This window comes from Natator depressus, chromosome 3, assembly GCF_965152275.1.
Source record: "Natator depressus isolate rNatDep1 chromosome 3, rNatDep2.hap1, whole genome shotgun sequence".
NCBI classification, from domain to species: Eukaryota; Metazoa; Chordata; order Testudines; family Cheloniidae; genus Natator; species Natator depressus.
Window position 1 is genome coordinate 168,406,287 of NC_134236.1, and position 60,948 is coordinate 168,467,234.

A 60,948-nucleotide genomic window follows, 5' to 3' on the forward strand; every position below is an offset into this window, starting at 1 on the left:
TATGAGTCAGTGCTCATTGAACTCCATGGAGAGCCTTCCACTGACTTCAATGGGCCTCACATCCAGACCTTAAATAGAAAAGTCTATACTTTATTCCTGCTGTTCTCAGCCCTGGTACTTCAGCTGCCAAAAAGGCACCATAGATTTTAAGGAGCGTTGCATGTGATCACATATTTAGTGCATTTCTAAAAAGGGTGCTTCTAGTTGCTCTTTGTCTATTTTACACATGTGGGCAGCGGCCAGTTCTCTCCCTGAGGGATACAAGTAACTCCCATTTGACTCCAAGAATTGATCCCCATGATTCAGTGTGACATTCAGTGTGCCTCTTCCAAATCCACAACAAAGCATTTCAGTAGAGTTAATGAAATGTTGTTCTGCAAAGCATTGTGCAGTTTCTGGAACACTGGACTCAGACATTACAGAGCTAATCCTCCTATAGCTCTCTACTCTATCACTAAGAATACATGAGCAGTTTGTCTCTGTCAGCGTCTTAGTATCTGATCTACTGTGCGGGACTCTTTCATTCGCTGACTCGTGTTTCATGACTCATGAGAAACCCCTCCGTAGAGATGATCATTCTAATCTTCTATTATTGTCTCCTGAAGCATTAGGTTTGCACTGGATAAATGTTTACAACAGAGAATGGGCCGACCTCCAGATCCCAATCTCCCCAAAGTTCAAAGGAGTTAAATCTTGGTGTTCCAGTTTGGGCTCATCTCTAGTCTACAGTTTACCTGGGATTATGACAGACACAAATGACTAGGTGAGGGGGTGGGCAGGGGTGAAATGGAGGCAAGGAAGAGAAGGCATAGAGCAAAGATAACCCTGAAGTATGCACTGTGACCCAGATTCTTAGGTGATGTGAATCCGCTTAAGTCAATGGAGCTACACTGATTTATACCAACTGAGGATTTGGCCCATGGCATAGAAAGTTATCAGATAAAATCCACACCAATCAGAAATGTACTGCATCAAAAGAACTAGATAATTCAGTTATATATACCAAAGTCACCCCGTTTAGAACTGCCTTGACTTCCAGGGATGAATCTCACACACACACACGCTTGGTCTCATACCAAATCACTAACTACAGATGACTCCTGCCTTGTGTATTCTGGAGTGTCAGCTCATATTTAATTACTAGCTTGCCAGAAAATATTAACAAGGACTCACAGCTTGTCCTTGTGTATATTTGAGGGCACTCCCCAGATTTCACTTTTGTTTTGAAGTTCATTTTATTCTCATTAGGATTTTGGACCAAAACAAGAAAAGGAACAGAAACCTCCATATCCAAGCACAGTGCCAATTATTTACACAGAGCCAGAAGAGCCTCAACTTCCAGACAGCCAAGCAGAAAGACCACAGAGTGTTTGAAGAGCAATATTGCTTAGGCAGAGTGTAAGCCTGGAAACTGGTATTTATAAGAAAAAGTGGCCAAATTGTGACTGCCTTTTGTACATAAGCACCTGGCAGAAAAACATGCCAAGAGGGCAGTGAAGGAGCTAATTTTTGGCCTCCCCTCCCCCCAGTTCTGGCTCTCCCCAGTACATACAGAGAAGCCACTGGAAGGCTCTCTGTCAAAGGAATCACATAAGGACATTATGGGGCAGAGCTCAGTACTAGGAGCCAGGTGGTACAGTCTGTTTGTTACTGCTAGAAGTGTAGTAAGCCTGGCACTAGCACCTGCTGCAGTTTTGACCAAGAGGGGCAGTATTAGGGCCCGCTGCTGCATCGCAGCTAGGAAAGGAATCTGACGCCATGTTGGCAGCACATTGTACTGGAAGCACTGCACTAACGGACTCTTGAGACAGCTCACAAACTGTAGGACATGGACAACGTGATAACGTGCACATCTGCTCTTTGGTGACAGGTCATTTTGCCCGTATCTGTCGGCAGCTGTAAGGGGAACAGGCCATTTTTTTGCCTCTGTTATTTCCATGGGGCACTCTCTCTGTTCTAGGTCCGGTGTTATTGGTGCTGGTAAAAGCTGTGCCCGCAGAGAGCTAGAGCCTGAGCTCAGCAACACCTAAATACCTTTCAAGATTTGGACCATTATGCTTATTATTTTCAAAAGGCTTGGTCATTCATGCTTTTGTCACATCACTATTAATGGGTTGTCTACAAGGGGAAATTGACCAGAATAGCTATTGCACTCAGGGAGCTCTCTTGGAATTCCACAATAGCTGTTCTGGTCATTTTTCCCATGTAGACAAGCCCTAAGGTGCTTTGCAAGCAGAGAGTTGCTGTTTTTTAAGAGCGCTTGTATTCGGGAGAGATGAAGGCGGGTTATTTTTTATAATCAGTCCCCCACCTCATGTATTTACTCAGAGAAATCCTGCTCAGTGACAGTGAGCTCCTGACGGTCTCTGTTCAATTCAGCTGTGATTTTAAAAAAATGGTGTGAATTTAGTGCTTGCACATGGTGCCAGACTGTCCGCCCTGGGAAGCCTCTCTCTATCTTCTGAGCAGACACCGCACAGGCAGTGGGCGGTATAAGCTTCTCTGTACGCTACTCCCTCATAGTGTCTCAAGCCTGACTTGGAGGAGCCACCTTAAAACTCTCCCCTTGGGTATTTTCAAAGCAGCACCAGCTGACACTGGTGAGGCAAGGGGTGAGCTGATTATACTCACTCACTTTACTGTTGCCTCGACCCCTGTTATGTCTCATCCATCTGTTATGTTCTAAGAGATTGTGAACTTTTTGGGGCAGGGACTGTCTTTTTACAGTAAATTGTCCTCCAGGCAGCAGCAAACGTGCACTCAGTATTTTTTGCTAACCCCCACAGCGTAATTATTGGTTTGTTTTTTCTCTACGGGTATGGGAACCTGAAACAAAGGTCTTATGCAAGAAGGATGACAGCTTTTTACCTCTGAAAAGAACCTCTCTTACTAGACATTTGCTATCCAGACAGAATCTGCTTCAGCTCTCAGTACTATCTGATCATCCAACTCTTCCGGGTTTGAGCAATCCAAGTACCTTCACTTGAATAGGAACATTTGATCTGATCTACTGGGTTAATGTGATCCACAATGCGGCTGATGCTATGCAGTGCTCCTCAGATCTGTGATCTCTTGACAGGAAAGGTACACGTGAAACTCAGTAGTAGTACCTTGCAGAATCAGGTCCTAAAAGCTCTGGGCTTTCTCCCTGAGATAATACCAGATAAAGGAAACAAAAGCCTCTTGTCTGGCCCAGCTGGCACCAACATATTTATAAAGTCAGTATTCTCTCAAGTTTTTTCTCTCTAAGCTGGTACAGATAAGCCTGAAACAAATCTTTCTTGTCATGAAGAATTTTCAAACGCATCATATCTGCATCTGGGCAAGATTCCTGTCATGTAAGCTACCAGTGCAGACTCAGTGTATAGAGATCTGACTGGCTGGCCTTGCAGTGACTATGGACTCTGACTGACAGCACCTGGCAAAAATGCTCCTCACCATACTGTTGATATATGCAGTTCCTACAAAGTAGGTGACCTAGAATGGATTTCCTCCAGCTTGACTGCTGTGGATATGTCTATTGAGATAATGTGGCTTGGGGACAGCAAATCTTAATCACATGGAAGCCAAATTCTGCTCTCAGTTAAGCGCAGGCACCCCATTAAACTCAGTGGTGTTCCATGGGTGTAACTGAGGGCAGAATTTGGCCTACACAGAGCTAAGTTTTACCACGGCTAATTAACAGACAAAGAGAGGTAATGTTGTTGTCTAGTGATTAGGACAGCGACTGGGTAGTCAGGCTATGTTACCTTGGACAGGTCATTTACGGTAGCCTCTCGGTGCCTCATATGAGCTACTTCTAAAATGGGGATGATAATAATAATGATGCTAATACCACCTTTGGTGGGGAATGGGAATTCATTTTGTTTGAAAAAGTCTTTTAAATCTTGAGTGAAAGGTGCTATATAAATACCAGTTAGAGAGAAGGTGGTCTTGTGGTTAAGACACAGACACAGGCCTCAGAAAATCTGGGGTCAATTTCCATTTCTGTACAAACTTCCTGTGTTACCCTGGGCAAGTCACTTAATCTCTCTGTGCCTCAATTTTCCATCTGTAAAATGAGGATAACAATAGTTCCTTTATATTTAGATTGTACGTTCTTTTCAACAGGGACTGTTTTTTACTATGCGTCTGTCCAGTGCCCCCCTAGATATGACTGTCAGACAAATAACATTTTTATTATTATTATTTTTCCAATTTTGCCATGTGGCACAGTATCCGATCCATAGGGGAGTGTGTAAGGCCCAAGTGAGTTGTGCCATCATTTCAAATATAGCTTACATTAAAACTCCCATAGAGCGGTTGGCAAAATGCACATAGATTTTTTTCTGGCTATGCTTTCTTCATGCCTTAGTAGCAGCTAGGCCAGGGGTGGGCAAACTTTTTGGCCCGAGGGCCACATCTGGGTATGGAAATTGTATGGCAGGCCATGAATGCGCATGAAATTGGGGGTTGGGATGTGGGGGGGGTGCAGGCTCTGTGGGGGGTCCACAAATGAGGAATTCAGTGTACGGGAGGGGACTCCAGGCTGGGGTAGGGGGTTGGGGTGCGGGGGGGGGGTGAGAGCTCCTACTGGGGGTGCAGGCTCTGTGGTGGGGCTGGGGATGAAGGTTTGCGGTGCAGGAGGGTGTTCCGGGCTGGGACCAAGGGGTTAGGAGGGCAGGAGGGGGATCAGGGCTGGGGCACAGGGTTGGGGCATGGGAGGGGGTCAGGGGTGCAGGCTTACCTCAAGCAGTTCCCAGAAACAGCTGCATGTCCTCTCTCCAGCTCCTACACAGAGGCGCAGCCAGGAAGCTCTGCACACTGCTCCGTCCGCAGACGCCACCTCTGCAGCTCCCGTTGGCCGTGGTTCCTGGCCCATGGGAGCCGTGGGGGCGGTGCTTGGGGCGGGGGCAGCGTGCCAAGCCCCTAGGCTGCCCCTACATGTAGGAGCCAGAGGGGGGACGTGCCGCTGCTTCTGGGAGCCACGCAGAGCCATGGTTCACGCTGAGCGGGGCAAGCCCCTCACCCCGCTCCCCAACTGGAGTGCCGAAGCGGGGCAAGCCCTGGACCCTGCTCCCCGGCGGGAGCTCAAGGGCTGGATTAAAATGTCTGAAGGCCTGGATGCAGCCCCTAGGCCGTAGTTTGCCCACCCCTGAGCTAGGCTATGGTGACCTTCTGAAGACTTATCACAATAGCTACTAACACATGTTTAAAAGGGTTACACGACAGCCCGTTTTCTACATTGACTCAAGTCCATAATGGGAGCACAATGACTCTCTGTTCTTGACCTTTTCTCTCTCTCTTTTAATAACTGGAAAATAACATCAAAAGAACTACCTGGTTTGTTGAGAGGGGAAATGAAAAACTGCACTCCATATTCTATATCTTACCAAGAGAGCTGACAACCCCCCATAGCAGTTTCAGCAGGGTTAGAGGGAAAGCTCTGCAAGCTGGCTTCTGATATGTGCCATTCAATGTTCTCTACTCATTTACATCACCTTTATATCTGTGTGACTCCACTGACTCCCAAAAACTGGTGTAAAGGTGGGGGGGAATCAGTACCTTTGGTATAATTTTTATGATGAAAGCAGGATTCTCATTCAGTGACAAAAAGAGACCTTCCAGTTTATTGCTTTAAACTCCGTTTCAGGAAAGATCACTACATACTTAAGTGCCCAAGTAGGAGTAAGGGTGCAGGGTTTGGTCCTTTATTCAGCACAGCTTGTTTCACAATTATATAAACTTGCTGAATCTTTCCCAAGGAAAGAGAGGTCTAAAAAGGCATTTCACCTACAATGGACTCTGCAGAGTAAAGTGGGGACGTGCCTTTCTTTTTGACATATATCAATAAGAGACACCAGAGCACTGAACAGAATAGAAGAAAATAATTTAAGAGAATTGTATTTGGAAGCACTAATGTACATTTTGAACAGTTACATCTCTGCTCAAAACAAGAGCGTTTCAGAAAGTTGCCAAGCAACACAAAAGCCATATATTGTAAGCACTATATAACCCAGACACTTGTGTCTAAAAAAAAAAATAAAACTCTGAAGGCCAAACTGGAAAAAATATCTCCTTTGTGAGCCTTTGTTGTAGTTTCCTCTCTCACACACTTCCCCCACCCCCAGGTTCATTTCCTGAGCTATGTACAAAGAAAAGCATTATCCAAGGAACAGCAGCAAAAAGAATGGTACGGACAATGTACACTCAATACTATAATACTGCAGCTCGCTAATAAGGAAATTCCAACTACGTTAGGCACTAGTAATCCAGTATGGACCAAACAGTGTTGCCAAATAAGTCTTGATATATACACAATGGGTGAAATTCTCCCCTTCGCAGAGGGACAGCACAGGCCCTTCGAGCCATTTATGTCCCTCTGAGCCCAGGAGGCGCAAAGGTAGGAGCTACGCTCCTCAGGAGAATTGTAGCTAGCAGAGCGGGGGCATTACTGGATTTGGTGAGGGGACCAGTGTATGTATGGGAGCATGGACAGAAGGATATCGTGGGAGGGGGAAGGGAGTATACTGTAGTCTCAGCTAGCATTTTACAACTGGATTGCCCACTGAATAAATACAGATCAGGAGCATTTCCCAGGGGGAATATGTGAACATGGTTGGAGGGGAATTTCTGGGCAGGGAGGAATCTAAGGGGGACATTGCTGAAAGTAGGAGTTTAATGCTACCTTTGCACCTCCTGCTGCTTCTGGTCCTACTTTGCTGGCTGATTGGGAGCGCTATCAAAGATGACAGCTGCCAGAGTTGACTGCACTGTGTTGCATACCCATTCCCACACAATCAATTGAGGCTTTACTCCTACAACTTCAGGGTAACTTCAATCAATTGTGTGGCCTGCCTATCAATCAACTGGGGTACATTTACCTGTGGACACAAGGTGAATTTCAATCTATCGAAGGCCATTACAATTGATTGATCTCTCTAAGGTGAACAAGGCCTAGTTCAGCTGAAGAAAAGCAGCATAAGTAGAGCCTTACGGCAGGGGGGATTCAGATGCATCCAACTGAAATAGAGGGTTAGTTACCAGCTCCCCTCTGTAGTATAACCTGTCCAGTCGAGTTTGTAAAGGGCAGTGGTGTACAAAAATACGAGTCAGTTCATTACTGCACATGTGAGTGTGAGGAAAAGTGGCAGGTGGTTCCTTGAAATCCTTCCACTTTTCCACCATGTTCCCACAGCAGCACACACACCGAGTAATTACCTGGCTCGTATGTCTGTGTCACCTCTGCCCTACAGTGGATGCAAATGGAACTGCTCAACTGTGTGTCATAGTCCCTGTATGCCTAATAGAATCATGTATGCAGTGTTGTAGCTGTGTTGGTCCCAGGATATTAGAAAGACAAGGTTGGTGAGGTCATCTCTTTTATTACAAGGGTTCTCAACCTTTTTCTTAACCCCCTCAGCATGCTATAAGAATGCCAGGCCTCTGGGCTGGGGCGGGGAGACATAGGTGTAGTTTTGGGTATAGGTGTAGTTTTACTTCTATTTGGGGGGGCCCAAGGGCTGGTGGGGCTCTAGCCAGTTCAGCACAGCAGGGTCCAAGGACAGCACGCCACCTCCACCCCCGACTCAGTCAAGAGGCCACCCAGCCTGTCTGGGCTGTGGGGGGATGCAACCAAAAAATATAACTCACAGGGGGCACTCAATTCAAAAAGTTTGAAAACTGCTCAGGGTGCAGGGAGGGGGTAGCTAGGGGTTGTGTGCAGGCAGGGGAGTAGCTCTGGGTGCAAGCAGGGGAGTAGCTAGGGGCTGTATACGGGCAGGGGGGGCTCCCAGTGCAGAGGGGAGCACTGGGGCTCCCAGCTTCAGCCCTGCGCTGCTCCTGGCTTGTGGGGAGAGGTTTGCCGGCTTCGGCCCCATGCTGCTCCCAGTTGGGGCGGGGGGGGGGGCTGCCGGCTTCATCTCCTGGCTGGGGGGAGGGGGGCACCCGCTTCAGTCCTGCGCAGCTCCTGGCTTCAGCACTGGGGCTCGGGACACCAGGTTTCAGTCGCGGGGCCCCGCGCACCCCCTGAAAGGGCTCATGGACCCCCGGGGGGCCATGGACCCCTGGTTGAGAACTGCTGTTTTATTAGACCAACTTCTGTTGGTGAGAGAGACAAGCTTTCAAGCTACACGGAGCTCGAAAGCTCTGTGACCTGAAAAAGAGCCCTGTGTAGCTTGAAAGCTTGTCTCTCCCATGAACAGAAGCTGGGCCAGTAAAAGATATTCCCTTACCCCTGGGTTTGTCTAATAGGCTAGTGAACAGCCATTCTCCTCTAGCTCAAGCAGCAGGGAGCCTTTGCTTCAGGAGCAGGAGGGTCAGTTCAATCCCTGCTGCTCCTGTGGGGTTCTGAGCAGTCATGATGAGTAGCATGGCTAATGACAGCCAAAGAGTTCCTGTATGCCTGTGGATTTGTTACAGTATCAAGACTGACCCACCTGGAGAGCACACTGTCTTATGGATTGAAATGGCAGCTTCAGGCATTATCTATCCCTCTTCCTGACCCAAAGGCAATAGTCTTCTCAATAAACAAAAAATTCCAGGAACCTGGGTATTACACTGCCCCTCTAAAAACAGAGTGCAAGAGAAGAGCAGTTTCTCCTCACCCCAGGAGCTCCCTTTCTCAAGGAATCCCTTCTGCTCTCACCTCCTCGCCTAACAGGCTTTTTTGAAAGTAAAGTTCCCTCCATTAAGGTGAACTGACAGCGAGGCACCTATGTCTCTCCAACCCCATGTTCCCTTTTGCCAGGCCTCAGTAGAGTTGCTACCATCTCTCTCTCTCCTCTTTTTAGCTTTCTTTTTCTCTGGTTGCCCTTTCTCTGGATGGCTGCCCCCTCTATCTCGCCTTCGCATGCCCTGGTGGCTCCATCCCGCTCTCTCACATCATCAGTTGACAACATGTTGCTCAGGGGTGTGGCGGTCCCATGGCCAAGGACAAGAGAAGAGAAGTTTGAGCCGCCAGACTGCTGCCTAAGCCTGTAGTCCTGTAGATGTGAAATGCTCATGTGGCCAACTGCATTAAGGGGTTGCTGTGCAAATGAAGGAAAGGCTTTAAAGGAGACACCTGGCACTTTTATATATAGCCTTGGGAGTACATGTGTTGTGTGTGTGTGTGTAGGGAGGAGAGAGGGGTTGATCTAGGGTCATATAGCTTGCACCTTCCCCACTACTCCTCCCTAGACTGATCTCCAAGTGGAGAAACACCATCTGAAGTTCTCTTACATCACAACTGCTAGTAACTGTTAACTGAGACCTCTCCATTCTTCTGCTGGCAGTTACAAGTGGTCACATATCCTATATTTTTGAAACTTTACTTGCTGTATATCAACTGAAGTGCCAGAAGAAGAAAGTTGAAAAATCATTAAGCTGCTAAATGTTGTTAATCTTCAGACAAATACACTCTGAACAGCTCACAAGTTGTCTTGTGATTGATTATACTGTAAACAGTCTGTCAGTTGGCTTCTGTGGGTAATCACTGATTTTTCTGAGATTAGAGCTTAAGCAACACTCTAATTTAACTGCATACCTTAGTCCTAACCATATTACAGAACAGCAGATTACTGTTACTGGTATATAGCTTGTTTAACCATTTAGAATGGCAACAGATTTCAGAAAGCTGCTACGATACAGTGACAATAGCAAATGGGCAGTTACCTCGCAAATAGTTTTTCTTGAGTTAGAATGTAAACATTTCCTCGTCAGATTGAAGGGTTACATCATATAGAATAGAGGGTAATATGGCAGATGAACTGCAAAATATTTAATGCAGAAGAGGATCTCTACTAGGCAGAGCCTGAATTATCCCAAATATAGCTTTGACAGTTGCCGATCAACAGCTGTTGTATATTCTGCTTCCATTTTCAGCCTTCACACTGCATGTGTGTAACTTTACATTCCAATGGTGCAGCAAGTAATGACACAATGTGATGCCACCCATACCTGCATGTAAAGCTTCAGAACAAATGAATGAGTTCACCCTGCCATAGGGAATACAGTTTGCCACAGGCATCTGCTTCCATAAATCATTGTCTGCTCATGAAACTGGGAGGGGATGTCATTGCTGAATAATTGTATTTAACTTCACCAGTGCAGCCTTTTTGGGGCATCCAATGACGTTTCACTGGACTGTTGGGTAATGGGTACATGGGACAGCACAGCAGATGTGACTTGGCCTAGAGAAAGAAGAAATTGTTTAACTCAATTTAGAACCCAGCCAAAAATCACAGGTTCTAACTTTAGAATAAAGCTCAGAATTTTGGGAACCAGAGTTTTAAATATGACTTCCCTTTCTGCGGTTGCATAAATTGGTCCATGAGTAACTGATTTATGCCTGCAAACCAAGTAGAAATTCCACTACACTCCATCAGCATGTGTTTCAATTGGAGGAAATGCTGCTCTGGAAACTAGTAGATCCATAGCTGTTGCTATGTTACCAAAACCTAGCTGAACAATTAGAATCAGTCACAAATCCTCACCTGGAATTTCCACTAGGATAGACATCTAAATGGAAAGAAGAGAAGCCAAGTTGAGGTCTAAACATAAGTTTTCAGGCCCAGATCCTCAAAGGTATTAAAGTGCCAAACTCCCATGGATTTTAATAGAAGTTTGACACCTAAATACTTTTAAGTATGTGGGCCTCAGTTCCTGCTGACTCTGGCAAGAGACAAAGTCAGGGCCACTCCTGCAGATTTTTAGGTTTATTCCCCTGGTGGTGCAGAAAGCAGGGTGAAAATGCCTTTCAGACAAGGCTCTTTCATGTTTGCCAAGTACAGGCTTCTTTATAGGTAGAAATACCAGAATATGGGGTTCTAGCATTACATTCCCTTTGAAAAATAATGGTTTTAACAGCAGGGAAATTTGTTCCTTGAAATTCAAAGTGCAACCAAGGCCACACTTTTAAAAAGCAAGTTTGAGCGGGCTTGAAAAACCCAAAGCACCCTCATCCCTAGCTTTGCCTCAGGATGCTGACTCATTAGGGCTAGATTGTGACTTCACACAGCCGACCCTCTGCCGGCTACCCAGACCTTGGGTGCACAGTAAGAAGGTGCTGCACGATCAGTTCATGCCTCATACAGCAGGTGAGCAGGGAATGGACAGAGCCTTGGCTGTTGGCTCCATCCCCTACTTTTGCCCACACAGCTAAGCCATTGTTCTAATTTGTTTCTGGTAGAGGCCAGCTGAAAACGTCTACCCCCATACCCACAGCAGGAGCAAGGGTGAAGCAGCAAGGGAGTGGTTCTGAGGCACAATGCCTTCCACAGCTGGTCCACGGGTGGCACAGTTTACGTTCACCCTTTCTTCAGGGCTGTGCCTGAAGGTGCAATCTAGGCCTTAGGCAACATTCAGAGGCCTGGGAATGTGGGGGGGGGGGACGCAATGCAGGATTGTACCTCAAGTGATTATGTTAAACTCAGTTTACAGTCCATTGCTTTCCAAGTGCTGACTCAGAGAATGTGTGCCATGGGAATAACACTGGTGGCATAAACAGTATCCCAAAGGTCTTGATCTGAAGGGCTGCTGAGCACCACTCAGGATCAGGCCCAAAGTAGGCTCCCTCTGTGCATCTGAACATTGGACTTTCAGGACCTTTTATTCTTCTGCAGTTATTGTCAATGGGAAAGTGTGACACTTCCTGGGGGTACCCAGGGTTTTGAGGCACCTTCCTACACTTGCCCTTAGCATCAGAAGCCTCGTCTGTGCCTGCTAGGGAATAGGGTTGCCAATTTTCTAATCCTACAAAACCAAACACCATAGCCCTGCCCCTTCCCCGAGGCCCTGCCCCGCCGCTTCCCCGAGGTCCTGCTCACTACATTCCCCCTCCTGCGGTGGCTCGCTGTCCCCCACCCTCACTCACTTTCACTGGGCTGGGGCAGGCGGTGGGTGAGGGCTCTAACTGGGGGTGTGGGCTCCAGGGTGGGGCCAGAAATGAGGGGTTCAGGGTGTTGGAGGAGGCTCTGGTTTGGGGTGTGGGAGGGGGTGAGGGCTCGTCTGGGGGTGTGAGCTCTGGAGTGGAGCCGGTGATAAGGGGTTTGGCATGCAGGAGGGAGCTCCAGGCTGGGGAGCGGGGCAGAGGGGTTCAGGGTGTGGGAGGGGGCTCTGGGCTGGGGCAGGGGGTTGGGGTGCAGGGGGATGAGGGCTCCATCTGGGGTTGCAGGCTCTGGGGTGGGGCCAGGGATGAGGGGTTTGGAGTGCAGGAGGGAGCTCCGGGTTTGGGGGGGCTCAGGGCTGGGGCACAGGCTTACCTCCAGTGGCTCCCGATCAGTGGCACAGCGGGTGGGCTAAGGCAGGCTTCCTGTCCTGGCACCCTAACCCTAACCCAGCAGGTCCGCCTCCTAGATGGAGGTGCATCAGGTGGCTCTGCATGCTGTTCTTGCATGCAGGCACCGCCCCCGCAGCTCCCATTGGCCGTGGTTCCCAGCTAATGGGAGTGCGGAGCTGGTGTTTGGGGTGGGGGCAGCACACAGAGCCCTGTGGCCCCCTCGCCTAGGAGCCAGACTTGCTGGTAGGTCTAGCCTGCCTTAGCTCCACAGCACCACCAACCAGACTTTTAATGGCCCGGTCAGCAGTACTGACCGGAGCTGCCAGGGTCCCTTTTTGACCAGGTGTTTCAGTCAAAAACCGGACACCTGGTCACCTTACTGGGGAGTCAGCTCCCCAAATCCACCAGCTGCAGGCAACACAAGCACTGCCCCCCTAGACCTATATAGGCTCTGCTGTCTCTCTACAGGTTAGTGATGGGCACACTCCAACCCTCAAACCCTTGGAGCGTCTCCCTGGACTGTCCACTGGACACTCATGGTATTTTCAGATTCGCTGCTTACCATTTCCACCTCAGATCATTGCTCCACTGAACGCACAGCACTTAGATATGTTTATAGTGGAAACAAGTAAAATTTGATTTACTGTACCATAGAGATTCTATTGATAGCAAATAGAAGTATTGGAAACAAATGGTTACATATAAAATAAAATCATAACACTCAGTCTAGAACCTAGACTTACTTACCTAAATAATCTCCTGTCTTACAGAGCAAGGCTCACCCAAAGTCCTTCCAGCATTTTATGGCCAGGCTTGGCTGTGATCTTCCATTCATGAGACATGTCACGTTGTCAGCTTGCCTCCTTGGTGAAAGATTCAGGATGTCTCTTGGTACCCTTAGATATATCAGGAGAGTCCTTTGTTCATTTCCATAAGCAGCACACTTCCTGCTGATTGTTCTTTCCTGCAGCTTCCCTCACTTGTTGATTTTGAAAACTTTTGATTAGCATCAGGCTCAGTATGCAAATAGACCACCACTGTGAATTGGACAATACACAATAACCAGAAAGGGAGATAAGCATCTGTTTGTACCCTCTATCTGAAAGGATCCTGTTTGAGACATTTCACTCTCCTGGTTACCTGTTTTAAAACCATAATTTTCAGTTTAGACATATAACTCCTTAAATATTATCTGTACACACATTTTGCAATGATTGTGTTGACCAGTGGGCTACTGGCTCTCGGTAGAGACCTCGCCTATCACTCTCTGGTGCATTATGCTTATATCTGACTATGGGGATTCCTATAAAACTCTATGCACCCCCTGTGCCCTCTGCCAATTGGCACCAAGAGGTTCCTGGGGTACAGAAAGTCATGCGTCTACCCATTTGACTTCAGCCTCACTCCCTATCATTTTGCCACTAGACTTGAAAATCCTACATTTACTTACAGTACATCCTCTAAAAAAGACCCCCTATAACCTTTTGGAAATACAGGGCGTATTTGGGTTTGCAGTGGGAGAGGAGAACTTCAGTTATCCTGACATGTGCTATTTCTTAACTGCGATCCTCATGGGGACTCTTGAACGCTATGAAGGAGAACTTTATGACCCAGAAGCAAAAGCCACCAACTGGGAGAAGAGAAGCTATCCAGAGGGAAGCAATGCTGAGAATGTGAGAGTACGAGGGAAACCTGGCACCAAGAATTACGAACTAAATTAATTTTGAAGGAGGCTGTGTTCATGTACACAGTACTATGGTGGCAACCAGTTAAAGGAACAAGTTTTGGGGAGTTTGGAAAACTAATAGCCAGGGTCCAATGGGTAGAAGTATTAAAATCTTATGCCCCTGAATTGGATCTCTGAGTCTTGTCCAGATACATTCCATCCTCACTTTTCCCTGGTCTAATGGTCAGTAGTACATGACCAGCATTGTTAGTTTTTCCTTTGTTTTGCTTTGTTCTTGATTCCTGAATCAGAGGATTTCTCCACTGCTGCCTCCTCCAGTCTCATATCCCATGTTACTGCTTTCATAAATACCTTTGCTTCTTTTCCCATCAGTCTTTCTTATAAGGACCATATCTGTTAATGTTGTTATTCCTGATGTAGTACATCCTATAAAGTTTCAGTGATATGATTAGCTTGCACTCTCCATGTGCAGCAGCAATTATATTCCCCATATGCCTTGCATTTGTATAAACAGAAACTACAGCATTATCACATTCTTTTCCTTGTAAAGTTCCTTTTCCTTTTGTTTTGTGGCCCATCCCCAACTTCATTAAGTACCGGATCCAAAGTCGACTGAAGTCAATAGGAGTCTTTCTGTTTGACTTCAGCAGGTTATGGATCAAGATCTAACAGGGCAAAATCCTGGTTCTATGGAAATCAATGGCAACACTCATGCTGAATTTCATTGAGACAGAATTTGGCCCTATAGGAATGATCCAAAGCCCACTGAAGCCAATGGGAGTGTGTCCATTGATGTCATTAGCGTTTGGATCATGGTCTATAAGTGCAGACTCAAATATGTAGACAAATGCATATCTGGGCAAGAGGTAGAAAAAAGCTTGCAAGTTTTATGCTGAAGGAAAGAACGTGAGTGCCTCATATTCAAGGAATATTCTCATTATCCAAAGAGACGTCATACTAGTGAAATTATGACCCCCCCATAAGGCCGACATTATGGGTTGTGATGTAGGTTCATTTTCAAAGTCAACAACCTTGAGGGTCCTTTTGAGATTTTTTTTTAAATAGCTTATATTAGAAAATCTGGAATCATGCAATCATAAAGAGTGCAATTAAGCACATAATCTTGGTTATTTTTGACATCTGTGTACAGTTAGAGTCCATGGCAATTTTTTGCATCTCCCCACCCTGCAGCCTAGTGTCTTCAATTAATTTATCAAGCACCATCTGTGTTGTAATATTTGCTGCTCTGTTTGTGTTTCTGCATCTATGTTGTTGCTGAATATTCCATGACACTTGGCCATTTTCACTGATGCTGCAAAAAAGCATGAAACGAATAGTTGCTTAAGATAATTATCAAGTACCAACAAGCAACTAAACAGAATTACATTTGCAGTCAACAGATACTAAAATCCCACTGAATGACTGTTTAGAAGGGTGAACAGAAACATGGAAAAGAAATGCTGCTAATTTTAAAATTGCACACCAGATTCTCTGGTAAAGATATAGCCCCTTTGTGGAGCTTTGGTCATTCACAGGGGCCAGAAAGCCACAGGATGTTCCCAGCTGAAGATTTCACCCAGCTCCTACACCGCCCACTCTGCAGCCCTCAGGACAGAGGGTAAGTTGGGGAAGGAGGGGCATGACCTGTGCTCTGGTTATTCTCCACGAGCATAAGGGTTCTTTGAGGCCATGGCTAACCAGCATACATTAGAGCAGTCCCAGGTTGCTATGAAGCAGGGATCTCAAAGTCCCGGTCTATGGGCCATCTGCAGCCCGAGAACCTCCCCAGTGCGGCCCACGGAGGAGAGACCCCTGCAGCCATGCTGCCGGCTCTGTCTGCTGCAGGCCCCGCCCCACACAGTAGCTGGGAGAGGGGGACAGAGATATCATCACTAGTTGCCAGGCAGAGTCAGCCATGGAGGCAGGGTCACTTTTTTCCACAATAAATATAAACAAGTCAAAATACCAAACACAACTATCCGATGCACATCCTGCTGCAATCCTGAAGGTTTCAACTGCTCAGTCACTGAGGCCAAACATCAACAAATTGACAGAACTGAAGCATTGCCAGGTGTCTGGCCAACACTCAAAACTCCCTGGCAGTCAAAGAATTGTATAAAGTTGTATGACACTTTTATTATTTCTAAGAAATTCAAAATAAAAAATACAATATAAACGTTTTTTTTTCTGAACACCATCTTCAGTAACATTATTGGCCCGCTGGGAGGATTTGAGGACTGGCACTGGCCCTAAGGTAAACTGAGTTTGAGACCCCTGCTCTAAAGCATAGCAGGGTCAATGTATAGCCAACTCCTTCCCCCCACCAGCTGTGCTCAGGCTGCTCTAAAGTATGCCAGGGTCAACATACAGTTAGCACTAGCTGGGCTCAGCAGACAATGGATGCAGCTAAGAATGCCTTGTGTATTTTTAATTCCTGGCATCACAGAAGTTAAAGAGAGAAACTCCAGTTAAGTCATCCAGTCCATCCCCTGCAGGGAAGCTCTTTTCTCCACCAGACATTTTTTTAATGTTTAGTCAGGACCTGCATGAATGGGACTTCTTCGCTTGGAAAACTGTTCCCCAGTCATGTAAATCTCATTGTCTGAAACCTTATCCTGATATCTGCTACATTCCTTAATTTCCTTAATTTAATTTGGTTACTCTGAGTTATACCCTTTTTATTATGCTACATAATCCCTCTCCATCCTTGACATTTCAGGCTCTTGTTTTTTGTGGGCCCATCCTAACAATCTCACTAATTCTAAATTGGAGCAGGAATAAGCCATACAGACACTTCTGGAGATGGGAGAAACAGTAGTTGGTTTTTCAAGACCTCCCTTGTTTAGTTAGCCACAGACCCTATTGTTTTCTCCTAAGAAAAGACAAAAAAAGGAAGAATAGAGAGGAAAGGCATAATTTGTGCATACCAGGACATAATAGCATGTCTATTCCTCTTCCTCTGTCAGCTGAAAGGGTAGTAGAAAGAGGGGAATTCACCCAATTTGGAGGGCTCCTCTTTCAAGGACAAAAGAATATGCTTATTTGAAGACAAAAATCCCATACGGGGCATATCTCTACCTTTAACACATCCCCAGCTCTCTGTTTAACAGGTTTTTCCGAGGTGGTCCATTCTTCAGTCCTTCCTCCAACTCCGCCAGAATGTGAGGTCCCATTGAAAGCCTCTTTTGTCATACTCAGTCATATGAGACAGTGACTCCTTTCTGAGCTGATGTTTCTCTGCATCATCTAAAATGAATGGATTTTTTCTCTTTGCTGATAGTGTACTTTTGCATGGGCAGACTGACTGGATTTGAACCAATTAACAGGAAGAAACACTTCTCTGTGACTGAAAAGACAACTTTACTGAGAGAAAATAAATGCTACAAAAATACAGCTATGGATTTGGCACCTTTCGCAACCATAGGGCTTTGAACTTCGAAAACAGTAATGTTGTCCCAGTCCTACTTCTTCTCTCAGCAGGGTCTATTACATTTGCCTAGTTGAGCACACATCAGTAATTTAGCCAAAAAAACCCAACCAACGGGCCAAATTTTGTTCTGACTCATAAACCCAGTGTAATGTAATGGCTTTGTGTGAGTGAGTGCGTGAGTGAGGTTGCCCTTTTGTGGCTGGGCCCACAAAGAAGATAAAGAACCTACTATTGCTTCTAATTGAGGGAATCATTCTTTACCTCCAGCATCCAAGGCCTATGTTCTTAGAGCTGAAAGACCAAGGTTCTATTTTTAACTCCACAAGGATGTGGTTGTGATTTATGTAGTAACTGTGTCTGGATTTATTCCAGTGAGTCAGTGCAGACTTTGGTGTGCTTCTAAACAAACCAACTAAAACAACTCTACATCTATATAACTGTGAATAGTACAGTGAAAGTACTTGCACAAGATGCCACCTCTTCTCTTAAGAGATTGCTTCAACACATCTTCAAAAATGTACTGAATACAATTGTGCCCCATCTCTGTTAGAATGAAGAACATCTCCATTAAGCAACTGATTGCTGTTTCTCTTGAATGGTTGTTTAAGAAAGTTTCAATATAATCTGAAAATAGCATGCCTTAGATTTCACCTGCTGGGGTGGGTTTAGGGGATTTGAATGATTTTTCTATTATGAGGCCCCATATATTCCCCCCAAAAGTCATAAATTGTTCCTTAATCATAAATTTTTGCGATTCATTGCAGGTCATTCCTGAGAATACAGCATGTTCAAAGTATAGTAACTAATTTACTAGGCACTTAGAGGTTCCCAGCTAGGGTTTGTTCTGCAGTAGAGATGCAGTTAGAGATAGTTACTTTTGAAAGAAATTTTTGTGGATGTGAACCTAAAGGACTTTAGCCATCTATAGTGATGTTTGCGTTAAATTAAAACCCCACAATCCTGTGCTGGATGGAGCATATGCTGAATGTTGTTATAAATCGCTGTAAACCGGGGAATCTGCTGGACTAGAGTTGAGGTTGAGGACAGATACATAATCCTCCCTGATTAATTAGAGCAGAAGACTCTGCTAATCTCTGTGTTAGTCTGCTTGTGGTATTCGATCTAATAATAAACAGCATTTAATAAAAAAACCTCATCATGTTTTTAATTTCATCTGTAATATATATTGTTACAGGGCTCAACCAGGGGACTGCCTAGCTGGTCTGCTCTGAACCTTTGGCCATCCAGTCTCTTTCTTTTGCTTTATTCATATCCTCAGAACCACTTCCCTGTAGTGATATATACATTGGGCCAAATCTCCACTGGGCACTTTGCCTGAGTAAGTACTACGTAGATAATGAGTAAAGACTTCACAATTTGGGCCCTGATTCAGGAAAGCACTTAAGCACGTGCTTAAATCCATCCCTGTTCAAGACAGCACATAAGCATATGCTTAAAGTCAAGCACATGTTTAAGTCCCACATATACTTAAATGATATCCTGAACAGGGATGCTCTCCTGAATCAGGGCCTTGGCTCAGTGATTATTTGGCCTGGTGTGGCTCCCCATGAAGTCAATGGGAGTTTGGCCACTGACTTCAGTGGTTTCAGAGTAGCAGCCGTGTTAGTCTGTATTCGCAAAAAGGAAAGGAGTACTAGTGGGACCTTAGAGACTAACCAATTTATTTGAGCATAAGCTTTCGTGAGCTACAGCTCACTTCATCGGATGCATTCAGTGGAAAATACAGTGAGGAGATTTATATACACACAGAACATGAAAAAATGGGTGTTATCATACACACTGTAAGGAGAGTGATCACTTAAGATGAGCTATTACCAGCAGGAGAGCCGGGGCCGGGGGGGACCGAAAAGGACTGGCTCCTTAATGAATTTTCAGTCTGCTGTGTGATGCCATAAATGGTCTGTGGCATAGAGAAGGTGAGAGCTAATCTTCATGGGATGGTGACAAGCCATATTCTTCTCCCTTTGTTTCATATTTACCTATTGTGCCTTCCCTGCACACAGTACAAGGTGCTTGATGATGATTAATAGACTCTTGTTCTCATCTGACTCCACTGAGAACTCCACTCTTTTTCCACCTTGATTGAACTGGCCTCGTTAACACTGGATCCCCACTTGGTAAGGCAACTCCCATCTTTTCATATGCTGTAATATATATACTGTTTACTGTATTTTTCACTCCATGCATCTGATGAAGTGGGTTTTTACCCACGAAAGCTTATGCCCAAATAAATTAGTTAGTCTCTAAGTGACACAAGGACTCCTAGACCTGGTCTACAGTACGCGGTTATTTCGGAATTAGCCGAGTTACTTAGAAATAAAACTGATTCCGTCCACACGACCAAACCAGTTTTTTCGATTTAAAGGGCTCTTTAATCCGATTTATGCACTCCACCTTGGCAAGTGGAGTAGCGCTACAATTGAGATCGCAGCTCCAGGTTACAGCTACTGTGGACGCAATTCGACGCTTTTGGCTTCCGGGAGCTATCCCAGACTGCTCCCTTGTGACCGCTCTGGACAACACTCGCAACTCCGATGCACTAGCCAGGTAGGCAGTAAAAGCCCCGGGAACTTCTGAATTTCATTTCCTGTTTGGTCACCATCAGCACAGGTGACCATCAGCACAGTCCACCATCACAGGCGACCATGCAGAGTCCACCATCACAAGACACCATGCAGTCCTGGATTTGCAGACGAGCTCCAGCATGGTCCGAATGGAAGGTACTGGATCTCATCACATGTTGGGGAGATGAATCTGTTATGGCAGAACTACGTTCCAAAAAAAGAAGCACAAATACATATGCTAAAGTCTCCAGGACCATGACGGAAAGAGGCTACTCCAGGGACACAGAGCAGTGTCGTACAAAAATCAAGGAGCTCAGGCAAGCATACCAAAAAGCCAGGGAGGCGAACGGGCGCTCTGGGTCACAGTCCCATACATGCTGCTTCTACCATGAGCTGCATGCAATTATGGGGGGTGGCACCACCACTATCCCACAACTGTCTGTGGACACATGCAAGGGGGGAGTTGCACAAAGTGAAGAGGATGAGTTTTTGGAGGACGAAGAGGAGGAGAAGGACAGTGCACAGGCGGCAAGTGCGGAATCTGTTTTCCCCCCTAGCCAGGAACTATTTTTAATGGTGGAGTCAATAGCCTCCTCCCACTCCCAAGGCAGGCTCCCGGACCATGACCTTGGAAAAGGCACTTCTGGTGGGTGAGAGCTTGATCAGAGCCACGTGGTGGGGGAAAACCCAGCCATGCTGGGCTGTTCGTGTTAAGTTTAAAGGGCTCATCCCTGCTCAGAGCCCCATCGGAGCCATGCGGTGGGTGTTGGGGGAGGGTGTTGTGTGAAGCGATCATCCCAGAGAGCCCACAGGCCCTCCTTTTATATGGCAAACCCACCAGGCATTGCTTGCTATGGGAAAGGGGGCCCAGCAGTTTGAAAGCATTGAAATGAATGTGGAAGAAGCAGAACCCTGCGTGCCCCTAGGGCTTACCATGCCTTCCTGCAAGCTAAATTCTGTTGCCTGGCCGCATGTGATGGCTTACTCACACCAAAGTGGCAGGCACTTCAGTATAAGAGGCCAAATGCGACCTTGTACAGAAAGAACATGTGCTGTGTACTATGAATTGCCTGTTTCACGGAGAAAGAGTGTCCCCTTTGTTCTCTAAAATGTATCTTTTAAAATACTACCCTCCCTTTTTCTCCTCCCACAGGTGCAAATGTTTCAATGCGGCCCCTATCTACTCCGTCCCAGAGGCTGGTCCAGATTAGAAAGCGGAAAAAAAGAACTCAGGATGACATGTTCGCCAAACTCATATAGTCCTCCCACACTGATAGGACCCAGCTGAATGCGTGGAGGCAAACAATTGCGGAGTCCCGTAAAGCGTTACATGAATACGAAGAGAGGAGGGATGTGCGCGATGAGAGCAGGCAGGATGCTATGGTCAAGCTCATGGGGGAGCAAACTGACATGCTCTGCTGTATGGTGGATCTAATGCGCGAAAGGCAGCAAGACCACTGACTGCTGCTGCAGCCCCTGTATAACCGCCCTCCCTCCTCCCAAGTTCCATAGCCTCCTCACCCAGACGCCCAAGAACACAGAGGTGGGAGGGGAGGCTATGGGGACCCACACACTCAACCCCAGAGGATTGCACAAGCAGCAGAAAGCTGGCATATCTGAAATTTTGATTTGGTTTCTAGACTTGTCCTTCCCTCCTGCTCCACCCCCCTAACCCAATACCCAGCCCCCTCCCCCCGGTCTACCTTCTAATTTCTCTCAATGTTTTGTGCAACAAATAATAAAGAACAGTTTTAAAACAATTGTGACTTTATTTCCTTTCATATATACAGGGGGCAGGTAACCTCAAGAGAAACAAACATAACTGTCACACCGTACTCTGGCCAGTCATGAAACTGGTTTTCAAAGCTTCTCTGATGTGCAGCGCGCCCTGCTGCGCTCTTCTAATCGCCCTGTTGTCTGGCTGTGCGAAACTGGCCGCCAGGCGAGTTGCCTCAACCTCCCACCCTGCCATAAACATCTCCCCCTTACTCTCACAGATATTGTGGAGCACACAACAAGTAGCAATTACAATTGGAATATTGGTTGTGCTGAGATCTAACCGAGTCAGTAAACTGCGCCAGTGCGCTTTCTAACGTCCAAAAGCACATTCTACCACCATTCTGCACTTGCTCAGCCTATAGTTGAACTGCTCCTTACTACTGTCCAGAGTGCCTGTGTATGGCTTCATAAGCCAGGGCATTAAGGGGTAGGCTGGGTCCCCGAGGATAACTATAGGCATTTCAACATCCCCAACAGTAATTTTCTGGTCTGGGAAGTAAGTCCCTTCCTGCAGCTGTTCAAACAGACCAGATTTCCTGAAGATGCGAACGTCATGCACCTTTCCCAGCCTACCCACGTTGATGTCGGTGAAACGTCCCTTGTGATCCACCAGTGCTTGCAGCACCATGGAAAAGTACCCCTTGCGGTTTATGTACTGGCCGCCCTGGTGTTCTGGGGCCATGATAGGGATTTGCATTCCATCTATCGCCCTGCCGCAGTTAGGGAACCCCAGCGCATTAAAGCCATCCACAATGGTCTGCACATTTCCCAAAGTCACTACCCTTGATAGCAGCTGGTCAATGATTGCGTTGGCTACTTGCAGCACAGCAGCCCCCACAGTAGATTTGCCCACTCCAAACTGATTTCCGACTGACTGGTAGCTGTCGGGCGCTGCAAGCTTCCACAGGGGTATGGCCACTCGCTTCTCAACTGTGAGGGCTGCTCTCATTTTAGTGTCTTTGCGTTTCAGGGCAGGGGACAGCAAGTCACAAAGTTCCATGAAAGTAGCCCTATGAATACGAAAGTTTTGCAGCCACTGGGAATCATCCCATACCTGCAACACTATGCGGTCCCACCAGTCTGTGCTTGTTTCCCAGGCCCAGAATCGGTGTTCCACAGCATGAACCTGGCCCAATGCCACCATGATCTCCCAATCGCTACATGCCGTGCTTCTAGGAATGTCTGTGTCCATGTCCTCATCAGTATAGTGATCGTGCTGTTGTCGCTTCCTCGCCTGGTTTTGCAGGTACTGCACATACTGCTGGATAATGCTCGAGGTATTTACAATGGTCAAAACTGCAGTGGAGATCTGAGCGGGCTCCATGCTTGCCACGCTATGGCGCCTGCATGGGTAATCCTGGAAAAGGGGCGTGAAACATAGGGGAGAGCAGAGTGGCAGTGGAAGAGGTGCTGTTCGGTTCACGGTAGCTGAAAAAAGGCGGGAAATGGTTGTCTTCTATAGCTTTCACAGAGGTGGGAGCCCAGGACAGATAACATGGAGAAACTCGGTAACGCAGCAAGAGTAGGAGAGCAGAGTTGGCGGCGGAAGCTGTGCTGCTCAGTTCACGATGGCCGAGAAGAGTTGGCAGCGGAAGCGGTCAATGAGGAAAAGAAAGAGTAGATACTTATAGAGATTACATAGAAAGACGAGAGGAAATGTGAGGTGGATTCATAGTATCAGGAGAGAAGCGGTGCACCATCTGCTGAAAGCAGTATGGCGTCTGCACGCCAAAAACGATTGTCTGCCGTAGCTTTCACGGTGGGAGGAGCAATTGACGACACACGCCCAGAAACACCCGTGAGAATGTTTTTGTCCCATCATGCACTGGGAGCTTAACCCAGAATTCCAATGAACGGCGGGGACTGCGGGAACTGTGGGATAGCTACCCACAGTGCACCGCTCCGACATTTGATGCTAGCCTCGGAACTGTGGACGCACTCCGCTGAATTCACGCGCTTTAGTGGGGACACAGAAGACCAAATGTATAAAAATTGCTTCCAAAAATTCGAATAGAATAATTTCAAAATAATTTCATACTGTAGACGTACTCCTAGTTGTTTTTATTCTTTTTCCTGACTCCCAGGCAATCTCAGTTTCACCTTTGACTCCTCTCTCCTGCCCCCATAGTTGGTTTTCTGCTAAGTCTGGTCACTTCTTTTTAGGATTTCCCTAATCTACACGTCCCTTACTTTCCCCACTGCTCTTCTACCTTGTCCACATTTTGGTCACCTCTCATCTTGATTACTGCCTGTCCCTCACCCTCCCACCACTACTGCCTAAGTCACCTTTCCTCTCTTTGCACTCTGACTATATCACCACCCTCCACTCCATGAAACCCTCCATTGGTTTCCCATCTCCAACCACATCACATTCCAGCTCCTTGTACTCAGCTACTAGGCCCTATGTTATCTTCCCCCCACTCTCACCTCTGCTGTCATTCCTCCACTTCCCTTCTCACTCCCTGCTCTCTTCCAATCCTCTTGCCTTATTGCTTTCTTCCTCTCCATTTCCCACTCCCTCCTTCTGTATCATGCTGCCCTTTGCCAGGAACAGCCTCACTGCTTTCATCTGCCATGCACCTTTAATCCCACCTTCCATGTTCAAGAAACCACCTTCATCTCATCAGTTATCCTGAGATTCTCCCTATTTTGAACTGTTGCTCCGTCTCTTGCCTGTGTTTGTTTTAGCCAGTTCTTTGGGGCAGAGAAGTATTTGTTTCTATGAGCCAGATTCAACCTGGCTCCAGCATGAGGGAGTAAGCAAGAGGGACACAAAGATCCTCTTCCCACCCTGAGTAAATGTACAGTGATACAGAAATGTTTTATCTAATCATAATCATTTAGATGTCATTGTCCATTTCCCCCATCCCTTCCAGACACACCCGCCTTTCCAGGCCATCATCCCTCAACCTCTGTGCCTCTCAACCATCCCTACCAGCCCATCCCGTCTCTGTCCCCAGGACCCACCACCAATAAAAGATTTGTACTAACTGCTGTGACCTGACAGTGCTGCATTTCGCACAGCTGTAGCTGTGTGTTATTAAACACCCTGGATTCAAAATGGTATCAATTTACTCTGAAAAATTCCAGACTCCATGCCCCAGAGTTTATCACTGTATATTGAAGCTCCAGCTGCGGGGCCTGACTTACTAAGACTTACGCTGGCGATGCAGACTTCATGCCAAGGTAACCGGTGCCTTAGAAATTTGGCAACACAGATGGTAACAGTAAATTAGCGTCTCTTCCTCCCAGACTGCTGGGGAATTTAGAGATGGTCTCAAACCAAACCCCCTGGCTCTGAGCATTTCCAGACTTCGGGAGTGTTTGCATGCGGACGCGAACTTTACACATGCTCCCATGGGCTGACCCGAGCCGCTGGACCCGGACCCCTGGCCGCCACATCCAGGCGTAGGAGGGCGCTGCGCTGTGGGGACGAGACCCCAGAGGAGTCTTGCGAGGCGGGTGGCCGCAGAGCGAGTAACGCCAAGCCAGGACGGCGATTGCAGCGGCTCCGGGGAAGCGGCGCGCGGGCCTCCGCTCTCAGGGCCACGTGGCACCGAGCCGAGCTGTCAGATCAGAAGCTGGCGGGACCCACGTGGGGCAGGACTGGGGGCCACCCCCCTGACAGCCAGTGGAGCAAGTGGCCCCGCGCTCCCGCGAGCTCGGCCTCACCCCCACGCACCGCCCCGCCCCGCGGCTCCTCCCGGCCCAGCCCCGGTCTCAGCCACCTCGGCTTAGCTCGGTCCCTATGGCAACCGCCGCTCAGGAGCTGGGGGGCGGGGGGGCCGGGCGCTCAGCGGAGGCTGATCCCGCCCGCCGCGGCGACCCGGCAGCGCCTCCCGCCTGTCCCGCTGCCCCGCCGGTCACTTCGGAGTCTGCCGCCGGGCGCCGCGCCGCGCCCCTGGCCCCCGGGCTTCCCGCCGCGCGGCTCCGGGCGCCCCCGCTCCTCGCCCGAGACCCGCCGCGGCCCGGCCCGGGTAAGGAGCGCGGCGGGGCAGAGTCCCGGGACCGGGACGGTATGTCCAGCCTGCCGACGCGCGCGGCGGGGGTGCCCACCGGCCTGTCCTGCCCAGCGCCCGGCTCTCGCTGGCGTGCCCGGGGTAGCCCGCCTTGCCGGAGGTCGCGGCTGGGGGCAGCCAGGGCACTGTCCCCCCCGGCCGTGTCCTCCGGGGAGCGCCCGGCGGAGCGGCCCTGCCTGGCTCCCGGCCATCGCTCCCCAACTTCTCGGCGGGTGCCAGCCCGGGCACATGCCTCGCGCGGGGCTGGGTCCCCTCCGCGGTGGCCGCCCGGGGACTGCAGCGTCAGGCAGCTCAGTGGCGGCGGTGGGACCCAGGGGGCGGCGGCTTGGGTTGGGCAGGTGCCAGGGGCGGGGAAGCTGGAGCGCTTCTAAAAGGCCGCTCGTCCGCGGCAGGCAGCACAACCCAGTGGAGCGGTGGGAGCTGGCCCCAGAGGCCGGGCTGGTCTCCAGGTGTCCGGGCTGGGTGCTGCCGCGTGTTCCGCACACGGGAGCTCGGTTCGGGCGCTGGACGGAGCCTGCGGGGCTTTTCCTTTGCCCGGAGCGCGGGGACGCGGTCTGCTCTGGTTGGAGGTATGTTCCTCTCTTGCTCCCCCTCAGCCGCCTTTAGGAGTTTCGAAATTGGCGGTCAGTATTTACCACTGACTTGGCATAGAAAGTGCCCGGAGTAGGTTCGTTTGTATTTGACTTGCCACCTTCCGGGGAATAAACGAGCACAAACAAGTGACTCGAGACTACTGCAGTCTTGAAATCAAGCAAAGTTACATTTAACTGCGGCAGTTCTACCAGGAAAATGAGTTAGAATTCACTGGGCAGCCTCTGTCACAGACCATCCATTGACTGTTGTGACAGTCATTACAAGGGGTCATGCATCCACTTGAAATCAAATCTTGGTATACCACTGTGCTTGTTTTGGTCGTTTCCCCGGATGCTGTGCTTATTTAAAACACAATTTAAAAACTAGGAGGCTGATTCCCTTCCCAGTAACTCCAGTTTTACGCAGGCATAACTCAACCAGACTCTGTGGCAATGACTACACCTGTAAAACTGGAGTGACATGTGAAGAATTAGGTCCTAAAATATTTGTTGTGCTGTCACTTAGTGAGATGAGGGTAGTAAAATATCATATGCTTTTATGCTTTTTTTTTAAACTAACCCTCCGCTGTTTTTAAAATGCAAGTATATGTCTGTCTATCTAGGACTTATATGTGCTTCATCATAGTATCTTATATCATCCTCTAATTGAAAATTTAAAAAAAGAGTTCTCTGTCCATAAAAACTGTAGGTCTGATCCAAAGCCCTTAAAAGTAATGTGAATAATTCCTCTGATTTTAATAAGGATTGGATCAGGCCCTGTGATCTTCTGGTATTTTCAGAAGAACATCGGTTACCAGCTCAGATGTTATAATTGAACTTAATTTAAATAGTGATCACTAAGATGGTGGTTTAAGCATGGGGTAACAGGGTACATATAAAGAAAAGGAACACAAGAGAAAAGCAATGTTAGCTTCTAAGTATTGTTCAGATCAAGATGTGTGTGCAGAACTGTAAGCAGCTGGTATTTTTTACACACTCCAGAACAAATTCTGCTCTCAATTACATCTGGGTAAATCCAGAATAATTCCACTGAAATCAGTTGTGTTATTCTGCGTTTATTCCAGTGTAATGGAGGCACACATTCTGCTCTCAGTGCTAAATACCTCAATTTAGTTTCAGCAAAGGTTGGTAATGACCAAGAGCAGTTACTTCCTGGAAGGCTGCTTGGAGTCTCAGTGGACAGGTACGGCTGTCATAATGGGCATCATTGATAGCCTTCTCTGCAGAGAAGCTCGGGACTAAATGGGTTTTACAGAGTAAGGGAAGCTTGCCTGCTTTTGTCTTTTCTGTACTTGTTCTATGGAGAGAGGAGTTCAGTTTTCAGTGCTGGAAGACTGGCATTGTTGTCATGAGCACTAATTTCATATCAATATGTATTTTTAAGCAGCTACTGTGCTACACCAAACTTTGAGACTGAGCCCAATATCCTGCAATATTTACACAGGCAAAATTCCCATGTAGTAATCTAGGAGTTTTGCCTGTGTGGGAGTGAGTGAGATCTTCAGGATTTAGCCCACAGTAAATATTTTCAGTAGGAATTTTATTAGTTTCATGATGGTGGCTCTGTTGTACACAGATACACATGCTCCTGTGAATATATATTCCCACCATATGCCACTATGGTATCTGATGTGAATAAAATATCCCTTCAAAACTTTCCAGATGATGGATTGGTTATAGAGTTCATGCCATCCCATCTGCATATTCATAGCACATAGTCTGGTCTATGCTGGGAATATAGAAATAATATAGGAAACTCTAAAGACTAATAGATTTATTTGGGCATAAGCTTTTGTGGGCTAGAACCCACTTCATCTGATGCATGGAGTGAAAATTACAGATGCAGGCATTATTATACTGACACATGAAGAGAAGGGAGTTACCTCACAAGTTGAACCAGTGTTGACAGGGCCAATTCAATCCGGGTGGATGTAGTCCACTCCAATAATAGATGAGGAGGTGTCAATTCCAGGAGAGGCAAAGCTGCTCTTTTAATGAGCCAGCCACTCTCAGTCCCTATTCAGGCCCAAATTAATGGTGTTAAATTTGCAGATGAATTTTAATTCTGCTGTTTCTCTTTGAAGTCTGTTTCTGAAGTTTTTTTGTTCAAGTATAGCTACTTTTAAATCTGTTATAGTGTCCAGGAAAATTGAAGTGTTCTCCTACTGGCTTTTGTATGTTACCATTCCTGGTGTCCGATTTGTGTCCATTTATTCTTTTACATAGGGACTGTCCAGTTTGGTCAATGTATATGGCAGAGGGGCATTGCTGGCACATGATGGCATATATAACATTAGTAGACGTGCAGGTGAATGAGCCTCTGATGGTATGGCTGATGTGGTTGGGTCCTCTCACCTGCACGTCTACTAATGTTAGCATCTGTAATTGTCACTCCATGCATCTAATGAAGTAGGTTCTAGCCCACGAAAGCTTATGCCCAAATAAATCTGTTAGTCTTTAAGGTGCCACCGGACTCCTTGTTGTTTTTGTGGATACAGACTAACACCGCTACCCCCGATAGGAAACTCTGTTAACCTTAACAGATCCATTGATATAAGAATTTGTAATTCGAGGCCACAGCGCATGAGCAATAACTCTGTTCATTTAATATGAAGATAATGTATTATGTTTAAATAAGCCTGTGGTATAAACCACAATGCAAGGGATTCGTGAGCTGAAGTTACATCCTTGACTCACCCTTTTGTGGCTAAGGAATACTGTTACAATAACTAAGGATTAACAATGGGTGAGTCAGGGATATATATTTAGTTTTAATTCTGAAATCCTTTTGTATTGTGGATTTACACCAAATCCTTAACATTATTTGAACATATCTTTAAAATTAGATAAGCTACAAAATGACAGGAAAGAGATGTTGCTCATGGTATGTGTTCCAGTGGGATTCCTTTCTACCTCTTTTCAGAGTAGCAGCTGTGTTAGTCTGTATTCGCAAAAAGAAAAGGAGTACTTGTGGCACCTTAGAGACTAACAAATTTATTTGAGCATAAGCTTTCATGAGCTACAGCTCACTTCATCGGATGCATTCAGTGGAAAATACAGTGAGGAGATTTATATACATAGAGAACATGAAACAATCAATCACTTAAGGTGAGCTATTACCAGCAGGAGAGGGGGGAAGGGGGAACTTTTTGTAGTGATAATCAGCAGCTGACAAGAACGTCTGAGGAACGGTGGGGGGGGGGGTAAACATGGGGAAATAGTTTTACTTTGTGTAATGACCCATCCACTCCCAGTCTCTATTCAAGCCTAAGTTAATTGTATCCAGTTTGCAAATTAATTCCAATTCAGCAGTCTCTCTTTGGAGTCTGTTTTTGAAGTTTTTTTGTTGAAGAATTGCCACTTTTAGGTCTGTAATCGAGTGACCAGAGAGATTGAAGTGTTCTTGAACTGGTTTTTGAATGTTATAATTCTTGACATCTGATTTGTGTCCATTTATTCTTTTACGTAGAGACTGTCCAGTTTGACCAATGTACATGGCAGAGGGGCATTGCTGGCATATGATGGCATATATCACATTGGTAGATGTGCAGGTGAACGAGCCTCTGATATTGTGGCTGATGTGATTAGGCCCTATGATGGTACCCCTGAGTAGATATGTGGACACAGTTGGCAACGGGCTTTGTTTACCTGTTATTTACGGCATAACTGGGTGCAATTTGATAGTCTGTATTATGCAGGAAGACAGACTACATGATCTTTTCTGGACTTAAGATATATGAATCTAGTGATTACCTGCTCCATCCCAGACATGCAGCCACTTCTTGGGTAAAATATGGCAGCCCTTAAGCAGCAAACATCAACATTATACAATTGGCCCAGGAGGCTGAATTAAGGAAAGGGTGTTTGTCTTAATTCTGAACTTCCTGACTTATTAGGTTTAAACCACTCCACTGATATCATTTGTAGTATTTATTTATTTGTTTGTTGTGGTTTGCATTAGAAAATGTTTAGTGCTTGAAGTCTGTGTGGGAAATTGGCATGAAAATAGTTCTGGGTCTTGGCAGATGAACCTGATTTGCTCTGATAGGTAGGCAGACTGAAATGCTATTATGCATTTGAAGCAAATTGTGAAAAACAAAACAAAAACCCTTTTGCTTCTGCAGATAACATAAAGGTTAGCTTTTGTGGAGATTCCTAGCCATAGTTAGGGATCTACTCTGTTGGCTTTTTTTATTTGACATATAAAGGTCAGCTGCTGTAAATCAAAATAACTCTTGGCTTCATTTGAATTATGTGGATTTACACAATGTAGTTCCATTAAAGTCAATGGAACTATGGCTCTTACATCAGCTGTAGATCTGGAGTAGATATATTTTTTTCTGCTTAGTAGCACATGGTCCTTGTTATATTTTCCCATAATCAGCCAAAACACATGCTTTCTCTATAACTTCTGATCATGACTGTTGCAGTGTTCATGTCACAGTCCATGTCATGTTCCTTTACTCTCTTGTAATTAAAGTGTATGTTGAAAACACATTGAAAAAAGTTTTTCTTTTATAACAACAAATCTCTAGGAATCAAAATATTTCAGAAATTATACAATCATAGGGAAGGTCATGTGCTTTTAATTTTATGAAAAGGTTCCTTACATAATCTTGTGGGTGCCATTAAATGTAGAAAATGCAACACAGTTGTAGTATGCATCTTGGAAGAAATTATGATGTCTTTATATCCCCTGGTTTGTGTTTAGCCTTTTATCTCACAGCACCTTGTGTAAGATTTTCTTGTTCTCCCTTAAAATACCCTTTAAGCGGTACAATATACACTGGGCCAGGTCCTCTGCTCAGTGTATGTACATCTACTCCATAATATAAAATACAGAAATGATAAGCTGTACTTGGAGCTAAAAATGTACTCATCACATGCCGCTGAAAGTTACTGTCAGTCATGTCACATCTCTATCAAAAGCAACCTAATATAATGGCAGGGCCCAATCCTGACGTTGACTTGTTCCATTGATGTTACTGACTACTTGAGTCAGTAAGCGCTACTCAGGTAAGAAAGGGATGGGAGGATAGGGCCTTACCTGGAAGTCGACTGCTAGCATTCCAAACTGTCACCTTCAAATTAGCTCATCCCTAGAAATCATGTCAGACTATTTACAGCCCTGCAAAGCCTATAGCCAGGAAGACTGACAATAAATACGTTTCACTTAGACCTGGTCTACACTTAAAATTGACTTAGTTATATCAAATATGAAAAATCCACACCCTTGAATGCCAAAGTTAACCTGACCTAAGCCGCAGTATAGATACGGCTAGGTCTACAGAAGAATTCTTTCATCAACCGAGCTACCGCCACTCTGGGAGGTGGATTAACTACAGTGATGGAAAAACCCTTTCCACCAATGTAGGAAGCCTCTACAATATGGACCTACAGCAACACAGCTGCAGCACTACAACTGTGTGACTGTAGCGCCCTTAGTGTAGACATGGCCTTACAGTGTTACACTTACAGGTACCTCAGTTATCCAAACCTCCCTGGTATTTGAAACAGGATCATGTCCTCTGACATCTGTTAATTACTTTGACAATTCCCTTTGTATCCCATATCTTGTTTCCTCCATAACACTTGGATAGTCCAGCTTGTAAAGCAAAACAAACAATATTTTGTCCACTGTGGTACAAAACAAAATAACTGAAATGTGCGCAAGAATTATGCCTTTTAATTCCACTCGTTGGGAACAAGAAAGATGTTGCATAACTCATTATATTTGTCATGCTTTGCAGGTGAGAAGGTCAATGTGCTTTACGGCACTAACGAATTAAGCCTCACAACATCCCTGTGGGATAGATACATGTGATTATGCCCATTTTACCAATGAGGAAACAGAGGTTAATTAAGCAACTAGTCCAAAATCACACAGAAAGTCTGTGGCACAGCCAGGAATATAACCCAGGTTTCCTGACTTCCAATCTTGCCTCTTAAGTACAAGACTTTCCTTCCATTTTTATGGTTTATTACATAGATTGGCTTCTCAAACTGCGGTCATGACCTCCAAGGTGGTTGCAAATAGGTATCAGGAGGTCATAATCACTCTGCCCTTCCCCTATTGCTAAGTATAAAGGTGGGAGGATCTTGGCTAGATGGGAAGGGGTGGTGGTGCTGGGGGCCCTGGTATGGAAAAAGAGGTCCCCGTATGGAAAAAGTGGAAAAATTTTGATGTGGTTCATTCTACTGAAAACTATGGGAGGAAGAAAGCAGATATTTTTATTACAATTGTATGGCATGTTATATAATTAATATTACAGAGGCGTCAGTAACAACTTCATAATTAGGGCTGTGCTGAGCTTTTCACTTAAAGCAGGATTAAAACTCCCATTTGAGATGTCAGTAATTGAATTTAGTCTCCAGATTTAACACAGTTGCTGTTCAGAGGACAGCTGGATTGATGATCACAGAATCATAGAATATCAGGGTTGGAAGGGACCTCAGGAGGTCATCTAGTCCAACCCCCTGGTCAAAGCAGGACCAATCCCCAACTAAATCATCCCAGCTAGGGTGTTGTCAAGCCTGACCTTAAAACCCTCAAAGGAAGGAGATTCCACCACCTCCCTAAGTAATGCATTCCAGTGCTTCACCACCCTCCTAGTGAAAAAGTTTTTCCTAATATCCAACCTAAACCTCCCCCACTGCAACTTGAGATCATTGCTCCTTGTTCTGTCGTCTGCTACCACTGAACAGTCTAGATCCATTCTCTGTGGAACCCCCTTTCAGGTAGTTGAAAGCAGCTATCAATAGGACTCTATAGTAAGTTTGACTGTGGCCCTCCAAGATCCAAGCCCTGCTTTTCAACCCAATTTGACTGCCAGTCTCTCCTTCTGCCTCCTCCCTCCATTTTGTTTGTTGCTGTCTTCTTCTTAGTGTGTGTACAACGTGCCTCAGGTGGCATGTGATCAGGATTCATCACCAAATTTGGTCTGCTGGTTAGATGATTAGCTTTCCTGTCCCAGGCCAGGTAGTGACCGGGAGTGCGACATGAACACTGATTCATGCCCCCTTTTGTTGGTGTTGTAGGCAAGAACATGGTGTCTGGGAGAAAGGGAGAACTTTGCTTGCTGAACTCTTCTTTCTGCCATGGAAGCGCATTCTCCAACTGATAAACCTGCTGTGATTCACAACAGAGCAGACATCTTCCAACAAAACTTAGCAAGTTTGTCAGACTGGGTTGAGCATGACTGATCTCTAGGACCCTGAAGGGGATCAGGGTCTGTCTGTCTATATGTGCAGCCTGCAGTCAGAATAGCCTGCTAGCTAGTCAAAGAAATGTATACCACCGCTCAGTAGTGGGTCTGGGGGAAGGGTAGGTAGCTGACCTAGGAAGCCACAACTAGGGTTGCCAACTTTCTACTTGCACAAAACTGAACACCCTTGCCCTGCCCACTGCCCCGCCCCTCCTCTGAGGCCCTGCCCATTCCCCGCCCCTTCTCCAAGGCCCTACACCCTGCTCACTCCATCCCTCCTCCCTCTGTTGCTCACTCTCCCCAAACTCACTAACTCGCTCGTTTTCAGCTGGCTGGCTTGGGGCTGGGGTGCTGGAGGGGGTGAGGGCTCTGGCTGGGGGTGTGGGCTCTGGGGTAGGGCCAGAGATGCGGGGCTTGGGGTACTGCAGGGGGCGCTGCTCCCGTTGGCTGCGGTTCCCAGCCAATGGGATCTGCGGGGACGGCACTTGGGGCGGGGGCAACGTGCAAAGCCTCTGGCTGCCCCTACGTCTAGGAGCTGGAGGGAGGACATGCCTGCTGCTTCCTGGGAGCTGCGCGGCATGGCAGCTAGCAGGGAGCCTGTCAGCCCTGCTGCATGGCACTGCCAACTGGACAGTCAACAGCCCGGTCAGCGGTGCTGACTGGAGCTGCCAGGATCCCTTTCTAACCAGGTGTTCCAGTAGAAAACTGAACACCTGGTCACGCTAGCCACAACACACATGGGCTTGGTACTTTCCTGGCTCCTCAGTTCATTGTCTGCATTAGCTCCCCTATTGATTTCCTCCCTTCCTGGCTCTTCCTCTTCTACATCTTTATATTTATAAATGTTTAAGGGTGGAACAGGGAGCCAGAGACAAAGAGCACAAGGGGGAACATTGAGGGAGTCAAGGGAGGGAGACTTGGAAGAGGAATGGAGGCAATCACAGGGAGCGGGTGGAGATACAGGGGATGGAGTGGGAAAAGGATGGGGAGAGAGGCCTGGAACATATAGAAGCAGGACACAAGAGGGTGGGGGGGGAAAGAAATCCAGGGGCAGTTGGTGAGTCAGAGCACATAAGTGGTGTTGAGAGGCAGGTTAGGAGACTTCATTTTATTTATCATTAAAAATACAAGGAAATTTCTACACAGAAAGGGCTGTTAGTTTACAGCTAAGGTTACTCAATGGCATTTCCTCTGAATGCAATCACTGACAATTAAGGAAACACCCATTAGGCCAACATTAACATCCAGCAATGTATAGAAGTATTGTATAATCCAGTTACATGTACATCTAGATACAGGTATAATTATACATGTGCATTGAAAAAGCAACCATGTAAAATATACTATCTGATGTCAAACATGGTCAACTCTGAGGAGAAGGTGTTATTTCCAAAAGGAAATATAGAGTTGAATAGGCAAAATTCCTGAAAGTCTACACTACTTCTGGAGTGGAGATTTTTATGAACAGTTTAATATTTTTAATTTATTAGTATTTGACCAGTTTATAAACTGAGCATGGTCAAAGCCAGCTCTCTGAAACATGAATGGACTACTCTGAGTAGCAGCAAAACTGACTTACTGTCCAACAGAAGGATTTATATCCAGATGCAGCACTGTTTTTATTTACCACAGATGCCCCCTTGGTCATCAGCATCCTGCAACCTGACTGTAAGCCCCAGTCCTTTGTGTCCTTCCTAATAGAAAAGACATTTCATGTTACTTAATGATTAGCCCCAGTGTGAACTTTAAATTGAAAACAGTTGCAATTAGTGGAGCCCCTGGTCCTTTCCCTGGGCTGAAAAGACCAATGGCAGGATGAGTGGTGGTGGCTTGTCAGTTCCACTGAGTGTTAGTGGCCAGTTTCCAGTACTAGAAAGGAGGAGGATGGAGAAACAGCTTCATGCAAACAAGAACCACCTCGGGACAACTAGCACTGACTGTAGCTTTGCATGAGATGTTTGGACTGGATTTTCCCTCTGTTCAAAAACAGGCAGTGTGAATTGCAGGTAATCTGCTCTGCCTGCCCTACACCCTTCTTGTTGGGGTGTGTGATTTTTCTAAAGCACCTAGGACACTGAGGACTACAAGCCCTATTGAAAGCCTGTGGGACTTGTACTCCCAAGTCACTTAGGTACTTAGTGGGGACTGGACAAATCAACTCGCAGTCCCTGCTCAGACCAAACTCCCTTTGATGCCAGTGTGCCTGAACTCTTTTCCTAAGTGATTATCATCTTGCGGCACAGCTCTGATGCCCTGCTACAGCAACACCTTTCAAAGGTGTACTCCCTCACAGCACTAGTCTCTTTGATAAAGAGCCACTGAAACAGATCAAAAAGCTGAAGGCCATAAGAAGAGCTCACCACATTGCAAGATCATACCCATAGTGAGTCAGTGGGAATTAAAACCCAGGTTTCCTGACTCCCAGTTTCCTGCTCTATCCACTAGGGGCCCTGCTGCCTCTAATAAAACAGCCAGCAATGGAAATAGCTGGAAGATGTTGGAAGGTCATAATCTGTTCAGCTTCACAAGTTACCCCTACAGGGCCTAGCTCTCTTCTCACTAGGCTGTGTGTACACTGGTGCGTATATACCAGTGTGAGGTCAGACTCAGACAGTAATAAGAACAGTCTAATTGACAGGAATATAGCACTAATTAGCCTGTTGGCTGCTAACAAATGCTGGTAAAATACCCATATGTTATATGAGACACCCAGCTCAACCTGTATCAGAGGAAGGTGCTGGCTGAGTGTTGTAGGTATTTGCATCTTTTCTAAATAACAGCAGAATAGTTTCTCTTTAATATAACTTGCCACAGTCATGTGAATGAGAGTGCAGAGACATTTAAATCTTTACAACATCTCAGTTCATTCTGCCATTCACTTTTGCTAGCAGTGAGCTTGCCTCAGTGCCTCTCACTGGATCATGTCAAGGTATCTTAACCTTTAATAACATAGTGGTGAACACACGCTAAACTCACAAATACAATAATACCATCTAAGTATGTAACAGAGCATAGATGCATTTTAGGGTAATGGAGTTATGGATTCAGAACCATCAGCACACCATTCTCATCTGAGCTTAGTCACCTATACAGGTGGACTAGACCTGCAACAGGCAGACATTGCCATCTGTGGTAATGTGAAAGTAAGAGAGGCTGTCTTGAAAGAACTGGAGTCATCCTGGCGATATTACCATTATCTTTAATAGGAAGGGAACTGGCTCCTGCTCCCACTGTACTGTATGAGAGTTCAGTAGGAGCAGGATCATTTCCAATAGTTGTTGTTCTGCTTGCTAACGTAAGGGTAATCAAAGCTTCGGGGCATAAACTAATCACCACAGGGTTCCCTCATGTGCACAACTAGTTAGGGTATCATTATTTATAGAGCACCAGAAGTGTATGTGTTGCTGTACGGACACATGTGGTCCTTGTCCCACAGAACTTGCAATCTTTGCTTTTGTTTTTTACCTTCTTCTGAAGGATCAGGTTGCTGTTAGATGCAGGATACTGGACCAGTGGTTTGATCCAGTGTGGCACATTTTCTGAATCTGGAAGAGTCTAAGAATTAGACTGCAATATTTTCAAACTTGGGACCCCAAGAACAGACTTCTTGGGGCACCTTTCTTTAATGGTGTGGATTCTTTTAGTGACATGCACATTGATGGACAATCATATCACCTAGATTTGTAGATGCTGAAAGAAACTGGGAGGTAATTGTAAAAACCATTCCAGGTTTGTGCCCCACTCCGATACTGATGTACTGATGCATAACACACTTCTAGACTCCACTTTTGGAAATGTGACTTTATTGATTTGTTGACTGATCTTTGAGCAAAACCCTTGCAGAATGGGGCGATCTTATCAAAAAAGGTTCCTCCAAAGCTAGGTATTTTCAACATGTTTTCCCAGTCCTTCTGTATTAGGATCGAATTTACATACGTTACAAATTGCAGTTCTAGGAACTCCACAAATGTTATCTTAGAGATCTTGTTCCCTACTGTATTTGTATTTATTTTATTTTTCATTTTATTACTTGCACTTTTCGGGCCATGGAGAAAATATAAAATCATACACAATTACATCTTAAAATGACGTAGTGTCAAACTGGAAATCTCCCATGCCAACACAGAACTCCAACCCTCCCAGCTTATCTCATCAGGCAAAAGCCGGGGAAAATAGATAGATCTACATCATGCTCTGAAAGTCATTTGACTTGTGAATTTCTGGACAAGCACAAGAAGCAAGCCCCAAAATTGAGGGCCTCCTCCCAGAGAATACTCTGATGCTAAATATACTAATCTAGGTTTGTCAGCTCAAGCTTACCACCTGGTCTCAACTTCCAGGATGAGGCATGAAGAGAGAAGTGGCCTCAAAGATAACCAGGATCCAAACCATGCAAGGCTTTTTAGATTAAAATCAACACCAGGAATTGCACCTGAATACTAAATTGGATGCCAGTGATGTCTATGGAGTAACAGTGCATTATGCCCCATACCTGGCACACTAGTAAGCAAGCAGACAACTCCTTCCACCCTAGCTGAAGTTTCCAAGTGGTCTTCAAATGTAGCCCTGAATAGAGCACCTTGCAGTAATGCAGTCTTGAAGTGACAAAGGTGTGGCTCAGTGAGGCAAGGTCCACTTTTGAAACAATTTCCTTGCCATATGGAGAAGAAAAGCCCTTTGACCATTACTACTTCTGGGAGTCCAGAAGCACTTAGGAGGATATTCCAAGTTGTACCTTGAGTTCTAAGTGATTATGAACTTTTGGTAATTATCACTATACTGGGGACTAGAGCTTTAGTCACTTTGCAACTCAGATATGAAATTCTCCTTCTCTCCTGGCTTCTGAGGCTGCTGCCATTTTTAGGTTTTAGATCTAAGCTTACGGGTGAGACTTTCAAAAGCACCTAAGTGATTTAGGATCATATGTTCTATTGAAAGTCAATGAGATTTGTGCTCTTAAGTCATTTGAGTTTGAGTTGCTTATTTTAATGGGTTTTTGACTGAATGAAGGCATCAACAGAAGCATAGAGATATAAGGCCAAATTCAGACCTGTGTTAGTTGGTACATCTCTCTCTAGGGGCTTCATCAGCTTATGCTACATTTGAATTTGGCCTAGAAAATCAAGGTAGAAATTATCTTGTAGGTCCTCCTGCCTACAGGAGGAGTGGATGTGTTGGTGCTTAGCTTGCTGAGTGCTTAAGATAGTGTTCTGAAGCATACAAGTGGAAGGTGAATTATAATATGTAATCATTATATTCCGCCTCTACACGTTGTGTTAACTACTTCACTGCTGGTTCGTAACTCCACTTACTGTGCTGCTACTCTCACCTCCTATTAATGTTCCGTGTAAATCTATGGAGCGTCAGGACTTAGATGTACAGTTTACTAGCAACCATGATCAAGAGATGGTTATGAGGGAGAACTCATCAGGAAATTACGTTTTTCCCCTGTGAAAAATTTCAATGAAATTTTCTTCCTTTTCATTGAAAAATTTCTTCATATTTTTGGTGTGTTTCATTAGAAAAACCCAAACCAAGAAAAGCTTCAGTTTAAAAAAAAAATTAAATCCAGTTTTCAGTTACTTAAAGCTGAAAATTTGTCTACCTTTTTATGAAAATCCAATTTTTTTGTCACACAGATGGACACTTTTCATAAAAAATTTTGATTTGCCAAAAAAAAAAATTCCATCAAAGAAAGCATTTTGACAGAACATTTTTGACTAGCTCTATTATGAGGCTTTCATTCTGCTAGTGAATGGCTGCTGCTGCCTTCTGTGTTTTAAAAAAAATAGACTAAACTGTTCAGAAGTGTCCATTAATTCTGCCAGGCTTCATTTTGGGGTGCCCAACTTGAGACTCCGAGGGACTGATTTTCAGAAATGCTGAGGATCTGAAGTCAAGGCCTCCCATTGGACACTCAAAACCTGAGCCATCCCAAATCCCTGCCTTCTTTTGTAAACATGCTGTTAGCAGGGTCGAAAAGAGACCCTGGGGGCTTCGGTCAGCATTGCCGACCAGGCTTGCAGCGCTAAGGCATGCTAGTCCCTACCTATCCTGGCTGGCACCATGCTGCCCCCCGGAAGCAGCCAGCAGGTCCAGCTCTTAGGTGGGGGGTCATGGGGCTCTGCATGCATGAACCGGCTAATGGGAGCTGGGGGGGCAGTGCCTGCAGGCGAGAGCTGCGCGTGAATCTTCCTGGACCATGGCCTAGGAGCCGGACCTGCTGGCCACTTCCAGGGTGCATGCAGCACAGTGCCAGGACAGGCAGGCAGCATGCCTTAGCCCCTCTGCTGCCCCACTGACTGGGAGCCGCCCAAGGTAAGCCCATGCCCCAACCCTGAGCCCCAACCCCCTGTCCCAGACCTGACCCCCCCCCCCAAGCCTGGAGCACCCTCCTGCACCCCAAACCCTCAGCTCCACCCCAGCACCCGCACCCCCAGCCCAGAGCTCTCACCCCCCCCCACACCTCAACCCTCTGCCCCAACCCAGAGCTCCCTCCCACACCCCATACCCCTCATCTATGGCCCCAGCTGAGAGCCTTCACCCCCTCCTGCACCCCAACCCCATGCCTCAACCCGTAGCCCCTTCCTGCACTCCAAATCCCTCGGCCCCACCCCCCCAGCCTGGAGCCCCCTCCTGCACTCCAAACCACTCATCCTCAGCCCCACCCCAGACTCCGCACCCCCAGTTAGAGCCCTCACCCCCTCCTGTACCCCCAGCCCCAGCCCAGTGAAATTGAGTGAAGGTGGGGGAGAGTGAGCCACCGAGGGAGGGGGAATGTAGTGAGTGGGGGGCGGGGCCCCAGGGAAGGGGCAGGGCCTTGGGGAAGGGGAGGGGCTAGGGTGTTTGGTTTTGTGCGACTAGAAAGTTAGCAACCCTACTTGTTGCTCACACAGCAATGGATGAAGCTGATAAATGGCACTGTGATATTTAACTGGTGCCATCACAACATTTGGATCATGATGCAATACTCTTCATTTTGGGGGCAAACCCTTTCAGAGTGTTAGGCCTGGATCCACAGATGTAGGAACACCCTGTTGGAATCTAGTCCTGCAAGCTGCTGAGCACTAAAGCTGGTTGGGGGCAGGGGGAAATCCCCCATGGAAAATTTTGACTTTTTTCATAAAAAAGAACATAACCACAGAACCCCAAAATGTTCAGCTAAAAACTAAAAAAAAATGTGGGTTTTGAATTTTCAGTTTTCTGTTAAAAAAAAAATGGTGACAAAAGCAGATATTTCCTGTGAAAATCTTCATTTTGTTGCAAACAATCTTCCATTGGAAAAAAATTTAAATGAAAAAGTTTTGGCCAGCCTACTGAGCCTGCTCATTGTGTTGACTTAACTATTTCTTCATGTAAACATCTCTCCACCCTCTGATTATTTGGTTAGTCCCAAGTGCTTTGCAGGATCAAGGCCCTAAGCCCATCACCTGGTTCATATGCCCCTTTGAGTCATGGCATGTCATCTCCTGACCGAGCTAGAACTGGTTGACATTAGCCTCTCTGTAACCTCCACTGCCGATATCCTTTGTGCCCATCCCTGAGGGCTAACGGACAGAAGCAGCAAGGCATGTAAGTGTGTTAGGAGAAGAAATAGTAGATGCTGTTTTGTGCATGCTCTTCTTCATGACTCTATTGTGTCAACAATAATCGTCATTACAATGGTCGATACAGAGTGCTGTTAAAATGACTACACTAGGAGGAGCTGGTTGGTATTGTATGTTCTGCCCAAATACAATATAAACACATCCAGCAACACAGTTGCATTTAATTTGAAAATAATAGTGCAAGCATATGCATGCTTACACTTCCCCCCCAGGACAGCCCTCGCTGTTCCGTTAATAGTTGATATTAATAGCAGATATTGCCTGCTTGTACAGTTCCAGCACACCAGAACAGTCAGGCCACCTGTTTTTAGAAGTCAGTGGGGGTCCCAGGGCCTTCCCTCAGTGCATGTAACTCCTCCGTTTAAATCAAAAGCTCTGCATGACACTCTGGTTACTACTACTGCGACTAGCAATAATATAATTAGGGATGAGCTGACCCCCAGATCCAAACCCCTTCATATATTAGATAGGAGAGGGTGTTCACATTTGAATGCCCTGTTCCAAACCTGCTTCTCTTGTTTTGGTTCTGGGTCAGATCCCAAACCTATCTTCAGATGTGGCTGAAATATGAGAGTGGCTGGTCTTAGCTTGTTCCATGACATGGTGGAACTCTCAACACTCACAACTGACTCAGGTTCAGCTGAAGCAGTTTTAGGCTTTATTCCAAGAATACAACACAGCACGTAGCAAGTAAGGAACCAGGCAGCCGTTGTGTTGAGCAGTCTGTGACTGGCACTCACTGAATTCTCCTATAGTTGGCATGGGCAGCCTCTGGTGGGCAAAAACCAGTAGGGGTAAGGTATACTGATTCAATTACAAGTCTTGCACAGGCTGCCTGAGTTCCTTAAACACTAAGCAGGAAGATGGAACTTTTGTGGGACCAACTGATCTTGAGAGGCTTCTACTACTTGGTGCTGAAATCTTACGATGGCAGCTCATAAGACTTTAGCACTATTGAGCCCAAAGGCAGGATTCAGCCTCAAATCCAGGCTCTAGAGCTGAGCCTAGATCTAATCTCCACCTGCACTCTGCTTCTTCAGCCCATCGTTACTGTCACAAAATTGTCCCTCCAGTGCTTTTCAATTGAGGATCTCAAAGAACTTCACAGATGTTATTGGCCAAGCAAAGCGAGGCCCTAAACACAACTTGATGGCATTTCTCTGTTTGTCTGTATGCAACGCAATAACTTTTGAAGGCCACATCCGGTGAATTCCAGAACTTCATGGAATGTGCTAGGCATCAATGGGCAGAATCTGCTTGATTTTGGTGACAATCAGAAAACTTGGAAAACCATTTGTAGGAGTGTCAAAGAGACAGACACAGCCCAACCCAGTTCCCGCATGCGAGTGGCTTTTCTTCGCTGCGCTGCTCTCCGGGCATTACATGGCACCCCACACACTTCTGCCCCTACACAGGCAGGATACTCGCCAGCCCCATGATGGGGGGGATACACTTTGTTGCTTATGTAGTTGAGCTGTAGTATTTCCTCATCCCTCCCCACAATCCCTTCTGGGTAAGGTGGCCATTCACACATTCCTGGAACACTGGGCATTTCCAGTACTTCTGGGAATGGTGTGGGCCTGCCCATGCTGGTATGTCATCAAATGTGCAGTGTGTGCAAGGTCACGCTACACAGGGGGTGCCATTTTTGAAGAGCATGATGCTCTGCCCCCGCCAGCGTGATCTGTGCAGAGCAATACTCTCTTCAAAAGGGAATCCCCCATCTAATACTGGACAAAACCATATGCGGTTTTGTCTGAGTACCAGATGGGGGACAAACCCTAGAAAAGCAAATGACTGTTCAGTTTAATACTGAGTGAGTGGCCTGCCTACTTCTCGGTCCCTGCTTCCACCACTAAAAATGCTTCCTCTAAGGCTTGGGAATGGGGGGAAGCAGGGACCTGGAGGGGAGTGAGCATTGTCAGGGGAGGGGGAGTGGAGTGGAAGGAATACAGCTCTGCCTACCTAAGCAATGAAGTGTGCAACCCTCTAGGAAAGGAGACACATGCAGAGCCCCTGGCATTGGGTTGTAGGGGGAGAATGGGGCACCCTGGTATGGGGGAAGGGAGCAGTTGGGAAACAAAGAACCCCTGGCATAAGGGAGGGTGATGGGGTGCAAGGAATAGCTGAAATAGGGCGTGGGGGAAGGATAGCACATGGAGAGCTTGTGGGGGGAATGGAGAGATGCAAGGAGCCTCTGGTGCATGCAATGAACTCAGCTGACAGAAGCAGTGGAGTGTGTGACCACCATCCCCCATTTTATCAGGTCTCACAAAGCTCCTGTGGGGCAGGTCAGTATCATTGTCACCATTTTACAGATATACAAACCAAAGCACACAAAGGTTAAGTAACTTGCCCAAGGTCAGGCAGCAACTCAGTGTCTAAGTCAAGAAAAATCTGTCCAAAGTCCTGGGTGCCAGCTGTCTGCTAACCACTGCCATTAACTAGGAGGAATTCCTTATGACAAGGGCACTAAGATATATCATCAGATACAATAATATGCTGTGGTCATTAGCAGGATGTGGCTACATCTGCACCTCCACTAGGGGGCCACAGAAGGCTGAAAAGGGAGTGTGGCCAGAGTGAGCGCAGGATGTGCTGATTCAGCACACTGCCTCAATCTGCTGGCAGGACTCGGGACCCCTGGCTGCAAACTGGAGCTACCTCTGCCAGTGGAAGCTCCAAGGGAGGGTGGGGGCGGTAACACAGCTTGTCCTCCTTTGGCGTGAATTCCTCCTGGGGTGGAAGCTTTTGCTGGAACAGGAAGGTGTGAATGGTAAGAAGGAACCATAGTGATGGTTATGTGTTAAAACCATGAGAGAGAGTATGTGTGTACGTACAGGAGAGTCCCAGCTTTGCCACCGACTTACTCTATGACCTTGGACAAATCATTTTGCCTTTATGTGCCTCAGTTTACCCATCTGTAAAATGGAGATGATCATACCCACTTTTGTAAAGCACTTTCCTATCCTCAGATCCTCGGTTGGCCAGATGTGAGATATTACTGTAATTCACACCACATTCGATCAGCACCAGTGAAGCTGCCCCCAATACTTGATCAGCTCCTGAGAGCTCCATTGCTACTGGAAGAAAACTGCAGGAACATTCAAGGCCTAGGTTGGGGGTGGCGTGGAGCCTCTCTGTCCCATAGGGAGTGTGGGGAGAATTGTCCTATAGGGCACAGTCCCTCTCTCTCAGCTCTCAAATATGCTGGGGTTTGGCAGTGGAAGTTGCTCAGGCTTTGGCCCTGCCCCTGTTCCCTTTAATGCATTATTCTTCCCCATGGTTAAATGAATAAAGCAGCAGGCACTGGGCTCTTCTAAACTCAGACGCTGTGATTGTGACCGGCTGGCCCTTTAATGGGCATAGTGGGGGTGGGGGGGGCAGTGTCTCCTTGCACCTTCCTTCTCCCCCTGCAAATCTGCACAAAGGCCAGGCACAATCAGGCCCCCATTGATGAGATTTTCAAAAGTGCTCAGCAACCAGCAGCACTTACTGGTCTGGGTGGGGAGGTGCTGGGTGCTGAGCTCTGGAAAATCCAGTCCCACAAATTGGAGAGATGCAGCAAATGCAGTGAAAGCATTAACAATAATGTGTTTTTTCTTTACAGGTAAAAGAACTGGGGAAGCATGTCGCTGGCTTCCTGGTTCAGATGGAATGAGCCACCGAGCCGGATTTCCCAAAGGAACCCCACAGAGATGGTGGTGGAAACACTAATGATGGAACTAGGCTGGCAGATCAAGCAGGCAGAGAAACAGCAACTAGAGAGAGAGAATGAGTATCGCAAGATAAAGACGGGCGTAGACTACGGCTGGCTGGTTAGCTACCCAAAGCCTAAGCACAACTATGACATCAGCCCAGGGGAGCGGCTGCAGCTGGAGGACATGTGCACCAAAATACATCCCTCCTACTGTGGGCCAGTCCTACTCAGGTATAATGGAGGCTTTGTAGACACAGGACTGCTGCACATCCCACACAGTGAGGCAGATTTCCTAGTGGTTAGAACACAGGACTGGGAGTTGGCATACCTGTGTTTCAATGCAGGCTGTGACAGTGACTCACTGTATGACCACTGGCCAAATAACCGTTATGCCTCATTTTCTCCATATGTAAAACAGGTATAATCATACTTGCCTTGCAATGTTAGTATGAGAGTCAATTAATGTTTGGTGCTTTCAGATACTCAGATGAAAGGTGCTACAGAAGTATTAAGTATTATTCATTATTATTAATTGTTATCATGAGAACCTTGTCTTTCAAATTCACAGTCAGAAAGCAACACTACATGTAGGATCACGGTGATATTTATTGCCATTTACTACAGCTGATTATTTCAAATAGAAGTAGAATGGTTCAAGTGGAAGTAGTCTTGGAGGTTGCGGGAACAAAGATCTAATAGTTTAGGGTCAAAGTTTGTTAATACAGGGGTGAGAGATGAAAGTATTTCCTGCTGCAAAGAAGAGATGCAAAAAGCAACTTACAGCTGAGACAGGCTGAGAAGGAGCTCCTTGTGTTTGACCAGCAAAATGCTCCCTTTTGGCTTACCTGGTAGAGTTACTATGGAGGGACCACGAGGGTCTGTGTTTGAGGCCTGTAAGGTGCACACAGCCTGCCCAGCCACTGGTTGGGGGAAGCTCTGCTCACTGTTGAGTCAACCTATGTGGCAGTCACACCACTCTTCTATTGTGCGGATGGTTTCAGATTGGCTGAAATAGATCTGAATCTGTAATAGGGCATCAAGCTTGAGAAGAGATAGAATTATTTAAATTTGATATTAAAGATGGGGTCTGCTTCTCTTCCCATTTATGGCAGTGCAGATCAGTAGTGACGCCACTGAAGTCAATGCAGCGAGCCTGGTGTAATCAGGAGTGACTCCAGTGAGAGTAGTACACTTACCCTGGAGTAAAACTGATTCAAATGAAAGGAGAATCAGGCCCTGAGCCTCTCTCCTCTCCCTTTGTTTTTGTTCTTTTAAGATACATTTCCCATTCTTTTGATCAGGAAACAAAAGATTTTGGGGGTGGTGGGTGGGGGGAAAGAGAGCATATACCTTTTTACAGGCACTGAACATATATCCCAAAGTGGTTAACTGCTCTCCTGTTTCCCTCTCTCTGGCCACCAGTGTCAACAATGCAGGGAAGTGAGCCACAGCACACCCTGGGGCCCTTCTGCTGCTGCCCAGTGGGATCAGCTGCCCATGCATCCTTCCTGCAAATGCAAGGAGACTGGGAAAGGTGCTCCTCTTCCCCCATTGGGGAAGTTGCTTCTCTTCCTGTGGGATGAGACAGGGAGATTGTCAGAGGCTCCTTTGTTCCCTTGCAGGACTCCCAGGTGATGGCAGAGTCAAGAATTTATTGATGGTTTAAAGCAAAATGGCCAAATTGGCCCCTGCAGGGTTTTACCAGTAATATTCATCTGAAAGCAGAACAGTTCAAAACAGCACTGGCCATACACTCATTTGCACCCAGAACACCAGAAACCATTATAAGCCACACAGGAAGGAACGGAACCTGAGCTCTTTTCCCCTTCTTCTGGAGGACTGAGCAAGGATCCCCTGGCAGATGGGCATATCTCACGAGACTGGCTTCCTGTGATGGCAGTGCGTGGTTACAGGTGAAACTTGAGGCCTCCCATCTTCTAAAGTATAAACCAAAAATCAATCTGACTTACAACATGATTCATTTTCTCACTGGGTTGGATCACAAGAGGAGCTGAGCATTTGCATCTTCCATTGACTTCTGTGGCTCCTGCAGGTGCTCAGCACTGTTCAGGCTTTGGCCCTACATTGCAGCAAATATATCTGCTCCCTAGTACTAGTTGGCTGTGTTTGTGAAGCAGTTGTAACTAAAGCCAATAGGACATAACCTTCCTTATTGAAAAGGATCCATCATCATCATTAATTGTATTACAGTATCACCTAGAGGTGCCGGCCACGGCCCATTGTGCTAGGCATTGTACATGCACAGAGTCAGAGATACTCCCTGTCCTAAAGAGCTTACAAACTATTAGACAAGACAGGCAAAGGATGTACAGTCAAACCTCGCAATAACACGCCCTGCGATAATGCGAATTCGGATATAACACGATCAGAAGTTGGCTCCCCTTTAAGGCCGTAATACTGTTTGCGTTTTGCCAGAATGCTTCTTTTACGACATTTATAAATAAACAGCGTTCTTCCAGTCTTATAGGATAAAGTGACTCGTGGCCATTGCAGGCCCATTGCACTTGGTTCTTGTGTTGTACATGTGTATGGTGTTTGCCTATGAACTTGTTTTTAATTTCCTATATTTGTAAAAATATTTTACCGTTATGGATACGCTAGTTTGCAAACACAAGTCATTTTCTGCCCAAGAGAAATTGTATGCCCTGGATCAACTAAAGAAGAGCAAACAACAAACTCAGCTTCCTAGAGATCTAGGAATTAGCGAGTCCACTCTGCGAGGGTGGAAAAAAGAAGAAGAAAAGCTCCATATCCTATCCTGCATTCTTGAAGAGGAAACTGGTTTACAGCGTAAAACGGTCAAGTTTGCTAATGACGAAAGCCTAGATTCAGCCTTGTACCAATGGTTTGTCCAGGCTCGCTCAGAAGGAGTTCCCATTTCTGGCCCTATTCTGAAAGCTCAAGCAGAGAAATTTGATCACCTTATCAATGGAAATGAATCCAAATTTAAGGCGAGTAACGGCTGGCTGGACAGATTCAAGAAAAGGCATGCTATAAGCCAAGTTCTTGTGTCTGGGGAAATCCGCTCAGCTGATAAAGAGGCTGCCAATTCCTACCCAATTGAGCTTAAAAAGTTGCTAGAGGAAGGTTGCTACACAGCCTATCAAGTTTACAACTGCGACGAGATTGGTTTATGCTTTAAAATGTTACCCGATCGCACCCTTGCAACCAGGACTGATAGTCACAAACGAGAAGGCTTTAAACAGAGGAAGGACCGAGTCACTCTCTTGTTTTGCGTCAACAAGTCTGGCAGCCACAAAGTCAGACCTCTGATGATCGGAAAAGCGAGGTCTCCCAGATGTTTTCATCGTGTTAATATGAAGCCCCTTCCCTTTGAATTCACCAACAGCAAGAATGCGTGGATGAACAGCTCCATATTTGAAGACTGGTTCCATAAAACTTTCTTGCCAGCCGTTCGGGCTCATTTGTGAAAACTCAAGCAGGAGCAAAAAGCTCTTATCCTGTTGGATAATTGCCCTGCCCACCCCCCAGTGGAAAATCTTGTTAGTTGTTGCGGCAAGATTAAAGTCTCTTATCTCCCGAAGAACACTACGTCAGAAATCCAGCCACTGGACCAAGGCATCATATCGGTATTTAAGCAAAACTATCGTCACGAAATGATCAAGCAGATGGTAGCGGATAACAACTCCCCCATTGACACATCACTGGCGTCACTCAACTTGAAAGAAGTCTGTCACCTCAGCGGGAAAGCCTGGGATGCTATCGCTGCACGTTGCATTGAACGATGCTGGTTAAAGGGTCTTGGTCCAGCTTTTCCATCATCTACACACGATGATGGGAACGATGACGAGCCTGAATTTACAAGATTCATTGAAGATGATGTACGTTTAGCCGAAGAAGCACTCAGAGAATATGAGCACAGTCATCATGATATCCTCAACTGGTTTCAGCAGATGACATCTGCCCCATATATGAACACATCTCAGATGACGAAATTGTCGCAAATGTCAGCGGGAAGAATGAAGCTGCACCACCAGAGCCCAAAACCAGTGGCAGTAATGACGACGACGACAATGATGGCACCTCAACTCCCCCACCAAAAGTGTCCGAGGCAGTAAAGCACCTAGAAGCCAGTTTGAGGTGGCTGGAAACTCAAGACGTGGACAGCGTCAAAATCCTCCAACTCAGAAGCATTCTTGACTTTGCTAGAAGCCAACAGTCTGCGGCAAATAAGCAGACCACACTAGATAGCTTTTTTAAGAAGTGATGAAATTTAAAATTATGGAGTCATGCAACCAGATTGACTTTGCACTTTGCGCAATGATTAGTAGTGTCAATTTCACATGTTTCTTTCACGTACATGTAATTAAATTACTACTTTTATGTTTAAAACATGCTGGGATAACCGTTGTTTTTTTTTTACAAGACTTAAACTGACTGGCTTGAAATGGTAAATTTTCATAACCCCACTATAAAGCAACCCCACATTTTTTGCGATAGAGTTTTTTGGACCCCAATTATTGCGTTATAGCGGGGTTTCACTGTATTATCCCATTTTACAAATGAGGAACATAAACTCAGGGAGATTATGTTTACCACTCTGTTTACCCTGTCCAAGATGGAGAGGAATGTAAAAAATTGCATACTTAAGAGCAAATCAGATTTTACTAAACTAAGGTATCATTAATACCACAGGTTATTAAGGGTTATAACTTTAGTAAGGATTATAAATAAGGAAGCAGATTTTATAGTTTACCTGACATTGAATGAGAAACAAATTACTGAGATCAAAAGTTTATTTGCTCACAATTTGCTGGCTTAGCTGCAAAGCTGATTTGTTTGGAGGGTGGGGGTTGGTGTGAACAATGCAATCTTTTGACCGGTAAGTAATTTTCTTCAGTAAAGCTGTTTATTGCTGCAAAGTATAACCAAAATGTTGTTTAACAAAATAACTTTGGGAATCAACTAGCAGCTAATCATCAGCATTTAGCAGTTAGTAGGTTATTTAAGCAACTCAAACAATTTATAGCCCCAGTTCAGCAAAGCACTTAAGCACCTGCATAACTATAAGCAAGTTCTTAAATCCCCCTGAAACATTACTTAAAGTGAAGCCTCATACTTAAGTGCACTCCTGAATTGGGGTCATAGAAAGAACATAAGCAGACAAGGTTAGTGTATTGCTCACAAAATGGGCTGGCATACAGCACAACCTGAATTAACACCAACTTCCACTGGACAATTCCCTGACCTAAGAAACTACTTTTAACATCAGATATTTTAAAGAATAGTTTTGTTCACAAATTATACTTTGTAAATAAAGAGGTAATCTTCTGATGAGTAAAAAAATGCTGTTACCTACCCAGCACGACGGGTTTTGCTAAACATAAAGGATTGTCTGCTTTGAAATTATTCTCTGACAGAACACTAGGGTGTTAACCCAGCCTAGAAGAATGGTGACCCGGATTCCACTGAACAACTGCATGTAAGAACTCTGTGCCCTAGTGTAACAATAGACACTGGAACTGATGGATACTAACCTTTTGTGCCTTGTGAATAGTCTTACCACTGCGTCTGTGTCACACCTCTTACACCGAAGCCACCATAGGCGCCAACTTTTCCCGGCGCCAGTGAGTGCTCAACCTACCCCCGGCCTGGCCCCACCTCTTCCCTGAGTGCCACCTTCCCCCTCCTCCCCGCTTCTTCCCAGAGCTTGCCGCCACAAAACAGCTGTTTCACGCGGCAAGCGCTGGGAGCTAGGGGGAGAAGTGGAGCCGTGGCGCACTCAGGGGAGGAGGCGGAGCGGAGGTGAGCTGGGGTGAGGGGGCTGGTGTGGAGAGCAGCCAGTGGGTGCAGAGCACCCACCAATTTTTCCCCATGGGTGCTCCAGCCCTGGAGCACCCACGGAGTCGGCGCCTATGGAAGCCAGTACTGTTGGATCAGTAAATATTGCATTTGACTGATACTCCTGCTAATCTGACTAATACTGGCATGGAAATGCTTAGTAAATGATGGTCTCCATATCTGAGAAAAGATTCAGGAATGCACCTAGTGCAATTCTGAATGGCATTAGGGATGCTGACCGAGGAGATATCTGAGCCATTAGTGATTATCTTTGAAAAGTCATGGAAGACAGGAGAGATTCCAGAGGACTGGAAAAGGGCAAATATAGTGCCAATCTATAAAAAGGGAAATAAGGACAACTTGGGGAATTACAGACCAGTCATGTTAACTTCCATACCCGGAAAGATAATGGAGCAAATAATTAAGCAATCAATTTGCAAACATCTAGAAGATAATAAGGTGATAAGTAACAGTCCACTTAGGAAGGAACAAACAGTTGTACACATACAAAATGGAAAATGACTGCCTAGGAAGAAGTACTGCAGAACGGGATCTGAAGGTCGTAGTGGGTCATAAGCTAAATATGAGTCAACTGTGTAACACTGATGTTTACTTTTTTTTGCAACATTCTGGAATGTATTAACAGGTAAGCAAGACACAAGAAGTAATTCTTCCAGTCTACTCTGCACTGATTAGGCCTCAACTGGAGTATTGTGTCCAGTTCTGGGCACCACATTTCAGGAAAGATGTGGACAAATTGGAGAAAGTCCAGAGAAGAGCAACAAAAATGATTAAAGGTCTAGAAAACGTGACGTATGAGGGAAGATTGAAAAATTATGTTTGTTTAGTCTAGAGATGAGAAGATTGAGAGGGGACATGATAACAGTTTTCAAGTACATAAAAGGTTGTTACAAGGAGGAGGGAAAAAATTGTTCTCCTTAACACATAAGTATAGGTCAAGAAGCAATGGGCTTAAATTGTAGCAAGGGCAATTTAGGTTGGACATTAGGAAAAATTTCCTCATTTTCAAGGTAGTTAAACACTGGAATAAATTGCCTAGGGAGGTTGTGGAATCGCCATCACTGGAGATTTTTAAGAGCACATTAGACAAACACCAGAATGGGATGGTCTACATAATACTTAGTCCTGCCATGAGTGCAGGGGACTGGACTAGATGACCTCTCAAGATCCCTTTCTGTCCTATGATTCTGTGTGCTTGTTTTGGTATGGAAGGGAACCCAAACAGTTTAGTGGGGAAACATAGTGACCCTGATTTTGTGATTAAACACTCTGCTCTGGGCAACCTCTGTAGCAAGTGTATCTGGTTCTTTCTTGGCATGAGATGGTACTTGTCTGACCACTCATCCCTCTGTGGTTGATGATGGCTCATTCCCTGCAGCATCCCAGTTAATATGACTGGGGAGCCATGCAGATTTCTTACCAGGGAGGCAGTTTGTTAACCATATGCCAGCTAAGCATTAATTCCCTTGGCAAAGTCCTAGATGATGGGCAGTGGGGTTTAGTGAGTGGAATGTTCTGACTCCCTCCTCATCCTTCCTTCTTGTGTTGGAAGCTGTCAGAATTTGATATTTGCACAATTACTATGTGCACAGAAGAACACGTCTGTCATTGGTGCTGAAGAAGGGGGAAAGGTACACGAGAAAAAGATGCACAAACCCATTCTAGATGTTGAAATATGAGAAACAGGACCTGACGTGGGAAGCCACCACCCTGCACACAATGTATTGATTACACCCCAGTCGCTTGAAGGATCCCTCAACAAGTGACAAACTTCAGCCCAATCTTGCAGTGCTTACTCAAGAAACGCTCCTATGGAGTTTTGCCTGAGTCAAGACTAAGGACTCTTATCTTACTGTAAGAAAGCACAGAAGTAAGATGATTGAAGCTCATATCCATCTTGACTCATCCTAAGGAGCCAAAAAGCAACAAAATTAAATTTGAGATGAGGAGGAAAGGATCTGAGACTGATAGTCAATCCTTTTTTTTTTAAATTGGAAAAATTACAGAAAAATAAATGTTTTGCAATAACTAGCTGTTTACAAAAGTGGCTTATGGATGAAAAAAAGTTTGCTGTCATATATTTACTCTGTTAAAAATAACAATAAGGTGATTTGTCTCAGGAAAGGCAGTCTCTCCTGTGATGCACAAGTTGCCATGGTTAATACATATTTTTGTCCAGCAGCAACATAAATAGACATGTAAACCTCAGCTGGAGAGTGAGCTGGCTCCTGCCTTGAGCCTGTGATAATCTGCCCACTCTTCCTACTGAGAAATAGTTACCTCTTTGTTCCACATACATATTTTGCACATTATATCTAGGAACGCCCCTTACTTGGTGTGACTGGAGTCCCAGTGGGGGCCAGCTATAGTCCCTCAATTAGGGTGAACTGCACAGAATGGGGCAGACAATCCCCATAAAGCTGGTGGATATTCCGATATCTAGATTTACCAAGTCAGCATAAAACAGCTTCTTTATTACCTTACTGGTTACTCAGAAGTCCAAACAACACAGTTCCCTTAAAGTGATCCAGCCTGAGGCCTCCGTCCGGGTACCCATGTCAAATAAGATTACTTATTTCATCATATAAAAGAAAAGGTTCTACCAATCCCAAAGGATTGGACACATTGCCTCCCAGGTTATTAATATTACAGATCTTACCCAAATACACGCTACAGCTAATTCTTATTAACTAAACTAAAATGTATTAAAAACAACAGAGAGAGAGTATAGTTAAAAGATCAATATACTTAGAGACATGAGTTCAGTCCACTGAGGTTCAGATTCATAGCATAGGTGGTGAGCTTTGTAGTTGCAAAGAGTTCTTTCTGAAGTAGTTCATAGGTTACAGTCCAATGTCCAAATATCATATTCAGAGCATACCAGCATAACTGGGCCCTCAGTCTTGTCACTCAAACTTCCCTGATGAAGCCTAAGCAGATCTGAGATGACAGAATCAGGACCCAAGGATCTTTTATACAATTTCATGTCTTTTGACAAGTTGGAGTTCAAAAGGTAATTAGCATGAGTGTTAAGGAGGTCCATCTCCGGTACTTAGCTATAGAATTAATGTAAGCAATTTGCTTGTTCCCTTGGCAATTCCTTTTGCTGCACTTATGTGCCCCTAATGTGCTGACATTTTAATGGACAGAGTCAAGGAGCTAAATCTACATTCCCATTTTGTTTAAAAAGCACAAAACCTCAGATAAATTATTTCAATCTTTTTTTAAATGTCAGTGAAAATAGGCTTTGCGGTTGTTTATGTTCATTGAAACATGCTCCTATTCAAATGCTGTAGACTTCTGTTGTTCATGAAAACACAGAAGTGAAACTGACCATTCCAGTCTTGTTGGCCACACTGTCCAACAGATAGTCAGGATTGTGAGAAGTTAATTTGATTTAGAAAATTATTTCAGTTGTACTAATCTGAGTTCTGAGTACTAACACAAGAATGTATCATCAAATTCATTCCTGTGGGGTGAAAGATCCCTTGAGGGCACTTTTCCTACATGCTGAGGCTACTTCATTGGTGTTGAAAGGACCTCATTTTTGGATAGTCCCATCTCTGGAAGTTTAGTTGGACCAAGCAAAGAGACAAGAACACAGTTTAAGGGCACTACTTAAAAGCAACACTTTGCCAATGTGACAGCAACATTGTCTCTGTCAATTAACACCATTACACATTAACCCGTAAGCATTGCCCCTTCCCCCACTTGTTCAGTCCCTGCATCTGAGTCGGTTCGGCCTATTATTTTAAATGGTAAAAGCATGTGCTGCTTATGTGCATCCTGAACACTCACGTCAGTATGGGTTGGTGGAATCAGACCCTCTCAGTCCAATCGGGAGAGTGCAGGGGTTCTCAGAGCCTCTGTTACTCAACGTTCATAAGGGCTTTGTTTACTGCATTAAGGAACTGTTCCAAAGTCATTGAAGTCAATGGGAGCTCTTCCATTGACTTCAGTGGGCTTTGGATCAGAGACTATAGGCTCAGTCTTGGAAGGTGCTCAGCACTTTCAACTCCCATTAACTTTTATTGGAGCTGAGTGCACTCAGCACCAGGCAGCAATGGGCAGTGCTCATATATGTTTACTGTGCTAGCGTTGTAAGTGAAGCACATTGAGATGTTTGGCTGTGTAAAACTATTGTTAAAACACTCATTCAGTGCCATTCACCAGTATAGTCGTGCTTCACAATGATATTCTTGCACAGTAAAAGTCAAACAGTTTGAATTTTCACATGGATTTACTTCATCCCATATGGAAAAATCCTTTGGAATACAAGGGAATGATAATCTTTCTGTAGGATTTTAAATGAAACTATACAATTCTATTGCAGAGATGTAATTTCCCAGTACATTCCATAGGATGGTTCAAAAACCTATAGAAAGAACTTAATTCTTCAGGTTTTTAGGACAATTTCTGCAGCATCATATTTAATTTCTAGAGAAATCTATTGCTTTCATCACTATTAAATTCTATAGAAGAATCTACAAATGCTTTACAAGCATCATATAGTTTTGGTTTTATTAAATATATGCAGTCCTCAGCGTTAAACAGTTATGTCTGTCTGTTTATGGGTGTAATTCACTAGCATTTAACTAGAACTAGAATATATATGCTACCAGTATGTGAGTCAGATGAGTGGAACTACATGCTCTCCAAGTGCAGGTGGGCCTAGTGGTTAAACCACAGGACTGGGAGTCAGAAGTCATGGGCTCTGCACCTAGTTCTGCCACTGAGTCACAGTGCGACCTTAGGTAAGTCACTCTGCTTCTCAGTGCCTCAGCTTTCCCGCCTCTCAAATGAAATAATACTGTCTCTCTATCCCCCACTATTGTAGTGAGGCTAAATTCATTAGTGTCTGTAAACTGCTTTGAGATCCTCCCTGAAAAGGTACCATAGAAGCATTATTATTATAGATACACCCTGATTTGCAGCACAGACCAGTGCCATACCAAATTTGTACTGGACTAACTGTCTTATATATTATGAGCTGATGAAATATCCCCAAATTAAAGTGATCAAATCCATTCCCAATGGGAATTGAATTTCTATATCAAACTATGGATTAATGCTCAGCTTTTTAAAAATTAAAGTTGTGCATTGATTGTACTTTTTCAGATTCCGGCAACTTATTGCTGAATATGAGCCAGAGGTACAGGAAGTAGCCCGGCTCTTCCGCTCTGTCCTGCAGGAAGCCACTGAGAAAATCAAAGAGGAAGAAGAGGCCAAGAAGCTTGCGAGGCAGTGGAACACAAAGCACAAAACCAGCCTGTCCCTAATGACATTTAAATCCCGGGCCAGGATTTCCCCATTCAGCAGCAACATCAAGACCATTTCAGAAGACGTGGAGCGAGGCACTGAGCCAACCAGGAGAGTATGGAGTATGCCGGAGTTTAGGAGTGCCAAGGATTACTGACTTTATTAATAACCAGAATGAGATTTGAGAGAGAGCTGGTTTGGTTTTTAAAGAATGAGTTAACCATTATCTAGCCATGTGTTATTTCACCTTCATCCCAGTTCTCTCTCCTTCTGTCTGCCTCTGACTGTCTCTCTCTTGGGAGCTGTGGTTATAGTGACAGATGGTGATGCACATAGTCTCTGTCACCTATCATGCTAGCTTTAGCTATAATTTAGTGGTTTACAGTAACTTGATGGTCAATGGTCATTTCTTATTTCAGTTTGATTGTTTCTGCTCGTTGGAGAACAGTTTGGTGCATGGTGCATTACCAATATCCTCCCAGCCTTCTACATGGCTGTCTGCAAATGCAGTGCACCCGACCACGTGAGACCTGTAGCCCCATTGAGTTAAATGGGATTACTCATGTGAGCATGCATCAGTAAGGCTTGCAGGATCTGACCCACCAAGTTAGGGTCCCTGATTTAGCTGTTTGAGACAGACATTAAACTCTATTCATCTCAGCGCTATAGAGAAGCCTCCTACATCAACACTGATTCCAGCATATTTCCACTCAGTTTGATTGTAAAATAATCTGTTGCTTCATGCGAAATAGATGACAAACTTCCTAGACATAGAGGGTCACATTTTCCAGAGCAGCCAATTTTTGCATAGAATTGTGGATGCTCAGTTTTTTGCATGTGCAGGTCAGTCAGATGTCTACCTACCAGCTTTGCAGATACATGCTGTCTGCATGCACTAACATGGACTCTGGCATGTGTACATACTGCACACATACAAGGCTGTGCGTGCACATTTGAGGATCCATTAAAAGCCTCTGAGTCCCCCTTAATTTTCATTTTTGTTGCAAGGAGAGATTAGGTTATAAACCCAAGTATTAAAACCCAACTGGATTAAAACTGTCTCATATTGAGACTCCCAGGCAATTCCAGTAAGTGCTACAGCTCATATTCCAGTTAATAAGTAGATGCATTGAAATGATTGGCAAGGCTGATTCTGAAAGCAGATTACTGGAGTATATGACCAGGGGGAAAAATCAGTATTCACATCTAGGGATCTTTCTATGTCCCAGAGTGTTAGAGGTCATTCCAACAAATTGCTGATGTAATTTATTTCCACTGTAGGGAAAGAATGTAGGTTCATGTCATAATCTTTTTGTCCTGGATATCAAGAGGAGAGCTTTTCTGTGTATAACCGGTTGATGGCCAGTGAGGCAATCATTCTTTTCAAGGGGAAAAAAAATCTCACAGACTATAGCAAAACAGAGGTTCTGAAATTGGCCCTTTGAAGATGCAGGAAAATGCCATGGTAGATTTCTGAGTGAGGCCCAACCTGCCATCCTTAGGGAGAACTCCAAGTGGGAGGACTGGCTCTGCTGTCTGAAAAGCCTCTGATTCTGCATCAGTGCTAAATCTTAACACCTAGGGGGCTCTTCAGCCAGTGGGAAAACTCATAGGGAAGGACATAAGGTAAAGAGTCTCCCTGCAAGCTTTGCTTAGGGCAGTTTGACCCCAGATCAGCATGCTGGAAGGAGGGTTTGCCCCACTCCAAGAACCTGCTCATCACCAGATATTGGCTGGAGGTGAAGCTTATTCACACAAGGGCCCTGTGTCACTGGACTCTCCATTCGCCTGCCAGCCCACACCCTGGCAGTGGGGTTTCCTACACTGGCACATGGCTCCAGAACTCTTTCTCTGGGGTTGGCAGCACCCTATGGGTGCCCTGGAGAAGGTAATGCAGTCTCAGGCTATGTTAACTCAGGTAGCTTTACCATGACAACGCTCATGCCCCTTGCTCAACCTCTCCCTGTACAAATACACACAGAACACTCAGACATAGGTGAGAGGTTTTTCACAGGAGTGGTGGGTGAAATTCTGTGGCCTGCGTTGTGCAAGAGGTCAGACTAGATGATCATAATGGTCCCTTCTGACCTAAATATCTATGAAAAAAAAACAAACAAAAAACCTCGGACTGCCTCCTTAGGACCCCACTGGAGCACAGGGCAGGGGGGATGGTGAGTGGAGTGGCCCTGTGTGTAGTGGCCCTTCCATGGATGAGTCCTGGGGAAACAATCCACCCATTAGCCTATTAGGGCTACGCCGAACTATTGAGCAATTTAGGGTTACATTTACCATTGGCACAAACAGGCACAGCTTCAGCCAGGTCCCTAGGGTCATGCCTGCCGACAGCAAGGGCACATTCGGCCCTTTAGCTGGCTTTAGTCAATCTTTGAAAGGAACAATTGAAACAGAAATCTGAATTTTTCCCAGGGAATAATCTGTATTGTGATAATGTTAGTACCAGAATAGCTTGTTTTGTTCATGGGGGGAGGGGTATGCTTGTTTTGTTCATGGGGGGGGAGCTTGTTTTGTTCACGGGGGGGAGGTAGCTTGTTTCGTTCATGGGGGGGAGGTTACTATATTGGTACAAAGTGCAGCTTTGCTGGTAAAGCTGCACCCCACGCTAGGAGAGCTTTGCTGGCGTAGCAGACTGGTATTCCTATACCGATAAAGTGCTCCTAGTGTGGATGTAGCCTCAGGTGGGAGGTGGGGGAGGGCGGATGTGTGGATATTATAAAAAAGCAGCTTTTTCTAGCTGTAGCTTGAATTTCACGGGCTGGTTTTGGGCCACTTGTTCAAGGGGCTGGGATGGCCCGGGGGAAGGACCGTGCGGTGCTAGGTCTGACTTCTGCGGCATAGAATTAGAACATTAATGGTGTGGCTGACTAGAGATGTTTTTGTGACCTCAAACCATCTTCTATCGCTTCAGGAAACTCTTGTGCTCTCCCATCGTTCTGGCTATAACTTTGCCATGTTGTCTGTTGAGAGAGGGGGCAGCTAATCTGAAACCCGCCACACTGGGTGCAGGAAGAGAGCAGTTTGGAGTGCATGGGTCACAGACCTTCTTCTCTCACGGGCACAGGGCCAGCATCAGGTATGGCTGCGGTGTTCACTTGAGCACTAGGCAGATGAAGTAAGGGTCGGGGGGAACACCTCAGCCAACCAGCAACACTCCAAAGTGGAACGGGCAGCCCTCTTGGGACGATGGCCACCTTCCTGACTGCTCTGCACAAACGGCCTGGCCTGCCAAACCCTTACTCACATGCTCAAAGCCACTGAAGTTGGTCCCGCAGTGCTGTGGGTAGTCGGCAGAGAAGAGAAAGCACATGGTGCAAGCTGCCTGGTGCATGTAGGGTTTCTCCAGGACCCTCCACTCAGTTACTCCTCCTACATCAGCATGCCGTATGCCCAAATCACAGGCTAAAAGCAGATGGCAACAGAAACTAAGGCCAGGACCAAATCTTCAGCAGCTGCCCAAGTATTTGCTGGAACAGCTCCTACATCCACTCTACGTGAACCACTCTGGGCTGAGTATTCTGACTAGACGCCACTTTTGCACAGTGCTGGAAATTCTGGTCTCTGATTAGACGCATGGGCCATCCTAGAGAGAGTGAGCACAGAGGCTCTGGCTGCATTAATGAAACTCAGGGCTTCCAAAACTGAGATCCAGTTTGAGCTGGGCTACTTCCACTCGGGGTCAGAGAGAGCTGAAAATCTGACAATCAGATCATTGGTTTGCGACTTGGTGTTCTGTGTGTAGTTACATGTGATAGTGCGTGTTTGTTTGGTTTAAGATATAGATTTTTGAGGACAGAATTAGTTGGTCTTAGCTCTCTGGTATGTGTGCACTAACTGGAGAGGGAACAAGAAAACCTAACAGAAAAGCACTAATCCAAACACATAAAAAAACCTATGATCAACTTTTGTATGTATTAGTAAAACCACCTATTGTATTAAATGCTCTTGGAGTGCATCTTGTGGCACTGTAGTCATTTGTAGGCACTTGCATGTTCTGTATTGGCACCTTTAGTACTGGGTGTATCAATGCAATATGTGATGGATTTCTGAACAAAGAGGGGAGTTCTGATAAAACGATATACAGCTGTTATTACAACAGGGAATGTGTCTGCCATGTGCTCACTCTCATGGTAGGAAACTATATTAGCACCGAAACCATTGGAGTACACTACAGCCTTACATTAGCAGTAGCCCTCCCAGCACCCTTGAGAGACAGGACAGAAAGTTTCAGGGGCTTGCTCAAACCCACAGCTGGAGTCCACGTCAGACCTGCGGTTACAGCACAGGAGACCCTTTCTGCCAGGTCAATGTCAGACCACTGGACCATCTCTCCTTTCTCACCACAGTGTCTATTTCCTGGAGAAGGAAACAACTCTTCCTTTTCAGCAGGATAAACACTTCAGCTTACCTTTTGCAGAATTTCTCTTAGGCTTCCAGTTGAGCCTCTGATATCAGTGGACTCTCAGATGCCAAAATGTGGGAGAAAGTCCAATCACTGGGCAAGATCAACCATTTAGAGAGGAATGAATAAACCAGTGATTCTCAAACTTTTGTACTGGTGACCCCTTTCACAGAGAAAGCCTTTGAGTGTGACCCCCCTTATAAATTAAAAACACTTTTTTATATATTTAACACCATTTCAATGCTGGAGGCAAAGCGGGGTTTGGGATGGAGGCTGACAGCTCGTGAACCTCCCACATAATAACCTCACGACCCCCTGAGGGGTCCCAACCCCCAGTTTGAGAACATCTGGAATACATGAAGTGCCAAATTCATCCCTGGCATGAACAGTAAGCCTAGAAGACCAGGGGGTTAGAGCAGGGTTGGAGCTGACCCATCAGACCACTTGCCAATGCCTCCTCTGCGTGTCTGAAGAGAGGCAGCGAGGAGGGGACCTGGATGCGTGGCTGTTGTGCCCCGCTCCTGGCTCCCATGAAGACCATAGAGATCGCCCTACTTGGCACCGTCGCAGTCACAGCTCTAAAGA

At 45.8% G+C, this 60,948-nt stretch overlaps 1 protein-coding gene across 3 annotated transcripts; it reads left to right on the forward strand.

Moving 5' to 3' along the window:
* The first annotated feature begins 25,660 nt into the window (after positions 1-25,660).
* Positions 25,661-58,426, forward strand: RD3 (RD3 regulator of GUCY2D). 3 transcript variants are annotated; one of them, XM_074949308.1, is made up of 3 exons: positions 25,661-25,735; positions 44,754-45,074; positions 55,806-58,426. In XM_074949308.1, the coding sequence occupies exons 2-3, from the start codon at positions 44,773-44,775 to the stop codon at positions 56,101-56,103; spliced, it is 600 nt and encodes a 199-aa protein (XP_074805409.1). In that variant the 5' UTR covers positions 25,661-25,735; positions 44,754-44,772; the 3' UTR covers positions 56,104-58,426. The 3 variants fall into 3 exon arrangements, with proteins under 3 accessions (XP_074805409.1, XP_074805408.1, XP_074805407.1); XM_074949307.1 differs by having other exon boundaries at positions 25,670-25,696; XM_074949306.1 differs by lacking the exon at positions 25,661-25,735 and adding an exon at positions 26,096-26,307.
* The last annotated feature ends 2,522 nt before the right edge of the window (positions 58,427-60,948 follow it).

Bases quoted from the DNA above. Each gene is read 5' to 3' on its own strand.
- RD3 (XM_074949308.1), top strand. From the start codon at position 44,773: ATGTCGCTGGCTTCCTGGTTCAGATGGAATGAGCCACCGAGCCGGATT. The intron at 45,075-55,805 runs GTATAATGGAGG...GTACTTTTTCAG, and splicing joins TGTGGGCCAGTCCTACTCAG to ATTCCGGCAACTTATTGCTG.